Source organism: Tachyglossus aculeatus, chromosome 15 (assembly GCF_015852505.1).
Source record: "Tachyglossus aculeatus isolate mTacAcu1 chromosome 15, mTacAcu1.pri, whole genome shotgun sequence".
NCBI lineage: Eukaryota > Metazoa > Chordata > Mammalia > Monotremata > Tachyglossidae > Tachyglossus > Tachyglossus aculeatus.
Window position 1 is genome coordinate 21311167 of NC_052080.1, and position 60948 is coordinate 21372114.

Below are 60948 nucleotides of genomic sequence, written 5' to 3' on the forward strand. Positions count from 1 at the left end.
GGCACAGAGAGGTTAAGTGACTCACCCAAAGTCACACAGGTAAGTGGTATATCCTTAGGACCAAGGAAGGAAACTGAGCCAATAATAATAATGGCATTTATTAAGCACTTACAAAGTCACTTAAGTCACACAGCTGACAATTGGCAGAGCCAGGATTTGAAGCCATGACCTCTGACTCCAAAGTGTGTGCTCTTTCCACTGAGCCATGCTGCTTCTGAGCTGGGCACATAAGCACTTAAAAAATACCATTATTATTATGGCGGCCCAGGGGACCAGATGGGGCAAGGGACTCAGTTTTCACCTCTTGCTCGTTTTTTGCAGCTCCTCATGGACTGGGCAGGTCCATGCATCTCTTGATGCATCATGGGAGACCTGGCCCCCTCATCCATCTCTGCTTCCCCCAAGGACTTCAGGGTGCGGACAGGACGGTGAGTGTCACGTTCTTGACCTGGGGCTGTTGGGGCTCTGTTTTGGGGAAGTGGGAGGAATCAATGGTGTTTATTGAGCACTTAGGTCTAGAGCATTGTACTCATTCATTCATTCAATCGTATTGAGCGCTTACTGTGTTCAGAGCACTGTACTAGGCGCTTGGGAAGTACAAGTTGGCAACAAAGTCATCTGTCAAGCGCTTACTATGTGTGAAGCACTGTTTTAAGCGCCGGGGTGGATACGAGGTGATGAGGTTGTTCCACGTGGGGCTCCCAGTCTTCATCCCCATTTTACAGATGAGGTAACTGAAGCCCAGAGAAGTTGTGACTTGCCCAAAGTCAAACAGTTCCCTGCTCTGCTGCTAGTCATTAGAACCCATGACCTCTGACTCCTAAGCCTGGGCTCTTTCCAGTGAGCCACACTGCTGCACTATACTGAGTGCTTCAGAAAGAGAGCATAGTGAAAAGATCCTTATCCCCCACTACAAACCACTGTATCCTTATTGTCCACAACTCAGCACAGTGCCCGAGTCCCACCTGGCCGAGGAGTGACCCCTGGCCAGGCGCCAATCCAATGTACAACTTCCTGCTCCCCGGCTGGAGGCCTGGGCTCCCTGTTAGAGACCCATCCACACTTTCTCCCCTCCAACCGCCTAAGTAATGTTGGCATTTAAGCACTTACTGTGTGCAAAGCACTGTTCTAAGCATTGGGGTGCATACAAGGTGATCAGCTTGTTCCACGTGGGGCTCCCAGTCTTCATCCCCATTTTACAGATGAGGTAACTGAAGCCCAGAGAAGTTGTGACTTGCCCAAAGCCAAACAGTTCCCTGCTCTGCTGCTAGTCATTAGAACCCATGACCTCTGACTCCTAAGCCTGGGCTCTTTCCAGTGAGCCACACTGCTGCACTATACTGAGTGCTTCAGAAAGAGAGCATAGTGAAAAGATCCTTATCCCCCACTACAAACCACTGCATCCTTATTGTCCACAACTCAGCACAGTGCCCGAGTCCCACCTGGCCCAGGAGTGACCCCTGGCCAGGCGCCAATCCAATGTACAACTTCCTGCTCCCCGGCTGGAGGCCTGGGCTCCCTGTCAGAGACCCATCCACACTTTCTCCCCTCCAACCGCCTAAGTAATGTTGGCATTTAAGCACTTACTGTGTGCAAAGCACTGTTCTAAGCATTGGGGTGCATACAAGGTGATCAGCTTGTTCCACGTGGGGCTCCCAGTCTTCATCCCCATTTTACAGATGAGGTAACTGAAGCCCAGAGAAGTTGTGACTTGCCCAAAGTCAAACAGTTCCCTGCTCTGCTGCTAGTCATTAGAACCCATGACCTCTGACTCCTAAGCCTGGGCTCTTTCCAGTGAGCCACACTGCTGCACTATACTGAGTGCTTCAGAAAGAGAGAATAGTGAAAAGATCCTTATCCCCCACTACAAACCACTGTATCCTTATTGTCCACAACTCAGCACAGTGCCCGAGTCCCACCTGCCCCAGGAGTGACCCCTGGCCAGGCGCCAATCCAATGTACAACTTCCTGCTCCCCTGCTGGAGGCCTGGGCTCCCTGTTAGAGACCCATCCACACTTTCTCCCCTCCAACCGCCTAAGTAATGTTGGCATTTAAGCACTTACTGTGTGCAAAGCACTGTTCTAAGCATTGGGGTGCATACAAGGTGATCAGGTTGTCCCACGTGGGGCTCCCAGTCTTCATCCCCATTTTACAGATGAGGTAACTGAGGTCCAGAGAAGTTAAGTGAGTTTCCCAAAGTCACACAGTTGACAAGTGGCAGATCAGGGACTAGAACCCATGACCTCTGACTCCCAAGGCCGGGCTCGTTCCTATGAGCCGCACTGCTTCACTGTACTGAGTGCTTGAGAATGTATAGTGAAGGAATCCTTATCCCCTGCTACAGTTCACTGCATCCTCATTGTCCACGATTTGGTGCAGTGCCCCAGTCCCACCTGCCCCAGGAGTGACCCCCTGGCCAGGCTCCTATCCAATGCACAACTTCCTGTTCCCCAGCTGGAAGGCTGGGCTCCCCCTTGGAGACCCCTCAGTGCTTTCTCACCTCCAACTTAAATAATAATGATGGCATTTAAGTGCTTCCTGTGTGCAAAGCATTGTTCTAAGCGCTGGGGTGGATACAAGGTGATCAGGTTTTCCCACGTGGGGCTCCCAGTCTTCATCCCCATTTTCCAGATGAGGTAACTGAGGCCCAGAGAAGTTAAGTGACTTGTCCAAAGTCACACAGTTGACAAGCGGCAGAGCAGGGATTAGAACCCACGCCCTCTGACTCCCAAGAGTCACACAGTTGACAAGCAGCAGAGCAGGGATTAGAACCCATGCCCTCTGACTCCCAAGCCCGGGCTCTTTCCATTGAGCCACGCTGTTTCACTGTACTGAGTGCTTCAGTGTATAGTAAAGGGCTCCTTATCCCCCGCTACAATCCACTGCATCCTTATTGTCCATGACTCGCCACAGTGACAGAGTGACTCCTGGCCAGGCTCCTGTCCAGTGGACAACTTCCCGCTTCCCCCTCCAACCTGGAGGCCTGGGCTCCCTATTGGAGACCCCTCTGTGCTTTCTCCCCTCCAACTGCCTAAATAATAATGATGGCCTTTGTTAAGCACTTACTGTGTGCAAAGCACTGGGGTGGATATAAGGTGATCAGGTTGGCCTATGTGGGGCTCAGTCTTACTCCCCATTTTACAGATGAGGTAACTGAAGCCCATAGAAGTGAAGTGACCTGCCCAAAGTCACACAGCTGACAAGTGGCGGAGGTGGGATTAGAACCCCTGACCTCTGACTCCCAAGCCCAGGCTCTTTCCACAGAGCCAGGCTTAAACTGTGAAGTAAGCGCTCAATAAATATCATTGAAAGGGCTGGCTCTCTGCCCAGGGGCGGGCTGGGGCCCACTTGGTCATCCCATGAAGTCACATTTGTCCCCAGGAAACCACGGAGCAGCCCTGAACCGGGCCATTGGCCCTCCTGGATCGCGGAGGACTGACCGGCCACTCTTGAGATGCCACGAGTGCTGCAGCGGCCACCACGTGAGGGCATTGGCCGGCACGAGGCCTCTGCCCCCCTCCCACCCCGATCCCATGATTGTATCCCCTTCAGATGATGCCATTTCTTGTGGGTAGGGGTTAAGGGTCAAACGCTGCAGGACTCTCTGGCAATTCCTGGAGGAGATGGATGTGCGTGTGTCTCTGGTATGAGAATGAGTGTGGGGGCAAGAGCAGGGTCAGGGGGCCGCCTCACATTGGACTTCGGAGACCGGTGCTCGAAACAGGGGCTTGGTGTTCGGAACAGGTGTTCTGCGAAAGGACCACATGACCAGTTGTGACGCTGCCTGGGGCCCTCAATTCTGTAGTCAGAATGGCTTCCTCTTGGTCCGGCCCAATCAAAGTCACCTGAACCGTCTCCAGCTTCAATAGTAGGGTGCCGCCTTCGTAGACCGTGTGGGGTGCCCCAGAGGGAGCGGGGTACAGGGACAGCAATAGTTGGGGTGTGTATGTATCTGTGTGTGTGTGTGTGTGTGACTGCCATGTGTCATCCATCTCTCCTGGAGGAGCCAAATGAGTTGGGGGGAGATCAGTATCAAATCCTAGAGTGGGAAGATGCCAAGTGCTTTCCCCAGGGACCCTACCCACAGAAATGGCACAGTCTGGCCCTCTCCTTCCCTCCTCCTCTCTCTCTGTCCCCTTGGCAGTTTGGCCTCTGTAAGACCACATGCATCTGTATGGAATAAAATGTCTGAGCATCACACCTGAGTCTCCCGGAGTCAGGGCTAGTTGCCCTGCTCCACAGAAGGGTTCTAATTTGGGGGTAGCAGCTGTGTACTCTAAGCAGGGGCATGCTACCAGGTTCTCACTTGGAGTTTGGCAGGCTAGAACTCACACTCTTCCCTCCCCACCCCCAGATCTCATTCCTTCAGTCTCACCCAGGCCTGGTAGTCTTGAGAGGTCAAACAGAGGAGGTGATGATACCTTTTGTTCTCCTGCACACTCTGCCTCTCCAGCCTGAGGGTCCTTAGAGGAATTGGCTGGAATAGTTTGGCTCCCATTGCCTAGAGAGCCTCAGATGTCTCCCTGACCCTATCAGCGGGGTAAGCAGTGGAGGCAGGACCCTCTAGGTGCAAGATCCAAGGAGGGGGCAGCACAGGGTGAGGGTGGACTGTGGCTCAGAGTGGAGCTTGTCCCAGTTTCCACTACCAAGTCAGTCAGTCAGTCAGTCAGTCATGTTCACCTCCCCAACATGGCCAAGATCTGCCCTTTCCTCTCCATCCAAACTGCTACCTTGCTGGTTCAATCTTATCATAGCCCGACTGGATAACTGCACCAGCCTCCTCTCTGATCTCCCATCCTCCTGTCCCTCCCCACTTCAGTCTATGCTTCTCTGCTGCCCAAATTATCTTCCTACAGGAACACTCTGGGCATGTCACTCCCGTCCACAGAAGTCTCCATGGGTTGTCCATCAACCTATGAATCATGCAAAAACGCCTTGTTCTTGCCTTCAAGGCTCTCCATCCCTAGGCCCACATCCTACCTCTGGCCTGGAATGCTCACCCTCCACACATCTGTCAAATTAGCTTTCTTCCCCCCCCCCCCCCCCCCCCCCCCCCCCCCCCCCCCCCCCACTTCTAAGCCCAACTGAGAGCTCACCTCCTCCAGAAAGATTTCCCAGACTGAGCCCCACTTAGACTCTGGTTTACCCCCACCCTGCAGCCCTTTTGGGTGTATATATATATGTGCATATTTATTATGTTTACTTAATGTATATTTACCTATAATGCTGTAATGGAAATGCTGCTGTAATGCAAATGTGTATTTACATTGATGCTATTGATGCCTGTACACTTGCTTTGTTTTGTTGTCTGGTTTGGTGTTTTTTTTTTTTTTTCTCCCTCCCTTCTAGACTGTGAGATCATTGTTGGGTAGGGATTGTCTCTATCTGTTGCCGAATTGTACTTTCCAAGCACTTAAAGCAGTGTTCTGTATACAGTAAATGCTCAATAAATGACTAAACTGCCTTGAACATGTCACTGGGTACTGTGATTCTGCAGCTTACGTTCATTCATTCAAAGGGAAATTAGCTGGCATAAATCATTGGTCTAAAAATGCTCCCACACGGTTTGTTTCCAATTCAGTATGTTCAATATGTGTTCTTCCTACTTGGACTGTGAGCCTCATGTGAGACCTGACTATTTTGTATCTACCCCAGAGTTTAGTACATTGCTTGACAACACAGTAAGCACATAAATACCATTATTATTAGTAATGTTATTATGATCATTATCACATATCCGCCCAACCTCTAAACCTCCTGAAACCCCTCCTCCTCTTCTTCCTCCTTTTCCTTCTCCAGGAAGCCTTTTCTCCTTAATTCTCAACACCCTAAGCCATAGCATTCCCGATAATTCTGTTAGCATTTAAGTATATTACCATGACTCCTGCACCTCGGTACATACCAAGATATGCAGTGGTGTATGGTAATCTACTTCTTGTGCTCACTCTTTCACTGGTCATCTTTTGTGCCTTGCTCCTGTTTCTCCTCTTGTTCAATCCTTTCTGTCACCCCTAGGACAAGGCACTGACCTTTCCTTTAAAGAATCATAATAAATCACTGTACTCTCTAAATGCTTATTTTGAGTCAAATACTATCGTGAGTGTTGGGGAAGAGATGAAATGATTTGGATGACAGTCCCTGGCTTGTCTGCTCTGTCAACTTGGGCAAGTTAACTTCTCTGTGCCTTAGTTACCTCATCTGTAAAATGGGGATGAATAGTGAAGTCTGTTCAACTTTATCTTGTATCCCAGTACTCCATACAGTCCCCTGCACATAATAAAGTGCTTAACAAATACAATTTTTTAAAAAAGGGAGAGCAGGTATTGAATCCCTCTTTTAAAGATGAAGGAACTGAGACAGAGAGGCTTAAATCACTTAACCCAAGTTCACACAGCAGGCAAGTGGTGGAGGCAGGATTGGAACCCAGGTCTTCTGACTCTGGGATCAGCACTGTCTCTACTAGGTGACCCGGCTTTCTGCTGTCTCTAACAGGAATGGCCTCCCTCAGCTTTCTGAGCCCAAGGGGGATAGAAATGGGCCTCGGAGCCCTGGCGGGACACGGGGCTTCAGACCTTCTTTTCCCAGCAGATTTGATTTCTGAAGAGGATCCTAATGGCCCCCACTGGGGGGATGGGGCCCAGTCTCCCATTCCCCTGGTGTCCCATTTCCCCCCCAGCGCCCCTTTCCGGTCATTAGGCCACCCCAAGAGGCTGTGGGAATTGTCAGGGAAATCAGGCTGCGGTGAAAATGGGGGGAAATCTCTCTAGCCTGGAGCTTTGGGCTAGAAGCTAGTCTGTAAACTCATTTGGGTGGGGAATGGGTCTGTTGACTGTTATTGTACTCTCCCAAGCGCTGAGTACAATGCTTTGCACACAGTAAGCACTCAATAAACATGTACGATTGAATGAATGAATGGATGAAAGTTGTGGGCAGAAAACCCGTGTACCTACTCTGTTATATTGTACTCTCCCAAGCACTTAGTACAATGCTCTATGCACAATAAGTGCTCAGTAAATCTGATTGATTGAGAAACACCCTCCAAGATAGACTTCCACAGAGAGGACTCAGGAGGGGGATTGAGGTATTAACCCCATACCAGGATGCAGAGAGGGTCTTCAAGGGCAGATCTGCTGCCTCCAGGTAAGGGTTAAGTGAATGTGCTGGCTCATGGGGGCCGCGCCTCTCGGAGGGGCCGCCCACTAGATGACCTGCAGGGTCTCAGCTGGGAGACTGAATTCAGCCAGGAGAAGCCACTTCTTTCTCTGAGGGAGTGCAGCCCAACGGAGAAGGTAAGCAGACACCAACGCCTAATGTCCAGTTTCTGGTGTCCAAATCCTCCTTCTACCCCTCAAGATCCAGGGTGGGTGACCCCCTGACAGATGGGGCCTTCGGAACCAACAGACAGGAACCCGAAAGTTTGGTTCGTTTTTCGCAGGCAGTATCGCTTATTCACTTATTGTACAATTCTGTGTTGCCTTAGGGTCAAGGGGAGGATTGTTCTGCTTTGACTTTGACTTGGTTTTGACCAAAAGGGATGTATTGAGTATTCCACCACTTTTTCCTATCAATTATCTTTCATTTTGACCTCACAATGTCCTCGTGAAGCTGAGGCATCAGCTGAGAGCAATTGCCTTAGCTTTCAGTGGGCAGCTGTGTGTGTCTATGCAGCCATGTTGAGGCCATCAATTTATGTGCTCTATTGAGAATTGATTTTTAGTTCCGCATTTTGTTGCCTTAGACTTTGTAGCTCAAATTAGCAATTGAGATGGCAGAAGTGGGCTAAGCATAGAAGGGTCTAAACGGTAAGCTCACCGCTAGACTGCAAATTGGCTGTGGGCAGGGAACATGTCTACCAACTCTGAATTGTCCACTCCCGAGTGCTGATTGAGTGAGCCCTCAATAAATGCCAGTGATAGAAGACCTTATTTGCTTTCATTCATTCAATCCTATTTATTGAGCGCTTACTGTGTGCAGAGCATTGTACTAAGCGCTTGTGAGGTACAAGTTGGCAACATATAGAGACGCTCCCTACCCAACAGTGGGCTCACAGTCTAGAAGATTTGCTTGTCACCTAGCTGAGCCTAGAGACCAAAGTATCCATATTCTAGGGGTTAATAATAACTGTGGTATTTGTTAAGCACTCACTATGTTCATTGTCATATTTATATGTTTGGTTTTATTGTCTGTCTCCCCCTTCTAGACTGTGAGCCCATTGTTGGGTAGGGACTGTCTCTATGTGTTGCCGACTTGTACTTCCCAAGCGCTTAGTACAGTGTTCTGCACACAGTAAGCACTCAATAAATACGATTGATTGATTGATCCTCAGTGACTCCATTTTTACCTTGCCCAAAGTTCACAGGATGCTATTATTATTATTAAGAGAAGCAGCGTGGCTCGGTGGAAAGAGCCTGGGCTTTGGAGTCAGAGGTCATGGGTTCAAATTCCGCTCCGCCACTTGTCAGTTGTGTGACTTTGGGCAAGTCACTTCACTTCTCCGGGCCTCAGTTCCCTCATCTGGAAAACGGGGATTAAGACTGTGAGCCCCCATGGGACAACCTGATCACCTTGTATCCCCCCAGTGCTTAGAACAGTGTTTTGCACATAGTAAGCGCTTAATAAATACCATTATTATTATTATTAGTAGTAGTAGTAGTAGTAGTAGTAGTATTGTCTCTAGTACCGCGGCTAGTCCAATGCCTGGCACAAAGTAAGTGGTTCACCAGTCTCAATGGGAAAAAAGGAAGTGAATCAAGGGCACCACGGTTTCCCAGAACAATGGTTAGTCCCACCGTGGAGCGGCCGAGAGGGGCAGCCCCGCAGAACCAACCCACTGCCACCAGGCGGCGATAGAGAGGGGCGGCCAGCCCCAATCGATCAATCATATTTATTGAGCGCTTACTGTGTGCAGAGCACTGTACTAAGCGCTTGGGAAGTACAAGTTGGCAACATCTAGAGACAGTCCCTACCCAACAGTGGGCTCACAGTCTAAAAGGGGGAGACAGAGAACAAAACCTAACACACTAACAAAATAAAATAAATAGAATAGATATGTACAAGTAAAATAAATAGAGTAATAAATATGTACAAACATATATACCTATATACATGTACATATGCATATATATGTATATATACACATATATATGTATGTACATGTACATATATGTAAATAAAATAAATAAATATTTTAGAAATATTTTAGAAACTATTTTATGAATATTTTATAAATAAAATAAATAGAATAGATATGTACAAGTAAAATAAATAAATAGAGTAATAAATATGTACAAACATATATACCTATATACGTGTATATATGCATATATATGTATATATACACATATATATATGTATGTACATATATATAAATAAAATAAATGAATATTTTAGAAATATTTTAGAAACTATTTTATAAATATTTTATAAATAAAATAAATAGAATAGATATGTGCAAGTAAAATAAATAAATAGAGTAATAAATATGTACAAACATATATGCAAGTATATATGTATATATATCTATGTCTATATGTATGTATATATAACAATCGGGTTTGGTGCCACCAGGGGACGTCGTAGAGTGGCAGCTCCTGGCTGGGCAGAACCCAGGCTTGGGAGTGGGAGGGCGTGGGTTCGAGTCCCGCCTCTGCCACTTGTCTGCTGCATGACCCTGGGCCAGACGCTTCACTTCTCTGGCTCTCAGTGACCTCATCTGTCCAATGGGACAAGCAGATCACCTTGTATCAACGCTTGTGCTAAGAACAGTGCCTGGAAAATAGTAAGTGCTCAGTAAATACCATTTCTCTTAGTATTATTATGAGAATGCTGGCTTATATAATAATAATAATAATGGCATTTATTAAGCGCTTACTATTTACAAAGCACTGTTCTAAGGGCTGGGGAGGTTACAAGGTGATCAGGTTGTCCCACGGGGGGCTCACAGTCTTAATCCCCATATTACAGGTGAGGTAATGGAGGCCCAGAGAAGTGAAGCGACTTGCCCCAAGTCACACAGCTGACAATTGAGGGAGCTGGCATTCAAACCCGTGACTTCTGATTCCAAAGCCCTTCTCTCTAAGCCCTGGGAAAGCGTTGGAGGAGAATTATGCCTGATTCTCATGGAGTAGGTGAATGGCCTGCAGGTGCGTCTAATTAAAGGAGGTTTGACCAGATCCTTCTAGTGACAAATCCCTTTCTCCTTAATAGCCCTCTGCTTCTTCGGCCCCTCTTGCTAAAGCCCCACTCCCAACAACCCTGCCTCTTCAGTAGGTGCCCTTCAATGGGGTAAGTGGCACTGCCCCTTTAAAGCCTAGAGATCTGCTGGGACTTGCCCACTCCCTTTAGGGCCTGTGGGGGTTATTTCCTGTGGGCTATTGAGAGGCGACAGGCTAGGCTCCTCTGTGAGTTTGGTGAGCTAATTTTTTGTTGATGGTTAATGAAGTGGAGTTGCTGATGGATATGGTTTGGATGGCACAGGAGGGTTGATGCTTTTAGGGGGCAATTTAAGGTTGGGCTAATTGATGATTAGCCTTGTCTTCAGTGGTGGTGGGGTGGCTTGTGTGTTTGGGGGGGGGGGGGGGTGTGATTCCAACTAGATGATTCAGAAAAGATTTGAAAGTCTAGGATCCAGCCCGAGAAGTGTCTGCCTGAGACAACCAGAGATTTTTGGATCGGAGTGAGTAAAGGGGTTGGGTTGCTCTGAAATGTCTCTTTAAGGGGGATTGTTGGTGCGTGTCTTGAGATGAGGGTTTTGGTGTGGGGAGAAAGGGGTGGGCCAGAAACCGTGAGATGCATGCGGGTACATGCTCACTATCTTAGTGTGTGTGTGTGTAAATATTCTATCGTATTTACTGAGTGCTTCTTGTGTGCAGCATACTATACCAAGCCCTTGGGAAGTGCAAATCGGCAACATATAGAGACATAACATATTTATGCTGCCAACTTGTACTTCCCAAGTGCTCAGTACAGTGCTCTGCACACAGTAAGCGCTCAATAAATACGATTGAATGAATATAGAGATATCTTTCACCCACCTCCCACTCTCCGCCCTTCCCCTCATCACCCCCGCCCCACCTCCTCTCGGCCCTCTCCTTTGATAATAATAATAGAGATGGCATTTATTAAGCGCTTACGATGTGAAAAGATTTGGTTGCCTAGGGTTGGGATATTGGGTGACTATTTTTTTTTGGTGCAGGAGGTATAGAGGAATGGGCTGGTCTCAAGGGTTTGAAGTCGAGGGGTCGGAAGGGGAGACCCAAGTCCGGGATAATTAACCGAGGTTGTGGTGGTGATATCTTGGGGGTAGGGGAGGTGGCTGCAGTGTAGAGTTATAGTGTCCTCATCAAACTGCTCTATTCATAGTAATGACTCCCTAAATAGCATTGATTTAGTGTGTATATTGATATAGAGAAGCAGCGTGGCTCAGTGAAAAGAGCCCGGGCCTTGGAGTCAGAGGTCATGGGTTCAAATCCCGACTCTGCCACTTAGCTGTGTGACTTTGGGCAAGTCACTTAACTTCTCTGTCCCTCAGTGACCTCATCTTTAAAATGGGGATTAAGACTGTGAGCCCCCTGTGGGACAACCTGATTGCCTTATAACCTCCCCAGCGCTTAGAACAGTGCTTTGCACATAGTAAGCACTTAATAAATGCTATCATCATCATCATTATTATTATTATATCACTGATTTGGGTTGATAATCTGGGGTTGGGACCATGGCTTTGTCTAGTACCAATTAATTCAGAAGGGAATGAAGAAAGGTGGAGGTGGGGTGTTGATGTGTATGGGGGGGGGGGGTGGAGCATCAATGATATTGGATTTATGAAGAGAGCTGAGAGTGGTATAGGGAATGTGTTTTGATACCACTGAGTCATCCATAGTAGTGCCGTTCTGATGATGGTATGTGTTAAGCCTTTACTAAACATAATAATAATGATGATGGCATTTATTAAGCGCTTACTATGTGCAAAGCATTGTTTTGAGCGCTGGGGAGGTTACAAGGTGATCAGGTTGTCCCACGTGGGGCTCACAGTCTTGATCCCCATTTTACAGATGAGGTAAGTGAGGTACAAGCGAAGTGACTTGCCCAGAGTCACACAGCTGACAATTGGCAGAGCCGGGGTTCGAACCCATGACCTCTGACTCCAAAGCCCGGGCTCTTTCCACTGAGTCACGCTGCTTCTCTGTTTTAATTTGTGTTAAGTGTTTCTCCAAGTGCGGGAGTAGGTACAAAATAATCCTATTGTGATGTGTGGTGTTAACAGGAGTTGTGGCCCCGCCTCCGATGTGGCTACAATATCCCTTCTCTAGAGGGGCAGGGCTTGCCCCAGGCTATGCAGTTTTGGGTTTTTGCTGCCTGGGAGAGAAGTCTAGGATCCAGCCCGAGAAGTGTCTGCTTGAGACAACCAGAGATTTCTGGATTGCAGTAAGTAATTAAGCGCTTACTATGTGCAAAGCACTGTTTTAAGCGCTGGAGAGGTTACAAGGTGATCAGGTTGTCCCACGGAAGGGGGGGGGGGGTGTCACAGTCTTCATCCCCATTTTACTGATGAGGGAACTGAGGCACAGAGAAGTGAAGTGACTTCCCCAAAGTCACAAAGCTGACAATTGGTGGAGTGGGATTTGAACCCATGACCTCTGACTCCAAAGCCCGGGCTCTTTCCCCTGAACCACGCTGCTTCTCCAGCCCCTGTCATCCCCCGGTGCCTACATAATAAAAATAATGGTGGCATTTGTTAAGCGCTTACTATGTGCCCAGCAGTGGTCTAAGCGCTGGGTAGGGTAGCTACGCGGTAATCAGGTTGTCCCACGTGGGGCTCACCGTCTTCATCCCCATTTTACAGATGAGGTCACCGCGGCACAGAGAGTGATAATAATAGTGATGGTATTTGTTAAGCCTTTACTATGTGACAAGCACTGGGACAGACAGAAGGTAATCAGGTTGTCCCACGTGGGGCTCACCGTCTTCATCCACGTGGGGCTCACCGTCTTCATCCCCATTTTACAGATGAGGTCACCGCGGCACAGAGAGTGATAATAATAGTGATGGTATTTGTTAAGCATTTCACAGAGAGTGATAATAATAGTGATGGTATTTGTTAAGCATTTACTATGTGACAAGCACTGGGACAGACAGAAGGTAATCAGGTTGTCCCACGTGGGGCTTACCGTCTTAGTCCCCATTTTACAGATGAGGTAACTGAGGCCCAGAGAACTTGAGCGGCTTGCCCAAGTTCACACAGCAGACTATCTCCCCCCGCCCCCGCCATTTGTCTCCTACTCCTTCGACCCTCTTCCTTTTCATTCATTCAATCGTATTTATTGGGCGCTTATTATGTGCAGAGCACTGTACTAAGCACCTGGGAAGTACCAATCTGCTACAGATAGAGACAGTTCCTACCCAACAAGGGGCTCACGATCTCCGGACCTCACATGTCTCCCACCTGGCCCCCGGCCCTCTTCTTCCTCCAGGCCCTGATAACCCCCTCCCCGAGGTCCGGGCTAGGACTGGCCACCACCAAGTTGGGACAGTTGAGGAGTGCTTGGGAGTGGACACCTTGGGCACAGCCTGCAATGCCCGCGGCCGATCCTGTCATTCATTCATTTATATTTATTGAGCGCTTCCTGTGCACAGAGCACTGTACTGAGCGCTTGGGAAGTACAAATCGACAGCATATAGAGACGCTCCCTACCCCACAATGGGCTCACAGTTTAGAAGGCGGACACGGACAACAAAACAAAACTAGTAGAGAAGCACTGTGGCTCAGTGGAAAGAGCACGGGTTTTGGAGTCAGAGGTCATGGGTTCAAATCCCCGCTCTGCCAATTGTCAGCTATGTGACTTTGGGCAAGCCACTTCTCTAGGCCTCAGTTATCTCATCTGTAAAATGGGGATTGACTGTGAGCCCTCTGGGGGACAACCTGATCACCTTGTAACCTCCCCAGCACTTAGAACAGTGCTTTGCACATAGTAAACGCTTAATAAACGTCATCATTAAATGCCATCATTAGTAGACAGGCGTCAATACCATAAGAAGCAGCATGTCCCAGTGGATAGAGCCCGGGCTTGGGAGTCAGAGGGTCATGGGTTCTAATCCCGCCTCCGCCGCTTGTCGGCTGTGTGACTTTGGGCAAGTCACTTAACTTCTCTGAGCCTCAGTTACCTCCTCTGTAATAATGGGGATTAAGACTGTGAGCCCCACGTGGAACAACCTGATTACCTTGCACCCCCCCCAGCACTTAGAACAGTGCTTCACACATAGTAAGTGCTTAATAAATGCCATTATTATTATCAGAATAAATAGAATTATAGCTATATTCACCTGACTACTGAAATAGACTAATAAATATGTACAAATCTAGACAAGTGCTGTGGGGAAGGGGAAATAGGTAGGTCAGAGGGAGGGAGGGGGGGCGTCCTGCCCAGACATGCCCAGCTACCTGGCTCCGAGGCCCCGGGAGGCTCTGCTCGAGGCCCACGTGGAGGCCCAGGTATGGGAAGGGGTAAAATTTGGGGAGAAGATAGTGATGCACAGGTGGCCACTTGCGGTGTTGGAAGCTGAGGCTCTGTGCAGGGAACTTATTCTGTTTTGGAGAATTTTGGATTTGGAGGAGTGGGCAGCTGAATATTAATAGGGCAGAGTGTGGCAGTCAGTGTTTTGCGGGGAGGGGAACGATATTTGGTTCCCCGCGCCCCCCCCCCCCTTAAAAAAAAACAGTAGGCACCACATGGGACATGGAGTATGTCCAACTGGATTTGCTTGTAACCACCCAGGAGCTAACTACAGTGCCTAGCACTTAGTAAGCGCTTGACAGAAGCAGTTTGGCTTAGTGGAAGGAGCATGGACTTGGGAGTCCGAGGTCTTGGGTTTGAATCCCAGATCTGCCACTTAGCTGTGGGACTTTGCGCAAGTCACTTCACTTATCTGTGCCTCAGTTATCTCATCTGTCAAATGGGGACTAAGCCTATGAGCACCACGTGGGAGAACCTCATACCCTTGGATCTCTCCCAGTGCTTAGAATAGTGCTTGGCACACAGAGAAAGTGCTTAACCAAGACCATCAGGATTGTTAGTATCATTGTGACCATCATGATTATTATGATAGAATGATCTCGGCAGCTCGTATGTCGAAAGAAGCCTCATCGTGCCCAACCTGAGGTCGGATGAGGAGGGAGGAACCTGACCGGCTATTTCTCTCCCAACCGACGTCATTAGATAGATCTTCCCGGGCTTGAGCGCTATCCCTTGGCGGTGTGGGCACCGTCCGGTCAATCCCCAGACTTGCCCGATCGGTGACGGATTGAACGCCGTGGACCGCGTTGCCAGCCCCAAGAGCGGGATTTGGATAAGTGTGCGTGTGACCGAGAGAGTATAATGGGGTAAACTTTTGGGGAAGGATAGGTAGGAGGAGGCTACTACTCCAGAGTCTTGGCTTGGAGGCTGTTTGTGCCAACTGGGCCCTGGGCCCCTTCCGTACAAGGGAACTGGTTCGGTCTGACAGGAATGTGGGATCAGGGAAACCCGGGGCCCTGAATTCTAGCGATGGGTCCGACCTCACTGTGGGCACAGTCCCGTGTTCAGGGTCCACTTGCGTTCCCTCGGGCCTCAGAGAAGGACCTCATCTGGGCCTGCCACTAGCGGCTTCTGGGAGTCTAGCGTCCGCCGTCAGACAGGAAGACTGTCGGTGTGTCTCCTCTGTTTTGCTCTAAAGAGCAGAGTTGTGAGATGGAGTTGTCAGCAGTGCAGACAGGGGGTGGGGATGGCAGGAATGGGACTTCAAAAGGAAAGGAGTCCAGTTGGGGTGGGACCTCCAGTCCCTGGAGTACTAGTTCCTCCTGAAGTAATGGATTGAGAGGAGTTGGTTCAGGATGAGTTGGGCAGAGTTGAGCATTCAGCTTGAGTGTGATTGATGGTCTGTGTATGAAGACCTCACCTTTTGTGGTCTTGGGGTCTTAAAAAGGAGGGAGAATAAAGTCCTAAAAACAACCAAACACATCAGAAACCTGCACCCGTCTCTCTCCAGGTTCGTTCCCACTGATATTCCCAGAGTAATCGACTGACTGGTGATTTAGATGCGGTCAGTGGCTGTGGCCAGAGGTTCCGACGAGCAAACTGCAACTTCGGAATCACTCATCCAGGTCTCCCGGCCGGGGTTCGTGTGCGCAAAGGACAAGACCGGTGGAGGAGTTGCTCTCAGTCCCCTCTCCATTGCATTGACGCTCCGGGGTCCGGTCCCATGTTGCCGGAGGAGGTCTCGGCGGTGAGTCCCCCGAGTCGTGTCTGTGGTTGGGCTCGAGACCCGTCCGGGAGTCTCGCGGCCTCGATGCCTGGCGGTTCACGGGTCGGGGTGGGATGACCGAGGGTGATCCATACGAGTTGTCCCTCTCTCTCTGGGTCCTGCCTGATGCATTTTCCTAGCCTTGAGCATCATCCCTTCAAAGTTTAGACTTTCTCTGACTTGCCCTGCTTCTGAGACGAAGCCACTATGTGGCGACCTCACCGGAAAGGTGTCGGTTGAGTGTCTCTGTGTGTGTATTGTGTGTGTGAATGACGGCAGGGAGGATAACTGGGTCCGGGGGGGGTCGGGGAGGGGGGTTAGAAGAGTGAGGAAGCAGCTGCCTTTGTTGACACGGAAGCCGGCTCTGGAATTGGGGACCCTGGCTTTGGTTAGGGCACTGTTTGTTTTGGACTTGATGGTGGGGAAAGAAGCCCCGGGGATTTGATTTTGTTAATGCATTCCAGCATAGTTTAGTGAACACTTACTTTGTCCAAAGCACTGTACTGAGCACTTGAAAGAGTCCACTTTAGTAGCAAATAGAGACATTCCTGCTCATAAGGAGCTCACAGACTAGAGGGCAGTTGTAGTTCAGAGGGGCACAGGTCTATAGACAGGTCCACGTCCTACCTTCTGAGTCCCCCGTACATCCTCAGTCCCCAGAGAATGGTCTCCGATGCTTCTAGGGAAGCCGGGGAGGTGAGGCTTTGTCAGGTGTGAGGAAGGGATTTTCACGGTCTCCCTCCGCTTTTGCAGAGAAATGGCATTCTGGGGATGTCAGTAGGAGAAGGATGTCAACGCTAAGACACAATGACAGAAGCAACAAAGCCAGATGGGGTGTCTGTGGCTGTCCTGCGTTTTTTGTGGAGCCAAAACAGTAGCGGCAAATGCAGGTCTGGTGCTTGAAACTGACTTGAGTGCAACGTTCAGATGTGCTGGATATCTCTGGATTCAGGAAGAGCAGCCCTAGAGCCTATTTGGAGTGGGTGGGGAGGAAGGGGTCTCTGGTGGGGAGAGGGCTTGAGTGTTAAGGTAGAGTCTAGTAGTGAAGGGTCCTCTCTTTGGATCTGCCTGGCACTCCTCTAGCTCTCCCAGAGGTGACCGTTCTGTATCTGCTCTTTGTTGCTCTCAGAGGAATGGGGTTCTCTGTCAGGACAGAAAGGGTGGGGGTGGGGGTGGGGTGTTCATTCTGTGTGTGTGTTTGTAACTCCATTCTCCTCTGGAGTCCTGTAGCTTTCCACCTGAATCTTTGTCTGAAGCCTAGAAAGATTTGTCCAGCGCTTAGAACAGTGCTTTGCATATAGTTAGCACTTAACAAATGCCATCATTTTTATTATTTGGTTCTGGTTAATTCAGGCCTTAGGCCTCCCTTGTTCACTGTACCATTGCCCTGGAGACCTGGTCTTTCATTCAGGCTTCCTGCAGTCCGGCAGTGTGGGGATCCAGTGGCGGGGGTAGGGAAGGGTGTTGAAGATGGGGTGTCTCTAGTGGTCCTGGCATGCGCGTTGAACCCACAGTTGATATGGGGGGGAGGAAAGTCTCTGCTTTGGAGAAAATGCAGTTTAGGCCTCTGCTCTCATTTCTTTTGGAGCACACAGGAGCATCGGTGGACCCCTAATGCCTCGGAGTGCCCTATGCGGGGATTCCAACTAGGCGCCAGATACCGGGACTGCCTCGATGATTTCTGTGCGTGCGAGAAGGAATTTCACTTTGTGCTCTTCTGCCCCCATCCCTGCTCTGTTTATTCCTGACCCCATCCCCTATCAGTTTCTTCATGCCCCTTCCCCCCTCTCTTTTTTCCTGCTCTCCATCTGTCCCCTGTATCTTTCTTCCTGCCTCCCTTCCCCTATCTCCTTCCTGCTCTCCCATCCAGCTTTCTTTCTTCCAGACACCCACACTCTCTCTGTTTTTTCTTGCCACCCATCATCTTTTTTTCTGTCCTCCTCCACCTCTATCCTCCTTCCTGCCTCCTCTCCCCTCTCTTTTTCTTCCTGCCCCCTCTCCTCTCTCTTTCTTCCTGCCCCCCATGTCCTCTCTGTTTCTTTCTGAACCCCCATCCCGTCTCTTTTCTTCCTGCCCACCCTCCCCCTCTCTCTTTCTTCTTGCCCCCCATCCCCTCTTTGTTTTTTCCAGACCCCCATCTCCTATCACTTTCTTCGTGCCCCCTTCTCCCTCTCTTTTCTCCTGCTCTACGTCCTCTCTATCTTTTTTCCGGCCCCCCTCACCTTCTCTGTTTCTTTCCCCCTCCACCCCCCCACCCTTTCTGTGTGTTCCTGGCCTCTCTCTCCTTCTGAGTTTCTTCCTTGCCTCACTATCTGTTACTTCCTGCCCACCTCGCCCTCTGTTTCTTTGTGCCCCACCTCATGCTTTCTGTTTCTTTCTGCCACCTTTCATCTTTTCTGTTTCTTCCTGCCCCCCCATCATCCTCTTTGTTTCTTCCTGCCCCCCCACCCTCTCCACATCTTTTTCCTGCCCCCCTCCCCCTATCTCTTTCTTCCTGCCCCCCTTCCCCCTCTATACTGTCAGCTCATTGTAAGTGGGGAATGAGTCTGTTTATTGTTATCTCTTACTCTTCTAAGCCTGCAGTACAGTACTTGGCACACAGTAAGCGCTCAAGAAATTTGCTTTAATGTTTGAATGAAGGAAAGTTTTGGGCAGGACACCAGTCAACCAACACCATTATATGTTCCTTTCCCAAGTAGTTAGTATAGTGTTCGGCACACAGTAAGCACTCAATAAATACAATGGATTGAAAAAGCCCTTCCAAGATAAACTCCAACCAAAATTATTCAGGAGGGGGTTTGAGGTATTTAGCCAATGCCAGGGTCCAAAGAGGGTCTTCAAGGGCAGATCTGCTGCTTCCAGGCAAGGATAATGTGGATATCATTTTTCTTTGGTGCCACTACTCTGAGGCTCTGGCCTTTAGGTCACCTGCGGGACTCTCAGCTCGGTGACTGAGTTCTCGGCCAGTGGTGACCACAGCTTTCTCTGAGGGAGTCGATCCCAGCTAAGAGAAGGTTTTATTCATTCGGTCGTATTTATGGGGTGCTTACTGTGTGCGGAGCACTGTACTAAGCCCTTATTTACAGGATTCCTTGTGTCCGAGCCCCCATTCTTTCCCTGAACGTGCTGAACGTTAGTTCGTTGTGGACAGGGAAAGTGGAGGCTGATGATTATATTGTATTCTCCCAAGTGCTCAACACTGTGCTCTGCACCCAGTAACTGCTCAAGAAGTAGGATCGAATAACTCTGTGAAGCCCTGCCCTGCTCTTATCCAATTTGTTCTCGGTGTGGACCACCCCCAAAGTCAGAGTGCTCTTCAGCCAGTCAGTCAAACATACTTATTGAACACCTGCTGTTTGCAGAACATTGTACTACACGATGGTTAACGTTAGAGGAGCGAAGTGTTACGGCTGGGTTGTGGTCGGACGATAGGTTGTCAGGTTGAAGGCGCCCGGTCGCATATCCAGATGTGGTGTAAGCGAGGAGATGGAGGTGACGAAGTGACTCTGTTGTTCTTGAGAAACGTTAAGCCCCCTTGTGTTTCCTCAGGCTGGCGGTCACACGCCGACTCGATGGATTCCTTTGGGCCGAAACAAACGGGAAGCGACGTCAGCTTCAAAATCTGGAAACCCCTGCGTCACTCAGTGATGGGATTAGAGCAGCGTGGCCCCGTGGCTAGAGCCCGGTCCCGGAAGCCAGAAGGACCCGGTTTCTCATAACGTCTCTGCCACTTGTCTGCCGAGTGAAGCGAGTTGCCTAACTTCTATGGGCCTCAGTTACCTCACCTGTAAAACAGGGATTAAGGCTGCATGTGGGACGAGGACTGCATCGATCCGATTAACTCTTCTCTACAGCGGCGCTTAGCCCAGTGTCTGGTACATAGTAAACACTCAACACATATCCCCCAAAATAAAAGCAAAGTGAGTCCAAGTGCCCTGTCCCTCCACGAGTCCTTCTCTAAGACCTTTTTTCCTCTTGTTCCTCTCCCTTCGGTGTTGCTCTGACTTGCTTACTTCATACATCTCCCAATCCCGACCCCCCAGCACTTATGTCCAAAGCCGTAATTTATTGATATTCATGTCTGTCTCCCCATCCAGACTGTTAGTTCACTGTGGACAGGGAAAGTGGAGGTTGATGATTATATTGTATTCTCCCAAGTGCTCAGTACTGTGCTGTGCACCCAGTAAGTGCTCAATAAATAGGATCGGATAACTGTGAAGCTCTGCTGGTGCTCTTATCCAATGTGTTCTCGGTGTGGACCACCTTCAAAGTCAGCGTGCTCTTCAGCCAGTCAATCAAACATATTTATTGAACACCTATTGTTTGCAGAACATTGTACTACACGCTGGAGAGAAAACAACACCAAAACATCACCCGCCCACAGGGAGCTTACATTATAAAGACGGAGACAGACACTAATAGAAATTAAGAAATTACAGATCAGAATAATGGCAGTAGTAGGCAAGCACTTACTAGGCGCTAGGGACCGTACTAAGTGCTGGGGTGGATCTAAGCAAATTGAGTCGGACTTGGTTCCACTTGGGACGCACAGAATCAATCTCCATGGTACAGATGAGGTAACTGAGGCACAGAGAAGTGCAGTGACTAGCCTGTCACATGACACATGAGCGGCAGAGCCGGGATCGGAACCCAGGCCCTTCCGATTCCCCCGCCCGTGCTCTAGCCGCGACTCCACGGGCGAGGGTCGGGTTTCTGTAGATTTTACCATGACGGATTGTCGTCGCGGTCCGCTGAACTTGTCAGAGGGGATGAGTTTATATTGACTTTGCGGTCTGCCGAACTTGCCCGGAGACATCGATCTCCGGCCTTTGTGAGGGGAACGACCGCCGCCAAACTCACCGGTAGGGTTGAGTTTGCGTCGAATTTCCCATAGACCACCGACGCCGCTGTCCAGCCAAATCGCCGCGAGGGGTGAATTTGATTTCCAGTCTCCGTCGGGGAAGCCGGACAAGCTGTCGGGAAGGAAGTTTCAGGGTATCCCGGTGGCATCGCCTATCAGGGCTTATTGCTGGAAACGATCACGGTCACCGTCGATGGTCTGCATGAGAACTAACCGTGTACAGAGCACATGACCGAGTGCTCTGGACCCAATCATAATAATTCTGGTATTCATTAATTACCCGATATGTTCTGGGGACCGTCCTGAGCACCAGGGTGGATATGACCAAATCAGGTCGAACCCGGTCCCTGTCTTACATGGGGCTCACGGTTTCCACCCCCTTTTATGAATGAGGGAACTGAGGGCCAGAGAATTATAGGGACTTGGCCAAGGTCATGCAGCAGAGAAGAGAAGGAGCTGAGATCCAAACCTGTGACCTTCGGACTCCGGAGCCCGTACTTTAATCGGCAGTCGTGTTCCCGACCCGTCGTGACCTTATGGTCTCAAGGGGGGTGGGTAGCAAGTAATGTAAAATGTATAGCTATGTATGATGTGTGGTAGTTTTCCATAGTTTATGCTAGGCGGGCCCCATACTAGCCTCTAGTGGGGTTCGTGTTCTAAAGGGGGAGAGAGAAGGCATTTCGAAGATCAGTTTTGCAGATGAGGAAAGCGCGACCCATCAAAGAGGGGCCGAGTGCCCCGGGAATTGTCGTGGGTAAAGAACAGGAAGTAGGTTGCATCTCTGCAGGCACATGTGGACTTTTGCAGAAAAAAATGACGACTTCTCCATAGGAAAATATCTATGTAGAGGTCCTAAGACTCCCCCCTATGCCGACACACACATATTTTCACAGAAGTCCCGGCTCTGCCGTCGCCTGCCCTGTGACTTGTTCTCTTCGTCCATCCCCCACTGACAGTCCCACAACACTCATGTCCATATCTGTAATATATTTATTCATAATTGACGTTTGTCTCCCCCCCCCCCCCCGCAGGAAGTGTGTCTCTTTATTGTTGTCTTTCATTCATTCATTCAATCGCATTTATTGAGCACTTACTGTGTGCAGAGTACTGTACTAAGCACTTGGGAAGTACAAGTTGGCAACATAGAGACGGTCCCTACCCAACAGCGGGCTCACAGTCTATAAGGGGGAGACAGACAACAAAACAGAACATATTAACAAAATAAAATAAATAGAATAAATATGTACAAATAAAATAGAGTAATAAATACGTACAAACATATACATATATACAGGTGCTGTGGGGAGGGGAAGGAGGTAAGGTGGGGAGGGGGTAAGGAAGGAGGGGGCTCAGTCTGGGAAGGCCTTCTGGAGGAGGTGAGCTCTCAGTAGGGCTTTGAAGGGCGGAAGAGAGCTAGCTTGGCGGATGGGCAGAGGGAGGGCAGTCCAGGCCGGGGGTCAATGGTGGGACAGGTGAGAACGAGGCACAGTGAGGAGCTTAGCGGCAGAGGAGCGGAGGGTGAGGGCTGGGCTGTAGAAGGAGAGAAGGGAGGTGAGGTAGGAGGGGGCGAGGGATGGACAGCCTTGAAGCCGAGGGTGAGGAGTTTTTGCTTGATATGTAGGTTGATTGGTAGCCACTGGAGATTTTTGAGGAGGGGAGAAACAGTGCCCAGAACATTTCTGCACAAAGACGATCCGGGCAGTGGCGTGAAGTATGGATTGAAGTGGGGAGAGACAGGAGGATGGGAGATAGGAGAGGAGGCTGATGCAGTGATCCAGTCGGGATAGGAAGGATAGCGCTTCTCCCAAGGGCTTAGTACAATGCTCTGCACACTGCACTCAATAGATACACTGATTTCCCCTTTCTAAAGAGGGGTCCAAACTGAAAGTCCTATACGGGACAGGGAAGGAATCAAACTCAATTTTCTGATCTGTATCCCAATGCTTAGCAAGTATCCTAGGGAAAAAAGGTTTTTTTTTCCTTTTAAACCAATTAAGATTTTCACCCTTAAACATACAACACATTTTACTTTGTGCTCTGTTAACATCGATATACTCTCAGGAAACACATGACTTCTGCCCATGCAGCCGTACAGTGACTTCTTTGACTTTATGCATACACTCACATGCATCATTGTTAAGCACTTAGTATCTACCAGGCATTGCCGCTGTTGTCGGCCGAAGGATACACACTGCTTCCGGGTGCTAGGCCACCACCGTGGTTGCTGAGGTGTCGGTTTTCCAGGTGAAACTCTATCGCCCCTTTTTATAGTATCTGTTACATGTTTCCTATGTGCCACATACCGTATTAAGCGCTGGGGTAGAAATACTAATAATAATAGTCATTATTATGACAGTTTAGAGAAGTGGCAGACACATTTCCTGATCACCATGAGCGTACCCCCTTAGAGGCTATCCCTTAAGTCTACATTGTCTTCCTCACAGTTTCCAGCCATCATCAGAGATATCTTTTAGAGACATCTTCAAGCTAATGAGAAAGTTCATGGCCTGGACGGAAAATCCAGGCTCACCTCTCGATTTTCCAAGGTCGGGTTCACGACATATTTCAATCCTTTATTTTTGGCTTCACTTTCTTTGGATTTCCATGGTCTCTGGACCCTCCTAGAAGACGCTTTCATTATAAATTGGCCTGATTTATTCAGAGTTAAATCTTCAACCACTTTGACTCTAAGCAGCAAACTGTCCCCGCTCAGCATTTAAGTGTGTCTTGGAAGCTTTTATCTTAAGGGATGTGGAAGAGGACATCATGAGCATGGGATGGGTTTGGGCACATTCGGTGAATAAAGGCCAAACGTGGCCGTTTAGTCTGGTGATGATAATCATAATTGTGCCATTTGTCATTAGTGCTATTTGTTAAGCACCTACTAAGCGCCGACACTGGTCCAAGAAAAGACCCAAGTTGCCATGCGGGCTCTGCCAAAGGCCCGCTCTGTGACTTTGGGCAAGTTGCTCCAACTCTCGGGGCCTTGATTCTTGTGTTCTCTTTCCTGCTTTGACAGTGAGATCCAGATGAGCCAGGGACCGTGTCTGACCTTATTCACTTGTATCTACCCCAGTGTTCAGAAGGGGGTCGAACACATAGTAAGCGCTTAACAGATAGCATCTGTTGTCTGCCAGCAGACTCGGTGTGGCTGACTCCATTTTGTGCAGACCGAGAGCGACTCCAGTGTGTGTAAGGCTATTTTAATCAAAGTGGCTCTGCTCTGCCTGGGCTGTCTCCATCAATCAATCAATCGTATTTATTGAGCACTTACTGTGTGCAGAGCACTGTACTAAGCACTTGGGAAGTACAAGTTGGCAACATACTATCCATCCTGTATAGGCCGTTATCTCCTGATAACTGTGATTCTGATACCAGACCCTGATGGACAAAGGGGGTTGTTACTTAACTCAGGATCTAGGAATGCCAAGGTTTGGCGCTTGCGGGAATCCTTTGTGTTGCGTGGAGGGGGAACCAAATAAAAGAGGAAGAAGCGGCTGGGATCGGGGCTATCTGTCACTCGTACCGCATCCCTGGGTGAAAGGGCAGACGGCCACCTTCCTACCTTTCCTGCTCTATCTGACTTCTCCCTTGTGAGTCTCATTCATTCCTGCACCTTGGGTACGACACCCTCAACTAAAGAGAAACCTAACCCTTCCCCTTTGATGGGTCGTGAGTTTCTCCCATAACGGTTTCTCCTTAAACATATCCAAAAAAGTGTTCCGTGAGACTCGTGACACCCGGGACATCAGTGCTTAGTACAGTGCTTGGGACATAGTAAGCGACTAACCGATACCGTTATTATTATCTGTGGGTCCGAGATGTGCAGTGGCCACTCTAGTGGCCGGACTTCAAGCTGACCTGCCTTTCCTTTCTCTCTACCTCCCCTCATTTCCACCCTTCTCTTCCACTCTCCCCAAGGTCATGGGTTGAGCCCCCAAACTTGGCCTCCACTACCTACTTCTTACACCGACCATTGCGGAAAGTAATGTCATGATAATAATGGCATATATTAAGCGCTTACTATGTTCAAAGCACTGTTCTAAGCGCTGGGGAGGTTACAAGGTAATCAGGTTGTCCCACGGTGGGCTCACAGTCTTAATCTCCATTTTACAGATGAGGTAAATGAGGCCCAGAGAACTGAACTGACTTGCTCCAAGTCATTCAGCTGACAATTAGCAGAGCTGGGATTTGAACCCATGACTTCTGACTCCAAAGCCCGTGTTCTTTCCACCGAGTCATGAAATGGTAATCATTGAGCTGAGGCACCGCCACTGGGTGGAAGCCTAGCCTTAGCAGAAATCATTTTGAGGAACACGGAGGAGGACTTTGTAAATACCATTGTGAAAAGTACCTCCTGGTTTCGAAAATCCTGTGTCACTGCTGAATTTTACGGTGATATAGAGACAATGGGAACTGTGTCAACGAGCTAGGGCACCAAAGATAACCTTATCTTGCGTTGGTCCTGCTCATTGGGGTGGCCTGTTGTCTGGATAGAAATGTAAATGAACAAGTGCCTTCGGCATATTACACTCATCACCTCTGCCGGGGTGGTGCTTGCCCTTCTGCAGAAGAAAATGTGGAGACCCTCCAAATCATGATTGCCTCTCACTGACCCTTCAGAACAACAAATAGGACCAATTTTATATGCAACAGGACAGAAGTAGGGAGGAGAGAAGCAGCTCAGCCTAGTGGAAAGGGACTCAGAGGACCTGGGTTCCCAACCCGTGGCTCTGCTCCCTGTCTGCTGGGGCGATCCCGAGCAAGTAGCTTCACTTCTCTGGGCCTCAGTCGCCTCATCTGTAAAATGGGGGATCAAGAGTGCGAGCCCTTTGAGGGACAGGGACGGTGTCCAAGCCAACTCTCTCGTATCCACCTCGGTGCCTGACACAAAGCTCTTCACAAATGCCATGAAAAAGGAAACCAGAAAGCCAAAGGAGAGACAGAGTGGAGGGGAGAGTGGGGGCCCCTTGATGGATTCCTTCATTCATCTGTATTATATCCCATCCTGGGTCTAAAGTACCAGAGCCCCCCTCCTCCCTGACTGAGCCCCCTCCTTCCTCTCCCCCCCCCGTCCCCCGCCCCATCCCCCCGCCTTACCTCTTTCCCCTCCCCACAGCACCTGTATATATGTATATATGTTTGTACATATTTATTACTGTATTTATTTATTTTACTTGTACATATTTATTCTATTTATTTTATTTTGTTAATGTGTTTTGTTGTCTGTCTCCCCCTTCTAGACTGTGAGCCCGCTTTTGGGTAGGGACCGTCTCTATATGTTGCCAACTTGTACTTCCCAAGCGCTTAGTACAGTGCTCTGCAGTAAGCACTCAATAAATACGATTGAATGAACACTGGGCAAGCCCTGGAGGAGAATTAGACTTGATCCTTAAGCAGTAGGTGAATGGCCTGCAGGTACTTCTAATTCAGGATGTTTTTCCTGATCCTTTTAACGACAGGCAGCTGCAAATCCCTTTCTCCTGAATAGCCTTCTGCTTTTCTGCTCCTCACCCTAAAACCCCACCCCCAGAAACCCAGTCTCTTCATTAGGTTCTCTTCCATGGGGGTAAGGGACACTGCCCTTTTCAATCCCAGAAGCTGCTGAAATATTCTCTCCCCCTTTAGGGCCCGCGGAGGTTAGTTCCTGTCGGCTGTGGAGAGGAGGCAGGCTAGGCTCCTCTGTGAGTTTGGTTTGCAGGGTCGGTGATTCCCCCCTCGGTTAGCTGATTTTTTGTTCAGCCATGTTTGTGGATGGTTCCCAAAGTGGGGTTGCTGATGGGTGTGGTTTGGATTTTGAGTTTGGATGGCCTAGGAGTAACTTGGGTGGATTCTCGAACCCAGGTCCGATGACTCACAGTCCGATGCTCTTTCCACTGGACTTTAGCTTAAACTGCAGCCCCCCTGTGCACCTGTGTGGGAATCAGATTCAGAAGTATTTACAGAGTATATCCTCCTGTGTCGAGCGCTGCACTAAGTGCTTGTGAAAGCACAATAGCATTGGTAGACACGATCCCTGCCTTCGGAGAGCTTAGAAGCTAGCAGGAGAGAGAAATACTTTAGGTTAAATTACTGGTGAAGGAATTGCTTCAAGTTTATCAGTATGAACGTTACTGCTGTGGTAAAGGTGGAGAAGAGAGTAAGGTTTTAGGATTATGGATTTAACTGCAGAGGTGACACAGAAGTGAGTTGAGGGTGGCAAGATAAACGATTAGTCAGGGCAGGGTTCCTGGAGGAGATGTAGACTGTAAACTCGTTGTGGCCAGTAAAAGTGTCTTTCATATTGTTGGGTTGTATTCTCCCAAGCACTTAATACAGTGCTCTGCACGCAGCAAGCACTCAATAAATACGATTGATGGATGTGATTTCAATAGGGCTTTGAAGATGGTCAGGAGGTATCGTTCTGCCCGATATGAAGAAGAGAGGATGAAGAAGAGAGTGAGATTGAGGTTCAGAGTGTCGATTGACATTAGAGGAGCCAAGTGTGCAGTCTGGGTTTGAGTGGAAGACCACCCAGGAGAGAGATTGAGTGCCTTAAAAGCAAAGACAGTCTAAGTAGAAGGGAAAATGAGTATTGAATCCCTGTTTTGCAAATGAGGGAACCGAGGCCCGGGAAGGTAAGTGACTTGCCCAAGGACCTTGGGAGGGCTGGAATTTGAACCCAGAACCTCTGACCCCCAGGCTTGTGCTCCTCAGACTAGGCAAAGTCGCTTCTCTGTGGCTAATAGATGTCCAGTAGTAATCTTTCTGATTCACTTAGAATCACTCTCACCTAGCCATTGGATTGGAATCTTACTTTGGGCAGGCTTTGGATCTCAACCTTCTGTTAGACATCACAAGTTCTTGGAATGGTGCAATCCAGGCAGTGGGTGCTCAGGAAATACTATTATTATTATTAAAACTACTGATTACTGCTAGTATTATTAGTATCATTATTAGGGCTGTTTGCCTACTGTGAATGAGGCATTCCCCCAGGCCCAGCAGCTTTGGATTTGTGGGCGCAGGTCACTGGCACCGTCATTTTGCATTTTGTAGTTGTAATTGCTTGGAGTGAGTGGATAGAGTACTGGCCTGCAAGTCAGAAGGTCATGGGTTCTAATCCCGCTCCGCCACTTGTCTGCTGTGTGACCTGGGATGTCACTTTGCTTCTCTGTGCCTTAGTACCTCATCTGGAAAATGGTGATTGAGACTCTGAGCCCCACATGGGACAGGGAATGTGTCCAAACCTATTTGCTCATATCCACCCCAGCGCTTAGTTCAGTGTCTGGCACACAGTAAGCACTTAACAAATACCCCAATTATTATCAGTCGTAGTATTGTATTTATTGAACGCTCACTGTGTGCAGAGCATTGTATTAAGTGCTGGAAAGGAATACAGAGGTGGGACTCAGCCAGGGTTGCTGACCCACGACTGAAGAGTTCAAGGTGATGGTTGCCAGAGTAGAAGGCTCTCAAGAGAAGCCCTTTTTGCCAGAACCCGCAATGGTCAAGTGCTTCTCCAGGGGAAACGGAGATTGTTTTCTCCATCTTGAGATGGCGGTTAATCATACACCGACCTCCCGCCCCCGGTCTCCTTGGTGGACATCTCCCATGGAGAATTCCTCAGGAGAGAGTGCTCCTCCTCCTCCACATCTCCATCGGGGAGGCCGGGCCAGTCCACCCACCACCCCCCAAAGATCCCCCTGTCCGTGCTGCTGGCCGGAGAGGAGAGTCCGCAGATGGCCGGCCGGGCGTGAAGAAGGCCTCTTCCCCAGCTGAGTCACCTGAGCAAGTTCTCTGTGCTTGAGGGGGAAGCCGAGAATTCCTTGCCGAGGTGGCTCCCGTCTGCGTCTGAGGCCGGGGCTGCCTCTCAGAAATGGCCCTGACCTCTCGGGGATGGAGAGCAGGAGCTGAGATGTGGGGGTCGAAGGAGTCCCGGGAGCACCCGGCCGGGGCTGATTGTGAGGAAGAGTTGTCCCCGACGGCGACCCTGTGAGTCTTGGGCTGCCCCTGGGTGGGTTTGATGGCAGTCGTGGAGCCTCCCTCGGGCAGTGCATGAAGCAAAAACTCCTCACTATTGGCTTCAAAGCTCTCCATCACCTCGCCCCCTCCTACCTCACCTCCCTTCTCTCCTTCTACAGAGCAGCCCACACACTCCGCTCCTCTGCCACTAACCTCCTCACCGTGCCTCGTTCTCGCCTGTCCCACCATCGACCCCTGGCCCACGTCCTGCCCTCCTCACATCCTCCAAACTAGCTCTCTTTCCCCTCTTCAAAACCCTACTGAGAGCTTACCTCCTCCAGGAGGCCTTCCCAGCTCACCTCCTTCCAGGAGCCCCCCTTTTCCTCTGCTCCTCCTCCGCTCTCCATCGCCACTACTCCATCCATCTGCTCTACCCCCTTCCCCTCCCCACAGAACTTATATATATTTGTACTGTTATTTTATTAATGATGTGTATATATCTGTAATTCTATTTATCTATTTTGATGGTACTGATGCCTGTCTACTTGTTTTGTTTTGATGTCTCCCCTTTCTAGACTGAGAGCCTGTTGTTGGGTATGCATTGTCTCTATCTGTTGCCAAATTGTACTTTCCAAATGCTTAGTACAGTGCTCTGCACACAGTAAGCACTCAATAAATATGATTGAATGAATTAATTCCTTGCCCACAAACTGCTCTCAGTCTGAAGGAAGAAGAAGAACATAAGAAGCGTTTGATTGAACTACCCTTCATGGAACCACTGGCCTTGAGTTTTGTCTCTCTTACACTATAAGCTCCTTGTGGGCAGGGAACGTGTCCAACGACTCGGTTCTATCGGATCCTCCCAAACGCTGATTCCCGTGCTCTGCATACGGTAAGTGCTCAATAATCACATTTGATCGATTGTTCCAGTTGTGAAGAGGAGGAGCAGCGGCCCAGCTTGGAAGAGGAACTGCACCTATCTCACCTAGAGCAGCTGGAGAAGCTGTTTGCGGTGTCCCCGGGACGTCTGCCAGAAGCCGAGGGACCAGTGGCCAGGAGGGAGTCGCAGGGTGCCAAGCCCCGGCCCGAGCAGATGCCCCGTCCGGAGAGGAGTCTGACCGTCCAAGAGCTCCGGTGGGTCTTGTGTGAGCTCCTGGGCTCAGACCGCTGGAAGACCCAAGTGGAGTTGCTTCTTAAGAAGGTATTCATTCAAACATACTCAATTGTATTTATTGAGCGCTGTGTGCCAGAGCACTGTATTAAGTGCTTGGGAGAGTACAATATGACAACAAACAGATAAAATTCCCTGCCCACAACAAGCTTGCAGTCTAGAGGGGGACTTTCTTCTGAATTCAGCTTGATCCTCCCCTCTCCCTGCTTCTGCGTCATTTTCCTTTCCCTCCTGTGCCCAAGCACTCCCGGCTCCTTAAGCACCCAGTACAGTGCCCTTCATCAAGCAGGTGCTCAATAAATGCTACTATTTGCTGCCACTCGCCATACTGCTGCTAACTATTGATCAATGACATTTACTGAGTGCTTACTGGGTGTAGAGCACTGTATTAAGGACTTGGGGGAGTATGGTATAACAGTATAACAGATTTGGTAGAAATGTTCACTGCCCTCCATGAGCTTACAGTCTAGAGGGAGAGACGAGCATTAACGTAAATAAATCAATTATGAATATGGACAGAAATGCTGTGGGATTGAGGGATGAATAAAGGGAGCAAAATCGAATTGCGAAGGTGATGCAGAAGGGAATGGGAGAAGAGGAGAGGGGAGCTTAATCAGGGAAGGCCTCTTGGAGGAGATGTGCCTCCAGTAAGGTTTGGAAGTGATCGTCTGTTGGATATAATAATAATAATAGTACTTGTTAAGCGCTTACTACGTGTCAGGCACTGTTCCAAGTGCTAGGGTAGATAAAAGAAAATCAGGTTGGACTCAGTCCCTGTCCCACATAGGGCTCACAGTCTTAACCCCCATTTTACAGATGAGGGAACTGAGGCCCAGAGAAGTGAAGTGACTTGGCCAAAGTCACACAGGAGTCAAGTGGCAGAGCCAGGATTAGAACCCAGGTCCTTCTGACTCCTAGGACTGGACTCTCTCCACTAGACCATACTGTGGCTACTACTTCTACTACTTCAACTGCTGTTATTACTATTGCTGCTCTTGAGTCCTCTCTAATGTTGCTCAAACCCAGTGGCTTTCTCCAGAAACCAAAATGATAACCTGCAGGTATTACAGAGAAGCAGCATGGCTCAGTGGAAAGAGCACGGGGTTTGGAGTCAGAGGTCATGGGTTCAAATACTGGCTCCGCCAACTCTGTCAACTCTCTGTGACTTTGGGCAAGTCACTTAGCTTCTCTGTGCCTCAGTTACCTCATCTGTAAAATGGGGATTAAAACCGTGAGCCCCCGTGGGACAACCTGATGACCTTGTAACCTCCCCAATGCTTAGAACAGCGCTTTGCACATAGTAAGCGCTTAACAAATACCATTATTATTATTATTATTGTTATTACAGAGTTGAAAATCAATTAGCCACTCTGCACCAGTCCTCAGTCAAGATTGAGAACCCACCTCCCATTCCCTGACCTTTCCACTTCTCCCACTTGATTTTGCCACTGGCTTATAGCGGACATTCCATCAATCAATCAGTGGTATTTATTGAGTGCTTACTATGTGCAGAGCACTGTACTAAACACCTGGGAGAGAACCAAATAGCCCAGTTGGTAGACAGGTTCCCTGCCCACCTGAGTTTAGTCTAGAAGCTGTGGTCAGGGAATGGATTTCTTCTTGATTTTGTACTTCCCAAGCCTCTACTACAGTGCTCCACACCATGTGTGTGCTCAGTAAATACAATACTACCCTGAAGTTGGCCAAGCGTTCCAGTGGTCGAGAGGAGAGCTATGTTGCTATCTTGGGACTGTGTCTTCTAGGGTGAGAGTAGAATTTTTTCCCAGTTTCAGTGAAGGGCAAGTAATGTCTCCCTCTCCCTATTTTGCCCTTATGTTGTCACACACCCCACCCCAACCCTGAAGCAACCCACCAAGGGGACAAACACCAGTTGGCCCTTGTCCAACTCAGAGGAGACCCATCTGTGCTCCGTATATTTCCCAAGCAGCCATAGCGATGTCACGAAGGTGCCCAAAACAGTTCTTTGCAGAAATCTACGGAGCTTACACATCATCACTGGGGGAGACCCTTATACCCCCATGGGAGACCCTTATACCCCCACTCCCCACCCCAGATCTGTTGTGTTTCCCCTCCCACATCCCCTAACATCACAGCGTCACTCCCAAGCCACGGGCTTGGATGATACGGCAGCGCCCGGGGCTGTTTGGGGATCGGACGGGGGTTTCCAGCGGCTAGAGGCGGGCCACTCTGGCCTTAAACCAGATGGATGGCTACTCTACTTTGACCTCTGCCTCTTTTTGAGATTTCCCCAGCCCGCGCTGGCTACGTTACATGGAACGAGTTGTGCTCTCACCTGCTGCTCCAGTTCAAAGAGCGAGATGAAGCCGACAGACCCCTCCGGGGTCCACCGCTTCACCAACCGCCTGTCGTTCGCCACTGTCCACAGAACAAGGTGAGCCCGGGAGGCCAGGGTGGGGGTCCACCGGTCACTGCCCCGAAGGCTTGGCTGGCCGCTTCTCCAGCCAGTGGGGGTGGACGCCGGTAGATCAGGGCAGCCTCGGCCCACCAGGAGGTGAGGGGGACCGGGGAAAGTGTCTGTTGTTCAATCGTATTTATCATTCAATTGTATTTATTGAATGCTGTATGCAAAGAACTGTACTAAGCGATCAATACAACCCTGTTGTATTAAAAATAATAATGGTAATTATGGTGTCTGTTAAGCACTTACAATGTGCCAGGCAGTGTACTAAGCGCTGGAGTAGGTACAAGGTAAGAGGTTGGAACAAAGTCCCTGTCCCACGTAGGGCCCGATCTTAATCCCCATTTTACATTTGTGGGAACTGAGGCACAGAGAATCTAAGTGACATGCCCAACATCCCGCAGTAAAGTGGCGGAGGCAGGACTTGAACCCAGGTTCTAATCCTGTGACATCCAAATGCTTAGTACAGTGCTCCGCACACAGTAAGAGTTCAATAAATACCAGTGATCAATTGATGAAAGAGTGACATGATAGCGACGGAATCTCTGGTCCAGAAAGATGGTCAAAGCCTCCATCCCAAGGGGTCCGTGGCAGACCACTTGAAGAGAAGAATCAATTATAGTGACAATGGTTTCGTCAGTGCTACTCCCACTCACTCGTCCCCGCCTGCCACGTGCAGTCTTTTCTCAAGAAAAGTGACTCAGCGATGAAGGAATCAATCAATCGATGATATTTATTGAGCATCTGCTCTGTGCAGAGCACTGTGCTAAGTACTTGAGAGAGCACGAGAGAGTTGGCAGACATGATCCCTGCCCTCGAGGAGCTTATAATCTAGGGGGGACACTTAAGGTCCTATGGAGAGATGTACCAGAGTTTCCTTAAGCTAGCGGGTAACTTTAAAGGTCGTTGAATCCAGGCCCCTGTTTCCGGGCCAGCTACAACCCAAACTAAGATAGGGCTTAACCTAAATCCATTTTTAAGGTCTTCAAACTCAGGTTCATTCATCATTCAATCGTATTTGTTTCTGGAATTTAAGACCCTTGATGTGGAAAAAGTTCTGACCTTCTCAGCGAATCATTTCCAGAGGACCAAGGGGATTCCGTTTCACAGTCTCTCAGTCAATCAGTGGTATTTACTGTGTGCTTACACTGTGATGAGCAGTGTTCCATGCACTTGGGGTAACTGCAGTAATAATAATCAATTGTGATACTTGTTAAGCGCTTACTATGTGCCAGGCGTACTAAATGCTGGGTAGCTGCAAACCAATCAGGTTGGACACATCCCGTGTCCCACACAGGGCTCACAGTCTCCAACCCCTATTTACAGCTGTGGTAACGGAGGCCCAGGGAAGTGAAGTGACTCACCCAAGTTCAAACAGCGGACAAGTGGCGGAGCCGGGATTAGAACACAGGTCCTTCTGACTCCCAGGCCGTGTTCTAGCCACTAGGCTTTACAATACAGAGGAGGAAGGTGAGGTCGTATTTTGTTGCTTTCTTTCCCAGCAAGAGCCAACCACGAGAGTCCTGGCCATCCCCTGTCCTCCTCCCCTGCAGTTTGTGAGCGTCAGTAGAGGAGGCGTCCTCAGCGTGTGGGACGACAGGTTCCGGCTCCAGAAAACATACAAGGTAAAGAACCGAGGTGATCCACAAGCACCCGATCGCTATGCAGAGGCAGAGACCGTTAGAGTCCTGCCCAAATAGCCTGCGTTGGGTTTTCCATTCCCTCCAGGCTCCAGGTTGTGTAACTGTTCTCAGTGCTGGGGAGAGGACAATATGACAGAATTGGTAGACACATTTGAATCCGCATTTTACAGACGAGGAAACTGGGACACAGAATTTAAATGATTTGGCCAAGATGGATCAATCAGTCGAATTTATTGAGCGCTCACCATGTGCAGAGCACTGTACTAAGCGCTCGGGAGAATGCATTATAACAGAGTTGGTAGATACATACCTTGCCAAAAGGAGATTACGGTCTAGAGGTCATAGAGCAGGCAAGTAGTGGAGTCAGGATTAGAACCCAGCTCTCCTAACTCCCAGCCCTGTGCTCTTGCCATTAGGCCATGCTGCTCTTCCTCAAGCTCTCGAAAATGTCCGATGTTTGATCGTTTGGTTGAGAGAGAAAAAGGATAGTTTGGGGGGAGTACCATCAAAGGGTAAAAATCTGGAGCTGGAATCTGTCTGTTTATTGTTGTATTGTACTCTCCGAAGCTCTTAGTACAGTGCTCTGCACACAGTAAGCACTCAATAAATACAATCGAATGACTTTCTCATGTGTCACTGAGGGTGGCACCTTGCAATTCCAAGATGATGAAAGAGCCCACCTGCACACCAGTGCCTGGCTCAATCAATCAATCATATTTATTGAGCACTTACTGTGTGCAGAGCACTGGGCTAAGCCCAGTTGGGAGGGTACAGCACAATATCACATACACATTTCCCACCCATGGTGAACTTAAAGTCTAGAGGGAGAGACAGCCATTGACATAAGTAAATAAATTACTGTTATGTCCATGCTTGCCCATTTCCTGTAGATTTCTGCCGACGTCCATGATTTAACAACAGAAAGGAGCCAGATGAAATCCTGGACCACTGACGCAGCCTACCTGCCGAATGTCCACAGGGTGGCCGTGGCTACCACCAGCCGGAAAATCCACTTCCTTGAAATGTCTCCCACGAGCTTCTTCGAAGAGTTCCACCTGTTCGGTAGGATTGCTCAGTCAGGGTAACTTGCCCACCACGGCATAAGCCACACAAGTGAAACATGTGATTTTATTCCCCCCCGCCTCGCCTCTCACCTGGCGGCAGTGTGGCGGGGCATTGCCTGTGGGCCTGTAAATGAGATATGCTATTTGCAAGATTTCTCTAACATTGTCTTCCCCTGTTCAACTTCCACTTTCCAGTGGAACTGAACATCTGAGTTGCCCAGTTCAAACGCTTTCCTTTCACTGCAATCTTGAGCTCAATTCCTCTCGTCCTGACTCAGAAAAGATGCTTTCGGTCCCAAGGCAGAAGCGTGCTCATCAGTGGTATTTATTGAGCACTTACTATGTGCATAGCACTGTACTCAGCGGTTGGGAGAATACCGTAAAATAGAGTCGGTAGACACGTTCCCCGCCCATAAGGAGCTCACAGGCTAGAGGGGGAGACAGGCATTAAAATAAATTGAGAATATGTACATAAGTGCTGACCCTCTCAGAAAGGCACCTGGAGAATTTCCAGTCCTCTACCAGTCTCGGCTCCAGCAGGGAGAGTCAAGCAGAGGCCTACCCATTCCATTCCTAGCTTGGCCAGTGGCTAGCGAGTGGCAGGCAATCGGCTACAAGTCAAAACTCCCCTGTACTGGGCAGCAGCGTCATGGGAGAGAGACGAGGGCAGAGATTCAAGTTTAATAATAATAATCATAATGGTATTTGTTAAGTGCTTATTATGTGCTAAGCACTGTTCTAAGTGCTGGGGTAGATATGGGGTAATCAGGTTGTTCCATGTGGGGCTCACACTTTTAATCCCCATTTTACAGATGAAGGAACTGTTTAGTGCACAGAAGGAGGCGGTGGTAAACCACTTCCAGATTTTTACCAAGAAAACTCTCTGGATACCCTACCAAAGTGATTGCCGATGGAGGTGGGGCGTTCTGGGAAAGATGTGTCCATGCAGTCACTGTGGAACGGAAAAGACGCGAAAGCTTCAGACAAAGCAGGACATAAGTGTTGTGGGGCTGTGTGTTGAGTTGTATATCAAGTGCTTAAAGGGGGCAGATCTAATTGCATTCTGTTTTTTCAAAATACCCAGGGAAAGCAGGCCTGAGAGTCTGAGGACCCAGGTTTTAGTACCGCCTCCGCCAATGGCCTGCTGGGTGACCTTGGGCAAGTCATTAAGCTCCTCGGTGCCTCAGGTGCCTCATCTGTAAAATGGGGATCCAATACCTGTACTCCTTCTTACTTGGACTGTGAGCCCTACGTGGGGCCTGAAGTTCCCTAAGACCACATCTCCTCCAAGAGACCTTTCCCGATCAAGTCCTCTTTTCCCCGGCTTCACTTTCCATTCTGCATCGTCTATGCACCTCAATCTGTGACCTTTTGGACACTTGATATTCTCCCCATCCCCAACGCCACAGCAGTTATGTACGTACCTTTTAAATTATTTATTATGAATTATTTATTCATATTAATGTAGTGCCCAATAAGCACTTAACAACTAGGACAAGTATCATTTGTTGAGATTAGCATCCTCTCCCATCCATTAGATCTGTGACACTAACCCAGCTCTGCCATTTATCAGCAGGTTGACTTTGGGCAAGTCATTTAACTTCTCTGTGCCTCAGTTACCTCATCTGAAAAATGGGGTTGAAGCCTGTGAGCCCCCCATGGGACAACCTGATCACCTTGTAATCTCCCCAGCGCTTAGAACAGTGCTTTGCACATAGTAAGTGCTTAATAAATGCCATCATCATTATTATTGTTACTATCTACCCCGGTGCTTAGAACAATGCTTGACACATAGTAAGCGCTTAACAAATACCGTCATTATTATTATTATAATCCACATCCCATCACGTATCCTTGAAATCAAACAGTAGTATTCATTGAGCACTTACTGCATACAGAGCACTGTAAAAAGAGCTTGGGGGATTACAATGCAACGGGATTGCTAGGCATGTTCCCTGTCTCCAAAGAGGTTAATATTAATAAATTACAATAAAGATTTAAAATGTTAAAAAAATTCTAGTACTGTAAATAATTGTGGATCTCTTTCTGCAGGATTGAACGATGTTCCAACATGTTTGTGCTACTGGCATAAAGTAAGTATGAGGATTTTATGTTGTTAGATCAGTTAACATCCGTCACCGTATAGTCACATCTGCGTGGTCTAGTGGAAAGAGGCCAGGCCTGGGACTCAGAGGACCTGAGTTCTAATCCTGGCTCTGCCACTCTTCTGAACCTGGAAGAGTCACTTCACTTCTCTGTGCCTGTTACCTCATCTTAAAATGGAGGTTAAGACGGTGACTGTCATTTCTCCTGTTTTCCCTCCTATCCAGGTGAGATAGAGACTGTGTCCCACCTAATTCAATTGTACGTCCCCCAGCACTTAGAATGGTGTTTGACACATAGTAAGTGCTCAACAGATCCCATACCAAAAAATTAGAAAACACAAATGAATAGCATGGCTGACTGATTTCTCTCCTGCTTCTCTAGTCGGAGGATGGCCGTTCCCTTCTGCTCTGGGGAGATGACCACGGGGGAGTCAACGTTCTCTGGTTTCTTCGTCCTCTCTCGGGCTTGATTGACAAGTCGCTTCTGGAACGGTCTGGACTCTCGGGAATCTTCATGCAGGTGATGGGGTCAGATGCTCCTTCCTTCCCTCCAGAGCTCCAACCTGGGCCGTTCCCTGCTCCACGGGCTTCCCGAATCCCTCAGGGAACACCATCACAACTCCCTCTTTCTCACACAACCTGCCCCCTTAACATCTCTTACCACCGCCCCCCTGTAGTGGCGACAGTAGTATTTATTGAGCACTCACTTCGGTTAATCTATCACTTTTAGAGAAGCAGTGTGGCTCAGTGGATGGAGCACGGGCTTGGGAGTTAGAAGGATCCGGGTTCTCATCCCGCCTCCACCACGTGTCTGCTGTGCGATCTTGGGCAAGAGGCTTCACTTTTTTGGGCCTCAGTTACCTCATCTGTAAAATGGGGATTAAAAGTATGAGCCACATGTGGAACAGGGACTGTGACTAATCTGATTAACTTGTATCTTCCCCAGCTCTTAGGGCAATAATAATAATAATAGTGGTATTTGTTAAGTGCTTACTATGTGACAAGCACTGTTCTAAGTGCTAAGGTAGATACAAGATAATCAGGTTAGACACAGTCCCTGTCCCTCATGAGGCTCACCGTTTTAATTCCCATTTTACAGATGAGGTAATTGAGGCCCAGGGAAGGTAAGCGACTTGCCCAGGGTCACACAGCAGACAAGTGTCAGAGAAGGAATTAGAACCCAGGTCCTATTGACTCTCCCCACTAGCCCATAACCTCCCAATCCATCAATCAGTGGAATTCTGTTGAGCGCTAACTATATGCAGAGCACTGTACTAAGCGTTTGAGAGAGAAAACGATAACAGAATCAGCAGACATGTTCCCTGCCCATAATGAACTTACAGTCGAGAGGGGGAGACAGGCGCTTAGTACAATGCTGCATACACAGTGAGTGCTCAGTAAATATGATCGATTGATTGATTGATCCCAGCCCTGGCCAACCCTGCAGGAAGAAGCATCCTTCACCATGGGGTGACGGGAGGCGGGGGAGGGAAGGAAAGGAGGTGATTTTCAGAAACTCTACAATGAAGCATTGAGTTGGCACAGGAAGGGCAGTGCCCAGCCCCGTTTCCTGGTGGGTTCTCGGCAAACGTCTGTTGCTGATTAAACGTTCTCTGTAAATCCAAAGAAATAAAAGGAAGCTGGTGGGACCAAGTTCAGACAGAAAAGAAACCAAGCTAAGACTAGGCAGAGAAGCTATGTGGCTTACTGGAAAGACCCCGGGCCTGGGCATCAGAGGCCCAGGTCTGTCACTTTCCTACTGAGTGACCCTGTGCCAGTCAACTTCTTGGGGCCTCAGTTTCCTCCTCTGGAAAATGGGGGTGCAGTACCTGTACTCCCTCCTTCCGGTGTATATTGCGAGTCCCATGTATTGTGTCCTCTCTGCTTTTCTTGTTTCTACACAAGTGCCTAGTACACTGCTGGGATACGGTAAGCACTTAACAAAGAGCACGATTGTTAACTTGAAGGGTGCTGGTACTTGTCAAGCACTTACTATGTGCCAAGAGCTGTTTGAAGCACTGGAGTATATACAAATTCATTCATTCATTCAATCGTATTTATTGAGCGCTTACTGTATGCAGAGCACTGTACGAAGCGCTTGGGAAGTACAAGTTGGCAACATTTAGAGACGGTCCCTGCCCAACAGTGGACTCACAGTCTAATTAATTGGGCAAATTAATTAGGTTGGGCACAGTCCCTGTCCTACAGGGAGCTACACTCTTAATCCCCATTTTACAGAGGAGGTAAAGCAGCAGTTGGGAGAAGCAGCTTGGCTTAGTGGCAAGATCCTGGGTTTGAGAGTCAGGGGTCGTGGGTTCTAATTCCTGCTCCTCCACTTGTCTGCTGCGTAACCTTGGGCAAGTGACTTAACTTCCCTGGGCCTCAGTTACCTCATCTGTAAAATTGGGATTAAGGCGGTGAGCCCCATGTGGGACAACCTGATTACCTTGTATCTACCTCAGCATTCAGAATAGTGCTTGGCACATAGCACTTAATGATGATGATGATGATGGCATTTATTAAGTGCTTACTATGTACAAAGCACTATTCTAAGCGCTGAGCACTGTTCTAAGCGCTGCAAATATCATTATTATTATTATTATGAGGTAACTGAGGCCCAGAGAAGTGAAGTGACCCACCCAAAGTTCCAAAGCAGACACATGGCAGAGGTAGAATTAGAACCCAGGTCCTTTTGAATCCCCTAATGGGATGGAAATGTGTCTCTTAAAAATGAGAACTTCCCCAACCCAAACTGACAAGGAAATAACATCTCAAGAAATGTGCAGTTTGAACGGGTTCAACTGAGGAAGGCCCAAAAGGAGTGTGGTCTAGTGGAAACAGCACAAGCCTGCGAGTCAGAAGGACCTGGGTTCTTATCTCGACTCCACTACCTGTCTGCTGTGTGACCTTGGGCAGGTCATTTCACTTTTCTGTGCCTCAGTTCCCTCATCTGTAAAACGGGGATTAAGACCATGAGCTCCATGTGGGATATGGACTGGGTCCAACCTGATTAGCCTATATCTATCCAAGCGCTTAGTCCAGTGCCTGTCACATAGTAAGCACTTCAACAACTACTAGAGAAGCACTTGAACAACTATTGCTTAGAGAAGCAGTGTGGCTCAGTGGAAAGAGCACGGGCTTTGGAATCAGAGGTCATGGGTTCAAATCCCAGCTCTGCCAGTTAGCTGTGTGACTTTGGGCAAGTCACTAAACTTCTCTGGGCCTCAGTGACCCCATCTGTAAAATGGGGATTAAGACAGTGAGCCCCCCGTGGGACAACCTGATCACCTTGTAACCTCCCCAGCGCTTAGAGGAGTGCTTTGTACATAGTAAGCGCTTAATAAATGCCATCATTATTATTATTATTAACTACTATAAAGATATGTGCATGTATATAAATAAAACTGTAGTTTTAGCCCAACCAGAAATAGTGCATCTACTTGTACTTTTAAAGGGTAGGTAGAGAATGTAAATCTATTTACAGTTAGAGTGGGCAAATTGAACAGTTGAGTGCACACTTATACACACAAAAGTATATGAGCTGGTAGCTTTTCTGTTTAATTGCAGGTCTGGATAAGTATTTACTAGGCATCTACAGGATGAGGTCCCTGAACAGATCGTTCACAAGTCCCAGGTTAATTAGTTCTGGTTTTTCTCTTTTCTGCACACCATGTGGCCAAGTACAAGATAAAACCAATCAGGTCTAGCAGGAGCTCACAATCTCGGCCATTGCTTTCCTGGGACCCCTTGCCCCAGGGCCACCCAAGGCTGCTTTTCAGTGAGTAACTATGACAGACAGGCAGGGATCATGTCTACCAATTCTGTTGTATCATATCCTCCCAAGTGTAGTGCTCTGCACACTGTAAGCACTCAGTAAATCCCACTGAAGGGGAAGAGGGCTTCGCTCACTCTCGGCATGGTTGTCTTCCCGCCAGGATATCAGCGAGCACGGCCGTTTCCTGAGATACTACTACCTGTCGGGTGTGCATCCTGAAGCCATCTCCCAGATCCAGCACCTCCCGGAAGACCAATGCATCACCTCCTCCAGGAGCTCGGAAGCCTCAGTGGTCATCGTGGACCTCTGGAAGAAGAGGACCGCGTACACATGGAAGATCAAGAAGGTGGGATCCCGCTGTCCCCAATCCCTCCCATTTCTACCTTGAACCTGATGTGTGTGAAATAACAATAATTATGGCATTTGTCAAGCGCATACTATTTGCCAGGCACCCTACTAAGCACTGGAGTAGATACAAGGTGATCAGGTAAGCCACAGCCCCTGTCCAACATGGGGCTCACAGTGTTAATCCCCGTTTTGCAGTTGAGGGAATTGAGGCAGAGAGAAGTGAAGTGACTTCCCCAAGGTCACACAGCAGACAAGGGGCAGAACCTGGGATTAGAACCCAGGTCCTTGTGACTTTCAGGGCTGCGCTCTATCCACTAGACCACACTACTTTTCTTCTTCTCTCTCCTCTCTTCTCTCTCTCTTTTTCTCTCTTCTCTCCCCTCCCAAGTCCCAACAAATCTCAACTGATCATTAGGCCAAGCTGAAAAAGGCTGTTTTGGGTTTAGTGCAAAAAGAAAACCTCGTCAAGTAATTTCCCCAGACAGAGTGCCGTGTCTTGCACAGAGTAAACTCTCAACAGATACCATGGATTGACTGCTGACTATTTTCAGCCACTGTCAACTTGGTGCTGATCCCACTGAATGGCATCCCATTCGTTCAGTTAATAGTATTTATTGAGCACTTACTATGTGCAGAGCAATAAACAGACCACAATAAAATGCAACAATAGACACCTATTCAAACCTTCAGAATGCTCCCATGGTGATGGTGGTTGTGATGGTTGTGGTGGTAGTTTTGATAGTGGTGACGGTGGTTGTTGTGGTGGTGGTGGCAGTTGCAATATCATTTACTGAGCACATACTTGGTACAGTACACTGTACAAGATGCTAAATGAAAAGTACATAATAAAAATCAATGTAGCTTTGCAGTAGACATCAAAAATCTTTCTAGATTGTATGCTCCCTTTTTTGTGGTATTTTTAAACACTTATTAGGTGTCAAGCACTGTCGGAACCACTGGAGTAGAGAAAAGGTAATCAGATCGATCATAACTCCTGTCCCGCTTCATTCATTCATTCAGTCGTATTTATTGAGCGCTCACTGTGTGCAGAGCACTGTACTAAGTGCTTGGGAAGTACAAGTTGGCAACATATAGAGACGGTCCCTACCCCACAGTGGGCTCACACTTGGGTCTCACAGTGTAAATCGGGCGGAGAACAGATATTGAAAACTCATTTTACAGGTGAAGAAACTGAGGTCCAGAATAGTTAAGTGACTTGTCCAAGGTCACATACCAGGCAAGTGGCAGAGTCAGTTTTAGAACCCAAGTCCTCTGACTCCCATACCCGTGCTCATTTCACTAGGCCATGCTGCCTCCCTAATAGTAATAAAAAATAATTACGGCATTTGTGAAGTGCTTACTATGTGCCAGGCACTGTACTACGTGCTGGGGTGGATACAAGCAAATTGGGTTGGACACAATCCCTGTCCCACGTGGGGCTCATGGCCTCAATCCCCATTTTACAGATGAGGTAACTAAGGCACAGAGAAGTGAAGTGACTTGCTCAGGGTCACCCAGCAGACAAGTGGCAGAGTCAGGATACACCTTCCCTGAAGTCGGGAAGCGTGTCTACCAGCTCGATTGTATTGTACTCTCCCAAGCGCTGCAAGTCACTTAACTCTCTGTGCCTCAGTCACCTCATCTGTAAAATGGGGATTAAAACTGTGAGCGCCCCCCATGGGACAACCTGATCACCTTGTAACCTCCCCAGTGCTTACAACAGTGCTTTGCACATAGTAAGCGCTTAATAAATGACATTATTATTATTATTATTATTATTACAGTGCTCTGCACATGGTAAGCAGTCAGTCAGTATCTTTGATGGATGGACTCCTGGGCAGTCAGTGCTTTGACCAGTCCAGCTGCACTCTGGGGCCTGGGGCGGGGCAGGCTCTGGCCAAGGGGCCTGTCCGGTCCCGGCCGGATGGAGGAGCGAGCAGGGGGTTTCGCACCTCATTGCTGTGCTGTGTCGATGTCCCTAGGGCGTGCGGTGCTTTGACTACTGCAAGCCCCAAAGCCTGCTGGCCACCGGCGGGTCCGACTGCACCGTCCGCCTCTGGAACCGCTACGTGCCTGGCTGGCCGACCGCCGTCCTCCGAGGACATTCCGGGACCGTGCTGGGGGTGGCCATCCTCCAGTCCCGGGACCAGCTGCTCAGCTTTTCCCAGGATGGGGTGAGTCTTCCCGACGGCCAGGGCCCGCCTGGTCCCTCCCGGCCCCTCGCTGGCCCATTGCTGGCCCGGCTCTGCCAGTAGTCAGCTGTGTGACTTCTAAACTTCTCTGTGCCTCAGTTCCCTCATCTGTAAAATGGGGATTAAGACTGTGAGCCCCCCGTGGGACAACCTGATCTCCTTGTAACCTCCCCAGCGCTTAGAACAGTGCTTTGCACCTAGTAAGGGCTTAATAAATGCCATTATAAAAAAATAAACGGCTACTGAGGGGCAGGCAGGGAGAAGCCTCATGGCTACCCCCCACAAGGCTACTGAGGGGCAAGTGCCGAGAAGGTTCATTGCTGCCCCATAGAGGGTCATTCATTCATTCAATTGTATTGAGCGCTTACTGTGTGCAGAGCACTGTACTAAGCGCTTGGGAAGTACAGGCAGCTAGGGAGAGATTAGGAGAATGCCCATCACTGCCCCTTATTGGGCTAGCATGGGGCAGCTGGGGAGAAGAAGACTATCCCAAACCGAAGCCTGGGCAGGGAATATCTCCCTCAACGGCTTCTGGACGGAAGCCTCCACAGCACTTAGTCCCCAAACGCTTCACCAGGCTATCTTCGGAGATGCCGGGCCGGACAGGGGGAGGCATCTTCAACACACAGAGGAGTGGGGCTCTTCCCTTGACAACTCGGGAGGAGGGGCGGCAGGGCAGAAGGAAGCGACTGGATTTATTTTCCTGTGGTTCACAGGTGCTCAAGGTATGGGCCCTAGGGTCCTCGGCCTGCCTGCAGACGGTGAGGCTCCCCCCGGACCGCGCTCGGGCCGGGCGAGGACACGAGCCGGCCCGCTTCCCGCTCCTGCTCCTGCGCGACACCCAGCCCCGGCCCCCGCTCCTCGTCGTGGCCTACGCCGACTGCCTCGGCCTGCTGAGGGGGGCCGCTGCACGACGCCTCCGCCGAGACCCACCCGGGACCCGCCAGACCCCGCTCTCTGGGGTGCTCGACAACCCCACCTCCCACCAGGTGACGGCCGTGATGACGTTGGCGGTGGTGTTGATTGAGGGGTTATTGGGAGATGGGTTCTGTGCTGAGCGCTGGGTTGGAGGCAAGATAACCAGATGAGACCCAGTCCCTGGGACACATGGAACCCTTAGGCTAAGAAGAAATAGGTATTTTATCCTCATTTTACAGAGAAGGAAACTGAGGCCCAGAGAGGCAGAGTGATTTCCCCGAGGTCACACAGCTGGAAACTGATGGATCTGGGATTGGAATCCAGGTCTTCTGACTCTCAGGCCCCGGGCTATTTTTCCACTAGACCACACTGCCTCACGGTAGGGGACTGGAACCATAATGAGCTTGCTTCCTGGTCCTGTAGGGAGGGAGAGGGCCAGGCCCCGGAGAAGGAGAGCAGCCTAGAGGATAAAACACTGGCCTGAGAGTCAGAACATGGGTTCTAGTCCCAGCTTCTGCAGCTTGTCTGCTCTGTGACTTTAATCAAGTCACTTCATTTCTCTGTGCCTCAGTTACCTCAACTGGAAAATAGAGATCAAGACTGTGACCCCCTTGAGGGACTTGGACTGTGTCCAACCTGATTAGCTTGTATCTATCCCAGCACTTATAACAATGCCTGGCACATAGTAACTGCGTAATAAATACTATTAAAAAATGGGAGGGGAGCTGGGAAAAAGGGTGTTAGGCCGGGCAGGTGGCTCTGACAAGTTGCTCGGCCTGCGTCTCCCAGCTTGCATTCTTTACGGCAAGGAAACGGAGCTTCAGAACTTCCCTCTGAGCCGTGAGATGATGTGGCATGGTGGAAAGAGCACGGCACTGTGAGCAGCTCTGCTCCGGCCTGCTGTGTGACCTTGGGCGAGTCGCTTAACCTCTCTGTTCTTCAGTTTCCCCCTCTGAAAAATGGCGATACATACCTGTTGCCCCTCCCTCTTAGACTATCCTTGCGGGACAAGGACTGTGTCCGATCTGATTACGTTGTGATCTTCCCCCAGCACTTAGTACAGTGGTAGGCACCTAGCGAGCAGTTAATAAGCAGCACTGTTATCGTAGGCCTGTAGCCTGGATGGTAGGCACGATAGGGAACACCCCGGCTCGTCCCCTTCCCCTCCGCATTGCCGAGTGGTGGGGATCACAGTCACCCCATGGCCTTCCAGGTGGTGACGGGTTGTTGCGGCTCGACGCTGGCAGCCTGGGATGCGGAGGCTGGCACCAGGCAGTTGCCGGCGAAGCATGCCCCTCGGGAGGAGGCTCTCGCCTGCTTGGCGCTTGAGGGATCAGATCACAGCTTGGTCACAGCCACGGGGAACAGCACCGTCAAGGTAGGACGAAGGCCGACCAGGACGGGGGTCCGGTCTGGCGGGAGATGGGGGTCTGCGTCCCTATCGGCTCTTCCTCGCTGGAGAAGCAGCGTGGCTCAGTGGAAAGAGCCCGGGCTTTGGAGTCAGAGTTCGTGGGTTCAAATTCCGGCTCTGCCGATTGTCAGCCGTGTGACTTTGGGCAAGCCGCTTAACTTCTTTGTGCCTCAGTTACCTCATCTGTCAAATGAGGATTAAGACTGTGAGCCCCAGTTCCTTCATCTGTGAAATGGGCACTGTGTGACCCGTGTGGGGACACGGACTGTGTCCAACCCAATTACCTTGTATCTACGTCAGGGCTTAGTTCAGTGCCTGGCACATAGTAAGTGTTTAACAAATATCATTTAACGGAAAGAGCGGAGAGCTAGAGTGAAAAGCTTGGAGTGTGTTTGTGTAGGCAGGTTGTGGGAAGAATTTGAAAGTGGAGAAATATATTTGCCGCCTGTGCACAGTTTTATTTGAGAGTGTTCTAGCTCTCAGACAGCAAATCTTGCTAGTCAAAACTGTGCAACCATTTAGTAGCTTTATCTTGGCCTGAATTAGTGGAGACCATTTGGAGTCGGTAGCAAGCACTGAGGGAAGGAATCCTGACGTCACTCTTCTGTCAGGATTTCTGGGTCACAGCGAGTTACCAAGCTTCAAGCAGAGAGCACAGAATTGCAAGTTGGGAGTCCCAGCTCTACTTGCGTCTTGTGTGAACTTGGGCAAGTCATTTAGCTTCTCTGCAACTCAGTTTCCTCAGCAGTGCTAAGGGAATAAGAGATCGTGAGTCCCTTGTGCATCTTTGTTTTTGCCTCAGAGCCTACAAAATAGTGAGCACTTAATAAATGCCGTTATTATTTTATCTGCTCGCCGTACCTCTTAGTTTGACAGGAGAGACTGTGTCCGCTCCTCCTCTAGATTGTAAGCTCTTTGTGGGCAGGGGACATGTCTACCAACTCTGTTATATTGTACTCTCCCAAGCGTTTAGTATCCTGCACACAGTAAGCACTCAAATACTATTCATTCAATCACATCTGAGTACTTACTGCGTGCAAAACACTGTGCTAAGCATTTGGGAGAATAGCATATAACAGTAAACAGACACATTCCCTGCCCACATTCACCTACAGTTTAGAGATTTGATGATGATTAGTTAATAATCATAAATCTACCCTGGCACTTAGCGCAGTGCTTGTCACAGAGTAAGCATTTAAGAAATGCTATTAGTATTATCGTCACTGGTGTTTACTGAACACCACTCATCACTATTTACTATTTATAAAAATATCTATATTGTGATAACATTTCTGATGAAATTATTTTTAAATAATAATTATGATAATAATAATAATAATAACGAATAGCTGTGTGACCTCTAATTCTAAGATGGGGCTTAATTCTCTTCCCCTTTGCTAGGAGAATAGGCCCAAGGATATAAGACTGTCCACTGAAAACGAGGCATGGGATGTTTTGAAAAATGTCTTTCCGTTAGTTCTTACCTGGGAAGCCGATATGATCAATCGTTGGCATTTATTGAGCACTTACTATGTTATAAGCACTTAGGGGAAGCAGCATGGCCTAGCAGAAAGAGCATGGTCCTGGGAATCAGAGGACCTGGCTTCTGATCCCAGCTCTGCCAACTGATTGCTGTGTGTTCTTTGGCAGGTCACCTCACTTCTCTGGGCCACAGTCCTCCTGTTCTCTCTCCTACTTAGATTGAGTCCCATGCAGAACAGGGACTGCATCCAACCTAATTGATGTCTATCTTCCTTAGTGCTTAGAACTGTATTTGACACACAATAAGCGCTTAATACCGCAAAAAACTGCAAAATACAATCTATCGGAGTTGGTAGCCTGGTAGTAAAGAAAGGAGAATCAAGGTTGAATAAAAGAGAGAAAATCCAAGCAGCCTATTGTTTGAGCAGGAGTGATAGGTGGAGGAAATGAGGTAGTGGCGGTATTTGAGAGCCCTCTGAGCGGTGCACTGTGCTAAGCGCTTGGGAAAATACACAGTATGAGACACATGCCCTTCTCACAAGGGGCTTGCCTTCCTGGTGCTGATTTCTCTTCAGCCTCCACGTCTCTCATTCCTTAGGGTGTGTTTTTCCAGAAAGTCTTGGTAGCTGTAAGCCACCCTGGCTGGTCTTGGACCTTTAACTCCCAGTTTTCACCTAGGACACAGTATCGTCTAAGGCTTCGGTTCATCAATTTAAATTAGAGTCAGTCACTTGTACCTACTGGGAGAGTTCTCTTTCAGAGTTGCTTATGGATTTTGATTTTTTTTTTAATCCCAACAATCGAGAAAGCAGTATTTAGACTCCTGCTCTATCTTGTGTGATCCAACTAGCTGTAAACGGGCTAGTGTATCAGAAGGCAGGTGGAAGGGTTAGGGGAATCTATCTAAGGGAGGAAACCGAACAGTTCCAATCTGTGGCTACTTTTCTGCCGCCCTTTAAATCACCAGTGGTAGTCATTGAACACTTACTGTGTGCAGTGCACTGTATACTAAGCCCTTGGGAGAGCACAACACAACAGAGTAGAGTCATGTTAAAACGTAAAAAGTCATGGTAAAACGTTTCCCCTGCCCTCCTGGTTTCTGGGTGTCCATACGGCAGTTGTTTGGGTTCCCTGATGTCATTCATCCTTCTCAAGTGCCTTTCCGGCTTAACTGTGTTGAGAGCCCTGTGGCAGAAAAGTAGCCACAGACTGTATCTGTTCTGTTTTCTCCCGCAGATGGATTCCCCTAATCCTTCCTCCTGCCTTCTGACACACTAGCCCGTTTACAGCTGGTTAGCTCACACCAGATAGGGCAGTAATCTAAATATTGCTTTCTCAATTGTTGGATTAAAAAAAAAAATCAAGAGACCTCTCCCAGCAGGTACAAGTGACTGACCCTAATTTTATCATTACTATTATTATTATATTTGGGAAGTGCTTGTTATGTGCCAAGCAGTGTTCTAAAAACTCGGTTGGATACAAATTAATCAGGTCAGACACGGTTCCTGCCCAAGGTGGGACCTACAGCCTAATTAGGAGGGGGAACAGGTATTGAATCCCCCTTTTACAAATGAGAAAACTGAGTGCCAGAAACCTTAAGTGGCTTGTTCAAGGTCACACGGCAGGCAAGTACAAAGCTGGGATTAGAACCCAATGTCTCTGATTCCCAGGCCCATACTCTTTCCACCGGTCCATGCTGCTTCTTCATTTGTAACACGGAGATATAATCCCTGCCTTCAATCAATCAGGGAGTGGTATTTATTGAGTGCACTGTGGTAAGCGCTTGGGAGAGGCTTGGTAGACACATTCCTTGCCCACAGGGAACAGATTCTTCCCACTCGGAGTTTCCAGGGGCGCAAGCGAGTGGTCCCTGTGTCCCTCCACTTGTGTCTCCTCAGGGCTGTTCTCAGAAGCCCCATGCCACCCACAGCAACCGAATGGTGAGCACGGAGTACGTCCCGAGCGGCTCCTCGGACCGGACGACTGAGCTCGCGACCTCAGGCAGGCTGCCCTTGGGGACCTTCGGGCAGTGGCCGAAATGGAACCTGCCGGCCACCATCACATCCCACGAGTAAGTGCCCGACCCGCCCCGGCCTTGGCTCTGACTTGGAATGGGAGATGAGGTTTCGGGGAACTGGAATCCTTTCATGTAGTAATGATGGTATTTGTTAAGCACTTACTCTGTGTCAAGCAGAGTAAACGCTAAGGTAGATACAACCTCATCAGGTTGGACCCAGTCTCTGTCCCACATGGGTCTCACAATCTTAATCTCCATTTTACAGGTGAGGGAATTAAGGCCCAGAGAAGTGAAGGGACTTACGCATGGTCACACAGCAGGCAAGATGCTGAGCTGGAATTAGAACCCATGACCTTTAGACTCTCAGGCTTATGCTCTACCCACTATAACTCACTGTTTCTCTTTAGTTTTGCCCTTTGGGGAGGAGAATCAGGATTGGGTGTGGTCATTGGCGGTTGTGGTATACAACAGGCTAACTCAGGGAAATGGCATCCATCACAGCGGGTAAATTGATGTGGGAACAGAGGACAGCTGTGACCTGCTCTGGAGTTTGTTTTTTTGATGGTATTTGTTAAGTGCTTACTATGTGTCAGGCACTGTACTAAGCATCAGGTAGATGCAATTGGATTGGACAAAGTCCTCAGACCCCATAGGGCTCACAGTCTTAATCCCCATTTTATTATTCATAATAATAATAATAATAATATTGGTATTTGTTAACCACTTATTATGTGTCAAGCACTCTTCTAAGCCCTGGGGTAGATACAGGGTCATCGGGTTGGACGCGCATGGGGCTCACAGTCTTAATCCCCATTTCACAGATGAGTTAACTGAGGCAGAGAGAAGTGAAGTAACTTACCCAAGGTCACACAGCAGACAAGTGGCAGAGCTGGGCTTAGAACCCAGGCCCCTCTAGCTGTCAGGCCAGTGTTCTACAGGTGAGTTAACCGAGGCCGAGAGGTAAAGTACCTGTTCCAAGGTCACCCAGCGGACAAGTGACGAAGTGGGTATTAGAACTGAGGTCCTCTGATTCCCAGGCCTGAGCTCTTCCCATTAGGCCATACTGGTTTTCCCTGGGTGAAGCTCCCCAGCTGGGAGGCTTCCTTAGAATCTGTCCCCAACATTCTGGGCCCATCACAATGACTGGGGTGCCCTGGGCCCCAGAGGCCATCAATCCAGTAACACTAGGCTGAAGGAAAGATATAGAGGAGGCTGTAATCATCCCAAAAGGCAAGCGAAGGGCCTGGGAAATCCAAGGCTAGATCCTGAACCCTCCAGGAAAATGAGTCAGCCTGGATTCTCTCAGGGGAGACTGCCCTGTCTGAAGAAAAAACCCGCTACCCGTGGGATCTCTGGGTAATTTATCTCTTTCCCTTTAAAGTAAAGACTCAAAGTTCAGGGGCGTCTACATGAATAAGGGAGTGAGAAGGACCAGAACAGGGAGGAAAAGAGGGCGGCAGAGAGGGAGAAAGTAGAGTGGCCTAGTGGAAAGAGCACAGGCCTGAAGGTCAGAGTACCTGGCTTCTAATCCCTTCTCTGCCTCTTTTTTTTCCCCCATAGTACTTGTTAAGTGCTTACTATGCATCAGGCCCTGTACTAAGCACTGGGGTAGTTTGAAGCTAAGCAGGTTTGAACACAGTCCATGTCGCACGTACAGCTCACGGTCTTAATCCCCGTTTTAGAGATGAAGTAACTGAGATAATGGAGAAGTGAAGTGTCTTGCCCAAGGTCCCACAGCAGAAAGTGGTGGAGCTGGGATTAGATAGAACCTAGGTCCTCTGACGCCCAGGCCCATGCTCTAGTTACTTGGTCACGCTGGTTGTCAGACTCCTCTGCTGTGTGACCTCAAGCAAGCCACTTCACTCCTTTGTGCCTTGTTTACCTCATCTGTAAAATAGAGATTGAGTGTGACCCCCATGTAGGACAGAGATTTTGTCCAAGCCTATTAGCTTCTATCTACCCCAGCACTTAATAAAATGCACAGCACATAGTAAGTGCTTTACAAATACCAACTAAAGAGAGAAAAAAAAATGGAGAAAGTGAGGCAGGGAGAAAGTCCCCCATCACAGGTGTCTGACAAATCTGAGAGCTTCTTACCAGAGTTGAACAGACTCAGGCAGTCAATTGTTTTTATTTTTACTGTATGCAGAACACCATACTAAGCTCTGGGAAGAGTACAATTCAACAATAAACAGACATCCTCCCCACACACAATGAACTTACGGTTTAGAGGAGGAGCTTAAAATGGTGATTTTTCTGGGTTGTGAGCTCTTTGAAGTCTGTCCCCTTCCCACCTGCTCTCATGCCCACCACTAAAACCCCTGCCCCTCTTTCATCCCACCCTCAAGAAAATTTGAAATTTGGGTATGATGCAGGAGTACACCCTTTCTCTGGCTGCTCCCAACCTAAACCTCTTTGGCCCTCACTTTCCGAGAACAAGGGAACGTTCCCTCTTGTCTGTGTCACTGTCGGCGGCACATAGGAGCAGAAACATAGCAAGACTGGAACATATTATTCCAGTCAACCAGATGGGCACATATCCTTTGGCTGCACCACGTGTCAGCTGCGTGACCTTGGACAAGTCACTTGTTTTCTCTGTGCCTCAGTTCCCTCATCTGTTCAGTGGAGATTAAGAATGTGAGTCTCGTGTGGATCAGGGACAGGGTCTCACCAGATAGGTTTATGTCTACTTCAGTCCTTAGTACAGTGGTTGGTACGTAGTAAGTGCTTAACAGATACTTTTAAAAAAAGTGTCATCTTTGTGAGTTTGGGAAGCAAAGTTCTTGCCCAGCACTTAGAACCCTGCTTGGCACATAGTAAATGCAATAACAAATAGAAAAGCAGCGTGTCTCAGTGGAAAGAGCACAGGCTTTGGAGTTGATGGTCATGGGTTCAAATCCCAGCTCAGCCAATTGTCAGCTGTGTGACTTTGGGCAAGCCACTTCTCTAGGCCTCAGTTACCTCATCTGTAAAATGGGGATTGACTGTGAGCCCCCCATGGGACAGCCTAATCACCTTGTAGCCTCCTTAGCACTTAGAACAGTGCTTTGCACATAGTAAGCACTTAACAAATGCCATTATTATTATTATTACTATTAATGTTAATAATAAATACCATTCTTACTATTATTGCCACGATGGGCTCTCTAAAGATGTGTGGGTGTCAGCCAGCCTCCCATCCCCCCCTCACAGTCTTAGAACAAGGAGCCCTCTGCATTAAAGAGCCAATGGACAGTGAGTAAATTGGCAATTTGCTGAGAGATCTGTTCACATTTCATCCAAATATTTGTCTTTGTCAAAACCCCATTTGCCCCAGAGTGCTGACCACAGTTCTGGAGATAAGCAGAGAGCAGATTTAAATTACTAAAGGTAAGGCCCTGGGTGGGCCCTGTGGAAAAAGAAACTTACACAGTAAGTGCTCAGTAAATATGATTGACTGACTAACTGACCAACTGAAGCAGGAGAGGACTTTTTCATCCACTGGTGATACTTTTACTGGAGAGAAGTCACAGGGCCTGCTTTTTTTCCAGAACAGAAAAGGTGATTGTCTTAAGTGTGGAGTTCTCCCCTTTCTAGATTGTCCTCCCCATCTGGACCATAAGCTCATTGTAGAAAGGAAGCATATCAACCAACTCTGTTATATTGTACTCTCCCAACTGCTTAATACAGTGCACACAGTGAGCTCTCAATAAGTGTGATTGATTCATTGATTGGTTTATGTGGGCATTTCCCATCGGTGTATATAGCTTCAGTTTCACTGCCTGGGTTTTCTTTTGGAGTAGGTGAATTGTAGATTTTCAGAGTGTTTTTCCACTCAGGGATTCTCGTGAGAAGACGGGACAATTTGGGAAAAAAGGCAGATCGAGGGAGCAACATTGTTTACCTCTCAACCTGCCCCTCCGGCACGAGGACATTATCCGGATCCCAGATGGAATGGGGAGAAAAAAGACCAGTGAAGAGCGAACTCCCACTGGCACATCAGAACAAAGAAAAGAATCAAAAGGTAATGAAAATTGTAGTCATTTTAAAAATAATTCATTCATGCATTGTCATATTTATTGAGCGCTTACTGTGTGCAGAGCACTGTACTAAGCACTTGGGAAGTACAAGTCGATAATAATAATTGTGGTATTTGTTATAGCCTTACTAAATGTCAACCACTGTACTAAGTGCCAGGGTAGATAGAAGTTCAACAGGTCCCTCATGGGGCTCGCAGTGTAAGTAGGAGGGAAAAAAGGTACTGAATCCGTATTTTACAGATGAGATAACTGAGGCACAGACAGGTTAAGTGACGTGCCCAAGGTCCCACACCATACAAGGGGTGCAGCTGGGATTAGAACCCAGCTCCTCTGGCTCCCAAGCTCGGGCTCCCATGCTAAGCTCTGGGGTAAATACAGTCCAGTCAGAACTGTGTCCAAACTGATAAATGTGTGCCGACCCCAGTCCTTGACTCATAGAAATGCCATAATGAAAGAAAATAAAGAAATAACATCAAGCAGTCCTTGTCCCACGTGGGGCTCACAGTCTAAAGCAGGGTATTTCATCACCATTTTACCGATGAAGAAACTGAGGTCATTCAACTGTCTAGTGACAGAGTTGAGATTAGAACTCAGGCCTCCTGACTCGCGGTCCTGGGCTTTTTCCACTAGGGCTCACTGCTTCTCCAGGTAAGAGCTGCTCCCAAAATGAGCCCAGTTGTGATAGGCTCCACCCGGATCGCTTTTCCCTGCTGGAGGAGGGAGTCGGGGTTACAGAAGGTGGAGCCAGAAATTGTGGCGATGTCCTGGAGCGGCATGGCCTAGTGGAAAGAGCACGTCCCTGGGAGTCAGGACCTGGGTTCTCATTCCGCACCTGCCAAATGCTTGCTGTATAACCTTGGGTAAATCACTTAACTTTTCGAGGCCTCAGTTTTCCTGTTCCTCCCTCCTACTTAGATTGTGATCCGCATGCTGAACAGGGACTGTGTCCGACGTAGTTAACTTGTATCTACCCCAGCTTTTAGAACATGTGTTCTCTGCACCTCAGTAACCTGATCTGTAAAATGGGGATTAAGACTGTGAGCCCTACGTGGGACAGGGACTGTGTCCAACCTGATTATCTTCTGTCTACCCCAGCACTTAGTACAGTGTAATCGTTTATCAAATTCGACGATTATTATTATTACTGCCAATCTCCTAGTTCAGTACTCACCTCACAGCGGGCGCTCAGAATGTGCTCCCGATCCAACGGTTCACAGTCTGCGGTAAAGCTTCCGGGCTGCCTGGGCTCACGGGTGGAGACGCGTAGGGGAGGGAGGGCCGTGGGATCCACCCACGGGCCTGGCGCTGTCCCAGGCCCAACTCGGTGACACCGGCGTGTGGTTGGAAAAACGGCCTAACTGGCGGGCTGCGCTTCCTTTAACAGGAAGCTCGGTGGCCATTGGGGTTTCTTCTGTCAGCCACGGGCCCGTCACCCCACCTCCCTCTCCTGTCCCCGGGGAACAGGCCTGCCTGCTGAGGAACAGACTCAGTTGGGCAATGCTCCCTTTACCCACAGTCCTCCTATAATTGTTTGCTTCAGCCTACCTCCACTGGCTCGTGACACATCCAGGTCCGGGGGCTTTCGAAAACATTGCCCCAATCTCGACTATCTTTATTTCGTCTAACTCTCCTCTCTTCACAGCCTTATTGAAGGCAGTTCTCCAAGAGGCCTTCCCTGACAAAGCCCTCCTTTCCTCTTCTCCCACTCCTTTTTGCGTCACCCTGACTCGCTCCCTTTATTCATCCCTCCTCCCGGCCCCACAACACTCATGCACATAGCTCCAGTTTATTTATATTAATATCTGTCTCCCCCTCTAAACTGTAAGCTCACTGTGGGCAAAGAATGTGTCTGCTTATTGGACCCCACCTGCAAGGAATGTAACCTCTCCTGCTGTTTCTGTAATTTATTTTTATTAATGTCTGTCTTCCCCTCTCCTGTAAGCCCTTTGTGGGCAGGGAATGCGTCTGTTGATTGTTATATTGTTCTCTCCCAAGTGCTTAGTACAGTGCTCAGCATACAGTAAATGCTCAATACATATGTCTGAATGAATGACTGAGTTTCGTTTGAACAGATGGCGAATTGTCTCTCCACCTGGGAGCTCTCCTTCAGGAACTCACATCACCAAGTAAGGGACTCCTTGACACTGAGACTCTCAGCCCGGATTCAGCCTCCCTGCTCAAAAGTAGCAGTAGCCACTGCAACCTCAGCGAGCACCTGGTGAGTCCCCCAACCCCCTCCCCACCCAAATATTGGAAACGGGGAGGTGGACTCCTTCCTGAGTCACCTCCACACCAACTCCTCTGTTCCTGCCCGGGAATGGCTGTGGGAGGAGAGCAGTGGAGACACGGAGGCACAACTGTGAATCAATCAGTGGTATTTATGGAGTGCTTACTAAGTGTAGAGCACTGCGTGGCTCAGTGGAAAGAGCACGGGTTTGGGAGTCAGAGGTCATGGGTTCGAATCCCGGCTCCACCACGTCTGCTGTATGACCTTAGGCAAATCACTTAACTTCTCTGAGCCTCAGTTACCTCATCTGTAAAAAATGGGGATTAAGACTGTGAGCCCCACGTGGGACAAGCTGATCACCTTGTATCTCCCCCAGTGCTTAGAACAGTGCTTTGCACATAGTAAGCACTTAACAAATGCCACCATTATTATTATCCTTATTATTACTAAGGGCTTGGAAGAGTACAACAGATTTAGTGGACACGTTCCCTGACCATAACGAGTTTACAGACTAGAAGGGGAGATGGATGTTAATGTAAATAAATAATTTAAAACATATAATTTAAACATATGTACGTAAGGGTTGTGCAGTTAGGCAAAGGTCACAGGTCCAAGTCCATGGACACTGCAGGAGGGAGAGTGAGCTGGGTGAAAAGAGGAGTTCATCAGGGAAGGCCTCAATTTAATCGTATGTACTGAGCGCTCACTGGGAGGGAGAGAGTTCCAGGCCGGGGGGAGGATGTGGGAAAGTGATCAGCAGCGAGATAGGCAAGATCAGGGTTTAGCGAATAAGCTGGTGCTGGAGGAGCAGAGTGTGCAGTCTGGGTTGGAGTAGGAGACACAGTAACGGTGCTAGAGACGGGCTTCAGGGAGGAAGCCTGCAAACCCACACCTGAAAGGGCCTCAAGAGCATCCCTCACCCCCGCCCTGACCACCAATCAGAACACAGCTTACAAAGGGATCTCTGCCACCTCTGGCACCTGAGGGGAGCCCAACCCTCTAGTAAGAGGGACTCCAGTTGGCCGGGAGGGTGACGGGGTTGCGGGAGGCCGGGCTGGGCCAGTAAACCTTCCCACCGTCCCCTCGGGGACTGGTGCGGCATCAAGTGGACCAGAGTCACGTCCCCCCGGAGCCCCTTGGGGACCCAGTCTCTCCTGAGGGAAACTCACGTGGCCCTCGAACAAACAGGACTAGAGGCCCCAGCAGGGCCTTCGAGATGTGGTTTGATGTGATGTGTGAGGGCCTTCACGTGTCCCGTCTTCTGTCCCACTCAGCAGGGCCCTTTCCAGCACTCCCTGGATGCCCGTCTGAAGAAAAGGATCTCCGGCAGGAGGGAACGCCGATGTCTGTTTGGGGATATCGACGTCCACAAGCTCTTGCAGTTTGGCCAGATCTGTTCCCCTTTTCATGCTCTGACCACTCCAGTGAGTATGCCCTTCCCTGCCCTGCCACCCCGAGCCCTCCCCTGCCCTAGTCAGTCAGGCAGTCATATTTATTGAGCAGAGCACTGTACTAACCTCTTGGAAGAGTACCAAAATTACTTTAAAAGCCACATTTCCTGCCCACAGTGAATTTACAGCCCAGAAGAGTGTGGCTCTACCAAGTAGCAATGTTATAGGGAATTTCACGTGTCGTTGAATGCACCAACCCACATTAGATGGAGTGAAGCACCATGACTTAGGTCAGTCAGTAATGTATCCTACTCCCCCAGCATCACAGACCCCTGTCCTCTCTCTGCTACCTGACTAAGCCCTTCCAAAATGATGATCGTCGGCCATTCAGGTGAATGGTTCTGGGCATCGATTTCCCACGCCATGCAAAGGGAGGGAGGAGGGAGCACCAGCATTCAGTACAGTGCCTGGCACATAGTAAATGCTTAACAAATGCCATAACAATGATGATTATTACTATTATTATTTGGCTTACCCTCATTTCACAGCAGAGGAAACAGACCCAGGGAGGTTATGACTTGCCTAAGGTCACACAGCAGGGCAGTGGCAGAGCGGAAATTAGAATTCGGGTCTCCTGACTCACAGTCCCATGCCCTCCCCGTTAGGTCTTGCTGCCCACGGCGGGGGCTCCCAATCCGTGCGTGGGAAGGGCTGGCGGGAAGGTCACCCGTGTGGCTGGGTGAGCCCTGACTCCCTCTTTTCCCCCATCCCACAGGAGATGGAGGGGCCTGCCTTCCCCAGGGACCTGCCCGTGAGCTCCCGAATGCTGAACCGGGGCCTCACCAGCCTGGCCGAATCAGACCTGAGAGACCTGCATCTCTCCTTTCCAGAGAGAGAGGAAGAGGAGGAGCCCGGTGCCAAGCACGGAGGAGGAGACGCCAACGAAAACCCCTTCATTTCCCCCGTCAGTCGACAGAGCAAGATTGAACCACCTGCGATGATCCAAGTGCAGGGCTCTGCTCTGAGAGGCCCGGGGGGCGGGAAGGGTCAGAGGGAGAGAATCTCTCCAGACATCACAGCTCATAACCGGAAGGCCTAAGCGATTGTCTCATCCTCCGATGGAGCTGGCATAGAAATGGGAACTTTTTTTAATTATTATTACATCAGGCCTGGGCTGGTGTAGTGGGGAGCTGTCTTCAAACAACACCCAATGAGTTTCTGATGCACTTGAACTTGGATCTAGTTTTTGGATGCCCATTCTGTGAGATTAGTTGTAGAGCTAGTGACCAGAGAGGTCTTCCGTCCCTCATCGAAAGCATTTAAAGTCAGGGTTTAAGAATGATTCTGAAAGGGCCGCAAAGCCCATCTCCGAATTGCGGATCCCTGGACCTCAGACCCTACTCTGGAAACTTGATTCCATTAGAGAGATCGGGAGCCTCTGGGTTTGTTTATTTCAAGGCTGGTGTTCTGATCCTGCCACGTCTCCTTCCTTTCTAACAGCCTCGGCTGAGAGCTTGCCGAGGTTTTAGAAACGGATCGAGGAGTCTCTTCTTCAGGAGGGATGTGGCAGGGACGATGAGGGTGGGTCGGTGGAATTCGCCTGTACTAGATCATCTCTCTGTAGGGCCGCCCTTAGGTTGGATTGTGAAGCTGGTTCATTTCTGTAGTTAGCGAAGGGAGAGAGCGGGTGCTTGGGGAATTTCACTTCTCAAGCATGGTCCACTCCCTTACCCTCTGAAGCACCACACGCTTGCTCTAAATCAATAGTGTAATCTTGCCCTTAAGGCTTCTGGCAAAATGCATAGATGTATTTTTAATGAAGAACTTGCACATTTTTCTCCCTCTTTCACACTGGAGCTAAATAATACCAGTTGCTGAAAAAGACCCTGAGTTTACAGGATTTGTTTTTTTTTTAATATTTAGGTATCAGGTAAAATCATAGTGTCTTTGACGTCAATTACCCAGTAATCTGCACTTGATGGATAACCGCATAATTGGACAATTGCAGGTCGTCACCAGGGGTGCCCCTCAGTCCCTGGGTTTTTTTTTCCTTAAATCTATTTGAATGCCTTTCCTGACCCCAGGGGTGGGATGCCGAGGGGGTTTCCCACCTGGAGGATCCGGTGGGTGGGTGAGCGCTCGGGGAATTGGTAAGGAAAGGGAATAAGTGCGTTCAGGAGCATTCTCCAATTTCCCGTAATGCCGCTCTGTTTTCTTGATGTGGACGCTCTGTCCGGGGAGACGCTGTCTGCCTTTGGTCGTGTATATCTGAGGTCACCAAAGCCTCCTTGAAGAGTTGGGAAGCGTGTAGATTTGCTGAAGGGAAGATGGCCCCAGATCACGTGTGTCTTATTCCATGTCAGGTCAAGAGTAGCCAGCAGAGGAGAGATCAGCAAGGCTTCTTGTCCCCGAGACCAGCTGGTGTTGTTGGCTTGTTGTCACCATGGTTGAGTTTGGAGACTTGCCTGTGGTTGTAGATGCCTCAGAAGGGGAAGCCAGGGAAACTGCCAGAGAAGCAGCTTTGCCTAGTGGATTGAGACTGGGCCTGAGAGTCCGAAGGACCTGGGTTCTAATCCCGACTCTGCCACTGGTCCGTTGTGTGACCTTCGGCAAGTCACTTCACTTTTCTGTGCCCTAGTTACTTCATCTGCTAAAGTGGGGATTAAGACTGTCAGCCTCATGTGAGACAGGAACTGTGCCCAACCTGATTATCTTATATTTACCCCAGCACTTAGAACAGTGCCTGGCATATAGTAAGGACTTTACAAATACCATAAAAAACCTGAAATGGGAGAGGAGGCTGGCTCGGATGGGGGGCAACAGGTATATCAATGAATCCAGGCAGGAGAAAATGAGTGTTGTCACATTTCCTGAGGCAGCTTCTCTAGTTTGAGGCCATTTAGGCAATCCCGACCCCTGGGACCAACCACCCAATCTATAACTCAATCAGTGAATGGCCTTGGCCAAAGTGACGCTGGCAGGTAGGCACCAGTAGAGGCTGGAGGCAGAGCTAAGGCAAAGGAGCTGGAAATAGGCCAAATGAATCAGGCCTCGGGGAGCTCTTTCTCCACCAGCAGGAATCCTTTTGATGGTAAGTGGTTCTCGCTGGTCAAACGCTACTTGTGCTTCTCAGCTCTACTACTTACCTTCCGTGACCCGGGGGACACGTGCCTTGCTCACGGGGATGAGAGCAGGTAGGTGGCGTTCAATAGACAGCAAGCACTGAAGCGCTTAGTATAGTGCGCTGCACACAGCGCTCAATAAATACGATCGAATGAATGATATCTTTGCATGGGTTTGGGGGCATAGGGTCCTAAGGCCAAGGATTATCCACCATTCTCACTGTCAGACTGTGTCATTTGGTGCCCCCGTCATCAATTTAATAATTCCCTTTGATGTATACCCACTCACTCTGGCAGTTAGCGAGTGGTATTTCTTGAACACCTGCTGTGTGCTGAGCACTGTAGTAAACATTTGGAAGAGTCCCTCCCTCCATTTATCCCTCTCCCTGCCCTTCTCCCCCTCACCTCCCCACGGTCTCACTCTCCTTATGAGTCATACGAAGGGTATTTCTGGCTAATTGTGGACGCTACGTGGATACAGAAGGCTGAGAAGGGAATTCCTTAGTTGGTGACCATCAACTAAAATTCAGATAATTACCTGAAGC

At 49.0% G+C, this 60948-nt stretch overlaps 1 protein-coding gene across 1 annotated transcript; it reads left to right on the forward strand.

Moving 5' to 3' along the window:
• The first annotated feature begins 16067 nt into the window (after positions 1-16067).
• LOC119937598 (WD repeat-containing protein on Y chromosome-like) lies at positions 16068-59166 on the forward strand. Its single transcript, XM_038757147.1, has 16 exons — positions 16068-16258; positions 30009-30279; positions 32513-32662; positions 34192-34314; positions 35223-35394; positions 37449-37489; positions 37884-38021; positions 41437-41622; positions 43607-43798; positions 44533-44805; positions 45948-46112; positions 49526-49698; positions 53463-53647; positions 55736-55881; positions 57165-57314; positions 58057-59166. The coding sequence occupies exons 1-16, from the start codon at positions 16071-16073 to the stop codon at positions 58378-58380; spliced, it is 2877 nt and encodes a 958-aa protein (XP_038613075.1). The 5' UTR covers positions 16068-16070; the 3' UTR covers positions 58381-59166.
• The last annotated feature ends 1782 nt before the right edge of the window (positions 59167-60948 follow it).

Coding starts and splice junctions, on each gene's coding strand:
- LOC119937598 (XM_038757147.1), top strand. CDS start 16,071: ATGCGGTCAGTGGCTGTGGCCAGAGGTTCCGACGAGCAAACTGCAACT. Junction 41,623..43,606: donor ACACATGGAAGATCAAGAAG/GTGGGATCCCGC, acceptor CGATGTCCCTAG/GGCGTGCGGTGCTTTGACTA. Junction 44,806..45,947: donor ACAACCCCACCTCCCACCAG/GTGACGGCCGTG, acceptor ATGGCCTTCCAG/GTGGTGACGGGTTGTTGCGG.